This window comes from Callospermophilus lateralis, chromosome 7 (assembly GCF_048772815.1).
Source record: "Callospermophilus lateralis isolate mCalLat2 chromosome 7, mCalLat2.hap1, whole genome shotgun sequence".
Lineage (NCBI taxonomy): Eukaryota > Metazoa > Chordata > Mammalia > Rodentia > Sciuridae > Callospermophilus > Callospermophilus lateralis.
Window position 1 is genome coordinate 119,011,869 of NC_135311.1, and position 70,691 is coordinate 119,082,559.

General features: G+C 47.1%; 2 protein-coding genes across 4 annotated transcripts; both read left to right on the plus strand.

Annotated features, from left to right (window-relative positions):
- Positions 1-318: 318 nt before the first annotated feature.
- Dlgap3 (DLG associated protein 3) lies at positions 319-37,528 on the plus strand. Of its 2 annotated transcripts, none has more exons than XM_076862987.2 (10): positions 319-1,425; positions 5,377-5,582; positions 5,893-5,965; positions 19,152-19,365; positions 19,633-19,946; positions 20,335-20,420; positions 34,558-35,042; positions 36,029-36,120; positions 36,433-36,576; positions 37,248-37,528. In XM_076862987.2, exons 1-10 carry the CDS (start codon positions 319-321, stop codon positions 37,464-37,466), a joined length of 2,940 nt encoding a protein of 979 aa, XP_076719102.1. In that variant the 3' UTR covers positions 37,467-37,528. The 2 variants fall into 2 exon arrangements, with proteins under 2 accessions (XP_076719102.1, XP_076719103.1); XM_076862988.2 differs by having other exon boundaries at positions 36,466-36,576.
- Positions 37,529-43,070: 5,542 nt separating this feature from the next.
- On the plus strand, positions 43,071-47,373 carry Smim12 (small integral membrane protein 12). 2 transcript variants are annotated; one of them, XM_076862990.2, is made up of 3 exons: positions 43,071-43,174; positions 46,267-46,360; positions 46,447-47,373. In XM_076862990.2, the coding sequence occupies exon 3, from the start codon at positions 46,452-46,454 to the stop codon at positions 46,728-46,730; it is 279 nt and encodes a 92-aa protein (XP_076719105.1). In that variant the 5' UTR covers positions 43,071-43,174; positions 46,267-46,360; positions 46,447-46,451; the 3' UTR covers positions 46,731-47,373. The 2 variants fall into 2 exon arrangements, with proteins under 2 accessions (XP_076719105.1, XP_076719104.1); XM_076862989.2 differs by lacking the exon at positions 46,267-46,360.
- The last annotated feature ends 23,318 nt before the right edge of the window (positions 47,374-70,691 follow it).

Below are 70,691 nucleotides of genomic sequence, written 5' to 3' on the forward strand. Positions count from 1 at the left end.
TTAAAAACCCATTTGGCTGAGAGGATTTCCTCTTGTGAATAACTATATATCAAATTTGCAGCATTTGATGAATGACGGGATTATTTTGTGTCCTTGTGTCTTTGTCTGTTGTGACTATTTTAAGGACTTTTCAGCCCATTTGTGGAAAAGTAGTACAATTAATCACAGTAAATTGATACCTAAAGGAATACAAGACTGCCTAATGAAAGACGGTTTTAGGTGAAGTAGCTTGTTCGGTTTGAAACCCATTTCTCCCTATTTTCCCAGGAGGTTCCTGGGGCCTGGCCCCCAACACTATGAAGAGCCTTTGCTGAGGCCATGAGGGGTTACCATGGCGACCGAGGCAGCCATCCCCGCCCAGCCCGCTTTGCTGACCAGCAGCATATGGACGTGGGCCCAGCTGCCAGGGCCCCATACCTGCTGGGCTCCAGGGAGGCCTTCTCCACCGAGCCCCGCTTCTGTGCCCCAAGAGCTGGCCTGGGACACCTTTCTCCAGAAGGTCCCCTGAGCCTGAGTGAGGGGCCATCAGTAGGCCCTGAGGGAGGGCCAGGGGGGGCTGGGGCAGGGGGGGGGAGCAGCACCTTCCCCAGGATGTACCCCGGCCAGGGCCCCTTCGACACCTGTGAAGACTGTGTGGGCCACCCTCAGGGCAAGGGTGCCCCCCGCCTGCCTCCCACACTCCTGGATCAGTTTGAAAAGCAGTTGCCCGTTCAGCAAGATGGCTTCCACACGCTACCATACCAGCGAGGTCCAGCAGGGGCTGGGCCTGGGCCAGGGCCAGGTTCTGGCGCCGCCCCAGAGGCTCGAAGCGAGAGTCCCAGCCGCATCCGGCACCTGGTTCACTCTGTGCAGAAGCTCTTTGCCAAGTCCCACTCTCTGGAGGCACCTGGAAAGCGGGACTATAATGGGCCTAAGGCCGAGGGAAGAGGTGGTTCTGGGGGAGACAGCTACCCTGGCCCAGGCTCTGGAGGCCCCCACACCTCCCACCACCACCATCACCACCACCATCACCACCACCATCAGTCCCGGCATGGCAAGCGGAGCAAGAGCAAGGACCGCAAGGGGGATGGGAGGCACCAGACCAAGACCGCCGGCTGGTGGAGCTCCGATGACAACTTGGACAGTGATAGTGGCTTCCTGGGGGGTGGGCGACCCCCTGGGGAGCCTGGTGGTCCCTTCTGCCTGGAGGCTCCAGATGGGTCCTACCGGGACTTGAGCTTCAAGGGACGCTCAGGCGGGTCGGAAGGCCGCTGCCTTGCCTGCACTGGCATGTCCATGTCACTGGATGGACAATCAGTCAAGCGAAGTGCCTGGCATACCATGATGGTCAGCCAGGGCCGGGACGGATACCCTGGGGCCGGGCCGGGCAAGGGGCTTCTGGGTCCGGAGGCCAAGGCCAAAGCCAGGACTTATCACTATCTGCAGGTGAGGCTTTGTGGGGGTGGGGAACAGGGTCCTCAGCCCTCACCAGTCTTGTCAGCCAGGAAACAGGGAAAGGGTTGGATGGGAACCAGCTGACCCTCTGATGGAGGGCACGAATGCAGGGAGGTGCCACTTGCCTCACTGTGTCACCCTGAGCCCCTGTTGGGGCTTTAGTTCCCCAGTTTGTGCAGTGCAGGGGCCCTTCTTCTGATGATGCACATCAGTGCCAGGAAGACTTCTCACTGACCTACTGTTTTGGACAAGGTGTGCTGACCTCTATCTTATGAAATCGGAGGCAGAATGAGGTTGAGAAAAGGCAGTGCATAGCGTGAAGCTCTCTGACCCTAGCTGCCCTTTAGCTTGGAGGTTGGCAGTTGGAAAACAATTCTCCTGGCCCAAAGCCTTCTCCTGAACTTTACTGCTCAAATCAGAGTGGTCCAGTTGTTTGAATATGAAGGCCAGTTTCCAGAATATGCTTCTGCTGAGGTTTGTCATTCTTGGGTACCTGTGGTGGGAAAGACAGTGGGGGCAGGGTGGCGGGGTATGGAAGAGCCCTGGGTCACTGTCTTGTGAGTTTTCCTAGGCTGAGGACATGCTGAAGTCTGAGCCCTGATTTGATTCCAGGTGGTGTTGGGAGTGGAGGTTCTGACAATAATTGGCATGCTCTCCCCATCCTGTTTTACTACCTCTGAGGCCTCTGCTGGTGAGGCTAAAGAGTTTTGACCTCTTCTGATGGATCCTTCATCGCACCCTCTGCCAGCCCACTCTGTTTACTTGAGCTCTCCTGTACTTTTAGAAGGAAAAGTCAATAAAAGTTCTGGAGGTCCAGCAGACTTAGGGTTATCTCCTAAACCCACATTCCTCATAGATGATCAATCCACATTCATTCATTCCATGAGCATTTACTTTGTGCTCAGATGGGTACAGAGTTGAAGACATAGACGCTGCTTGTGAGAACTCACAGTTTAGGAGGAGTAGACAAGGAAGCAGCTGGAATAGAGTATGATTGGCTGTGACAGAAGAGAGTCCTGGGCACCATGGGGACACAGGAGTCCCCTCACCTACCTGGTGATGGTGGCCAGGGGTGGCTTGAAACAGCTTCTAGGAGGAATGTCCCCTAAATGGAGTGTCAGCAGAGGAGTTGGAGTTATTTGAGTGCAGATTAAAAGTGTTCCAGGAAGAGACTACAGGCTGTTCACAGGTGTGGAGAAGTGAGCCTGCATGCGTCTTTTGGGTGTTTTCAGCCTTGCTGGTAAGTTGTTCACACATTACGGTTCTCCTGGGGGAACTTTTGAAAGCCCAGAGGAGAAAATAGGGCCATTGTGGAAGTAGAAAGAGACTTCTGGGATTCGGGACTTGTGGGTTGGCCTTGGATTGCCCCCTCCTGGGTATGAAGGTGCTATAAGCTGAACTTTGAAGGATGCAGGGAGGGAACAGCCACTATTCCTCCCCCATTACTGAGCCCTTGCCATCCCTGGAGGCCTGCCACCATTTTGCTGCTCCCCGCTGCTTCTCCAGGGCTGCCCTGACCTCCCTGGGGGCTTCCTTTTTAACATGCACCTCACAGTGTCCTGCAGAGGAGCGAGGAACTCTGCAGTGGCTACGGAGTAGGAGCCCTGCAGTGTGGCCGAGCCTGCCCTGGCTGGCCCATCTGCTGACTTATCTGCTGCTCCCCTCTGTACAGCGTGGGGAAAGGGAATGGTCCTCAGGGTCTGGGATTCCAGGGTATCATGGAGTGGGAAGTCCGAGCTCCTTTAGGTGAGAACCAAGGAGCTGCAGGAGCCTCCCAGACAGCCTGGCACTCCCCGGTGCACAAGCAGGGGGGCTGGCTCCATCAGACTGGGTATCTTCTTCAGACTCCTGGACCTTTTGTTCAAGTCCCGTTTCTCTCACTAGACACCAGCCCTTCCTCAACCCTTTTCTGGGTCCTCTCTTTCCATTCTGAGCCTTGTTCCTTTAAGAAGCCTCATCTCCTTTCTATATTCCCATTTCCCAGCCCTGAGTCCTGCTCTTCCTTGAGGGTTCCTTCTTGGGCTCTCATTCCGTCCCTGGTCCCCAGTTCTCATACTGATCCCTGTCCTTATCCCTCCCTTGAGTCCTAGACTCTCCTGAGCCTTGTCCCCTCCTGGAGCCCTCGTCTTTGCCCTGTGCAGCCTCTTCTTTACACCAAGTGTTTTAAGTCTGTTGGCTCCCCTCGCCGTCTCCCCTTGCCTTCACTTAGATGACATTCTTTGCAGGGCAGGTGATCCTCGTGGACTCCCTCAGAGGAAAAGCCAGGGCCACCTAGCTCAGGCTGATCCCTTTACAAGGGCTTGAGCCCATCCTCCTCCATCCCTCAACTATCCCCTTTCTAAGAGAAAATCTTTACTGTCTTTTCATCCTGAAAACATGCTCAAAGTCACTTTCACCCTAAAAACATCTTTCCTCAATTTCACTGCCCCTGTGCTTCTTGCTTCCCTTTCTACCCGAGTTCTTAGAGTCTCCTCTCTTCGTTTCCTTTTCCTTCTGCCCCTCACAGCCCCTGACCGCTGAAGGGACCTGGTTTCTGAGAGCTACCTTCAAAGGGTACCTTCCATACCTATAATAATAGTTAACATTTAATGATCACTCTCTGTGTCCAGGACACTCAGTATAGGTTTATTTAACTTTCCCAACAACCCTTTGAGGTAGGCATAATTCCATTAGCAGTTCCTGGACAAGAAAGCCAGGTTGATGCTTAGCGATTAATCGGTTTTGCTCAAGTTCACCTAGCTAGCAAGCAGGGGGCCAGAATTTGCTTATGGATCTTCCAACTCCGAAGCCTGAGTTACTAACCTCTGAACGCACTGTGGCATTTGACATAATCAACTTCTTTTATTCTCGAGATGTCTCCTGTTTCTATGACATGGCATTCTCCTGAGTTCCCTCCCACCCTCCTGCCCACTCCTTCTCAGGTGACTTCACAGGCTCCTCTTCTGTTCTCCACAGCCCCCTTTTAAATGTCAGTGGATCTCTCTTAGCTTTCTCTTCCTATATCCCCTTCTCTCCTATGGATCCAGCTGCCACCATGACTCCCACAGGTCTACCTCTAGCTCCAGTCTCCCTGCTGAACCCCAGACCAAACATCCAACCACCTCCTTAACAGTTCTGGGCCAAACTCAAGGTGCTCAACCCCAAACCTATCACCGCTCCCCAAGCCTATTGCTCCGGGGTTCTGTGGCTCAGTGAGCAACTGCACCCCGCCCCTCAGGTCCTCAGCCAGCAGCCTGGCAGTCATTCTTAACTCCTCCCTGCCTCCTTTTCCCCCCACGGCTAATCAGGCTCACTGATGCTCCTTAACACCTCTCATCTGCATCTCCTCTTCCCCCTCATTGTCACTGCCTTAATTTAGGCCTCATCATCTCTTGCCTGGATAACAGCCTCAGCCTCCTAATTGGTCTCCCACCTGCCACTTGAGCCCCTGCCCTGCTCCGGGTCCTCCACCCTGCAGCCTCCGTCTGGGCTGTCGAGGGCTCCCTCTGAACATAAATCTGATGTGTCCTCTGCATAACATCCTCTTTGGCTCCTCACGGGGTCGAGCAGAGTCAGAGGATGCAGCAGGCGAGCTGGTTCAGAGGATGGAAGAGGGAGGATAGAAGGTGCCTGAGGTCAGTGGATGCTTCACTGCCGGGAGCGGGATTGACAAAGGTCACTTGGGCTTCTGATCTTGAGTCAGCCTGTCAGCACCTGGCAGATTACACCCCAGACTCTCTAAGTGGCCCTCAGTTAAGTGGCAGGAGGTCCCGGGAGGATGAAGTAGTCTCTCCCTCAAGGGAGGGGGCCGCCGATCTGAGACCTCCCTTGTTCCTCCTCTGACTGCTCGTGAGCATGGTCTGCCCCAGCCAGGGAGCCCCCCACTGGCAGTAGAGGTAGAGGATCCTGTCCCCTAGATTGACAAGGGACATGTCTGAGAGACAGAGGCCCTTGTCCCTGCAGGTGCCGCAAGATGACTGGGGGGGTTACCCCACGGGTGGCAAGGATGGGGAGATCCCCTGCCGTAGGATGCGGAGCGGCAGCTACATCAAAGCCATGGGGGATGAGGAGAGCGGCGACTCTGACGGCAGCCCCAAGACATCTCCCAAAGCAGTTGCCCGGCGCTTCGCCACCCGACGCTCCTCCAGTGTGGACCAGGCCCGGATCAAGTAAGGACAGGGAGGGCTGGCAGTGGGTGTCAGGAAGCTGATGCTGGGTTTCTGAGTTGTGTGTAGAGTGGGTTCCTGTTGGGCAGCCCTGCAAAGGGTTCAAGTGGGATATCTTGCTCTGCCCCATATGAAGGGGAAGGATTTGGTTATAGTTCCTGTCTGAGTGCCTTTTGCGGGGGAGTCTCTTTACCCAGTGTCTCCTAGGGGATCTCTGGAGGTTTCTGAGGAACAGAACCTGGTCAGAAGTCCCATTGCCTTCATTTCCCTTAGCAGACCCCAGTTCTGACATTGACATTTTGACCTTTTCCAGCTGCTGTGTCCCACCCCGGATTCACCCCCGGAGCTCCATCCCTGGCTACAGCCGTTCCCTCACCACTGGACAGGTAGGGAAAAGCCAGTGCACCTGCAGGGAAGGGAGGAGAGGGGGTGTTCCGTGCCATATTCATCCTAGGCCTTGAAACCAGAGGTCTGGCCATGGGGAGAGCTCAGGCCTGGTTCTGGTGAAACTGGGAAACCCGCCTTGAGTCTCCCGGAGCTACTCAGATTGGGGGGTCTCAGTGGCATCTGTGGAACCTGCCAAGAATTCTCAAAGTTATGAGCTTGTAAGGAAGGACAACACTCCTTCTCTGAGGGTCTCTGGCCCTCTTCAGGCCTGACTGCTTCCAGCCCACCCCCATGCAAAGAGTGGGATTGATTTGTACCGATAGGACATGGGCCAAGCTGCAGCCTCCCAGGCGATCTGGGCCTGAGTTCTGCCCCTACCACCTCCATCCCTTGGGAACCCCAGTGAGATATCTTACTTCTCAATGCCTCTCTTTTCTCATCTTTAAAATGACAACAGTAGTGATAGTTATCTCTCAAGAGATTTGAGAGAGTTCAGCGGAAAACTGTATTCAAACACAAGGTACCAGTCCAAAAATTGGTATTTTGTATGTGTGAGTTTCATCCCTAAGTGTAGGCTTTCTCTTTAATTAAGCAGAGACAGCTGCAGTCTAGTCATTAAATCTGGAGATGGTCTTGAATTCCAGCTCAGCTACTTACCAGCCGAGTGACCTGGGGCTAGTAACTTGACTTTGTTTGAGCCCCACTTTCCCTATTTAAAAATAGGCATCATAATAGTGTTCTTGGCACATGGCCAGCTCTCAATAAAGGTTAGCTATTTTTGCTGTTTGCTGGGGGAAAAAGCAAGGCAAAAAGTAATGCAGAAGACCGTCCACACAGACTCCCATTGTTCCCCACAGCGGTCTCTCAGTATTCCTTTGTTACATTTCCTGAATCAAGGAATCTTATTGGCACAGCTGTCTTTTCACATCACACCAACCTATGTTGCTAAACCCACTAGTTAATGCTCAGTCCTGGTGTTACTCGACCCATCAGTAACATCTTACCCAGTTGCTAACTTCCCTTCCTGAAGCATTTTTTTTTTTTTCTCCTTGACTTCGGTCACACCAGACCCTCAAGATTCTCCCCCTGGCTGCTTAATCTCACCTGTGTGCTGGATGCCTCTAAGACTCTGTAGGATTTCAACATTGGAGTTTTCCAGGGCTCCTGGACTGCTTCTACACCCACTCCTTGGGTGATCTCATCTAGGCTCATGGCTTTGAATATTACTGAGAGCCTGATGACTCCTCTGGATACACAACCCCAGCCCCAATCTTCCCAGGAACACCAGGCACATTTATCAAGCCGTGTATTGAAATCTCACTTGGATGTCCAGTACAGATCTCAAGCTGGAGATGCCCAAAAGTAAACTGCTGACACCCCCTTTCCCTCCTCCATGGATTGGTGCTCCACCCACCATCTTCTCCTTTTCAGATAGCATCAACTTTGTTCTTTCAGGAACTCGGGTCTGAAAGTTCAGGCAGTGCTTTCCTTACTTTTTTTTTTTATTGTGTGTGTATGTGTGCTGAGATGGAACCCAGGCCCCCAGATATGCTAAGCATGTCCTCTATAGCTGTGCAACACCCCTAACCCATGAAGTCAATCTGTTTTTTTTCCTCTCTCATATCCCCTATCTAATCCCTCAGCAAAGCCTCTGGGTCCCACCTTCAAAATGTCAAAATGTATCCTGGATCCAGCCACCCTTTACCACTTCTGCTGCAAGTTACCATGTCCTTTTGTCTGGGCTCTTACAATGCCTTCTAGTTGGCCTCCTGGAACCTGCCCTAGCTTCACTTCATTCTCATCAGTGTAGACAGGGTGGTCATTTAAACAGATTCCTACATTCATTTACAAATCTGCTCAAAACCCTCACCCTTGCTCAGAGTAACCACCAAGGACTTTACCACGAGTTATAAGGCCCTGCATGATTTGTCCAGTGCTGCCTCCAAGTTCCTCTCCAAACACTGGTCCCTCTTCCACTGCAGCTGCACTAGACCCCCTGCTGTTCCTGGACACCTCACTGTGCTCTAGACTTAGGGCCTTTGCATCTGGGGCTCCCTCTGCCTGGGTGTCTCCTTCCTAGACACTGCCCTGGATCACTTCCTCACTTCTTTCAGATCTTTTCCCATATGTTCTAAAATTTTAATTTAACCACCCCCCTGCCCCCCGCAACATTTCGGATTCCCTTTCCTCCTCCTTCTGCTCCTCTTCTTTTCTCCTCCTCCCACTTTACATTATCTAACATCACATATACTTGATATATTTCTCCTGGAGGAATGGCTTAGAATCTCTGCTTTACGGAAGAGGAAAGAGATTTAAAGCACCAGAGACGCCACCCTATTATCTCTAATAGTGCTTTTTCTCTTAAGTCTATTTTTTTTTTTTGTTCAGTATTTGCCCAGAACATCTTTTTCCATCTTTGACTTTAAAGATTTTATTTTTGTCTGCTAATGTTTCAGGTATGTCTGTTGTAAATAGTCTGTGGTTAGATTTGATTTTATAACCATTTGATAATTGTTTGAGAGTTTAGTACGTTTATATTTATTGTGATTGCTGATACACTTGGATTTATTTCTATCATCTTATATCATGCCTTCTGTTTATCCTGCCTCCTGGGTGATACATTTCTACTCCTTTGCTGCCTCTTTTGGATTGATTGCCTCTTTTGGATTGATTCTTCTTCTGCCAAATCCCATGCTGGTTTGGCAGTTATGTATTCTATTTTATTCTTCATGGTTACCTTTATAATTTTAATGTGCATACTTGACTTAGCAGTTCAAACCTGATGGTTTTTTTCCTACCTTCCCGCTAAACAATGCAAAGACCTTAGGACACTTAATTTTGATGACTTCTTCCATTCTTCTTCTTTTTAAGCAATATGAATTTATTTTCAGTGATATAGTTCTTTCCCAACATTCATGAGGCCATGGGTTCAATTGCCAGTGCTATACACACAAAAAATTATTATCTCACAGTTCTGGGTGCTAAAAATACAATGTTAAGTTGTGGCGGGGGTGGTTTCTCCTATTTAGGGACTTGTATTTTCATGTTGTTGTTTGAAGAATAAAACACATTGAATTTGATCAGGTACAGTTCATCTAATTTTCTCTTCATGGTTGTACTTTTGATATAAAATTTAAGAAATCTTTGCCTAATCCAAGATCATGAAAATTAATATTTCTTATACTTAATTTAGGTATGTGATCTATTTTGAGTTTTTTTGGGGGGAGTACTGTGTGTATGATTTGAGTTAGGGGTCCAACTTTATCCTTTTGCATTTTGATATCCAATTTTCTCAGCATCATTTTTTGAAAAGATTTTTCTTCCCCCTTGGCTCCTTTGTCAAAATCAATGTACTTATTAAGTGTATGGGTTTAATTAATGAAACTTCAAATTTATTCCATGGCTATAGCCACCTGCTCAATTACTATAACTTTGTAGTAAGAATTGATTACGGTAAATTTAATAATAGGATTTTGTAATTCTTCATAAGGATTGTTTTGTGTCTCCCTTAGGAACCTTGTTGAAAGGCTTCAGGTATAGTTGGGAATCTGAAGAAACAGCATTGAATGCCCAGATCAATTTTTTGGGTATTGTGTTCTTAACAATATTAAGTATTATTATTCTTGGACATGGGCTGTTTTTTTATTTATTCAGGTCTTTCTTTTTATTTCAGCATTTAAAAAATTTAATTTTATTGTAGATTGATAAATTATATGTAATTATGGAGTACAAAGTGATGAAATAATATATAAATAAAAGGTGGAATAATTAAAATATTAGCATGCCCATCCCCTCAAATACTTTAATGACTTTTTTGTCAAAGGGATAAAAAATGTCTCTCTTTAAATATTTTTCTGGTTGTTGACGGACCTTTGTTTTATTTATTCGTATGTGGTGATGAGAATTGAACCCAGTGCCTCACACTATAGGCAAGCACTATACCACTGAGCCATAACCCCAGCCCTTAAATGACTTTAAAAACAAACAAACAAACAAGTTTTCTTTTTTTTTAGTTGTAGATGGACACACTACTTTTATTTTTTTTAAATAAAAATAGGCAAGTGCTAGATCTACCACTGAGCTACAACCAAAGTCCTGAAATGACTTTTTGATGATCACTTTCCTTCTTTGTATGTACTTGTTGCCCAGTATTTCAGTTCTACCTTTTTAATCTCTCAAATTAGTCTTTATTATTGTCGCTACTTTTTATGCTCAGTACTTGATTATGTGTGCTCACAACTTTACCTTTTTTCTTCTTTACCATTTACCATTGCATTTTTTTTAAAAAGAAATATTATGTGCATTTTTAACCTTTATTTTATTTATTTATTTTTATATGGTACTGAGGATCAAACCCCAGCCTCACACGTGCTAGGCAAGCACTCTGCAACTGAGCTATGACCCCAGCCCGCCATTGCAACTTATATCCATTCCTTTCTCCTAAAGTATATTCTTTTTTTAAAAAAATATTTTTTTAGATGTTGATGGACCTTTATTTTATTCATTTATTTTTGTGTGGTGCTGAGAATCAAACCCAATGCCTCACACATCTAGGCAAGTGTTCTACCACTGAGCCACAACCTCAGCCCCTAAAGTATGTTCTTTAGTAAGTTTTTCAGTGAATGTCTGTTCACTATACAGCAAGCTTCAACAAAAATACATGTTATCCTCAGTTTTTATTTTTATTTTTTTGATGCCAGGGTTCAAATCCAGTGTCTCACATACGCTAGGCAAGCCCTCTACAACTAAGCTATATCTCCAGTTCCTTATCCTCATTATTTGATATAGTTTAGCTTACTAGGGGAATTTTAAGTCAATATTATTTTTTCTCAATGTTTCAAAGCTATTTGTCATCTATCTTCTATTGTTGCTATTAAGAAGTCTGCTATTAGTATAATTGCCTTGGTAGGTAATTTTCATTTCTGCCTGGTTGCTATTGAGATCTCGGTTTGATTTTGGTGTTCTGCAGTTTCATTGTGATATGTTTGAGCATGTGCTCCCTAAATCTGAGGATTCATGTCTTTCATCCATTTGGAAAATTCTCTCTGGTTACTGTTTGTATGGTACATTTTTTTCCATTCTCTTACTTTCCACCCATGTTTATTTCAAATCTAAGGTATGTCCCTTATAGACCACATGTAGTTGGGTCTTATTCTTTTGTTTTGGTATTGGGGATTGAACTCAGGGGTGCTTTACCAATGAAATACATACCCAGTCCTTTACATTTTTTGTTTTTAATTTTGAGACAGGATCTTGCTAAGTTACTGATCTTGGATTTGCTGTCCTTCTGATTCACCAGTTACTGAGATTATAGGCATGTACCACCATGTCTAGCTAATCTCTGCCTGTTGAGTGGGAGTTTTCCATCCATTAATATATAATACAATTATTGACATGATTGGTTGTCTCATATCATAATTTGTTTATCTGCACTTTCTTTATTGTCTTCTTTTTTTGTGTTAAATGCATCTTTTAGTGTACCATTTCAATTTCTTCGTTATTTTTTCACTATATTTTTTGAATTATTAATGAATTATTCCTAGTTACACTAGGAATTACAATGTGTATCTCAGCTTATCAAATATAACTAATGATGTTAAAATATAGAAGCATTGCTCCAATATATCTCCTTTTTCTATTTCTGCTTTGTGATATTATTGTTACTTATGCATATGTTATAAACTTAATAGTTGTTATAATCAACATTGGTATTATAGTAAGTGCTTTATGTAACCTTATGTCTTTGAAAGAAGAGGGTGAGGAAAATATTTTATATAGCCTTTTATATTTACTCACATAGTTATAATTTCTGTGTTCTTCATTTCTTTTGTGTAACTGAGTTACCACTCGGTGTTATTTCCTTTTAGCCTGAAGGACTTCCATTAATATTTCTTTTAAGATAAGTGTGCTGGCAATAAATTCTTCAGTCTATATCTGGAAATATCTTTATTTTAAATTCATATTTGAAGGGTAGTTTTGCTGGATATAGAATTCCTGGTTGACAGTCTTTTCTGCCATTCCATTGTCTTTTGGTGTTCATTGTTTCTGATGAAAAGCCAATGTTTCCTAATATGTGATGAATTATTTTTCTCTTGCTGCTATTAAGTTTTCTCTGTCTTCAGATATCAACATTTTGACTGTTTCAATATGAGTCTCTTAGGGTTTAACTTACTTTAGGTTCATTGAGCTTCTGTAATCTGTAGATTAATTTTTTTAAAGGAATTTATTTTAGATGTTGATGTATTTTTATTTTATTCCTTTATGTATATGTGGTGCTGAGAATCGAACCCAGTACCTTACACATGCTAGGCAAGCACTTTACCACTGAGTCACAACCCCAGATCTATAGGTAAATTTTTTAAAAATCAAATTTAGAAAATTTTAGGCCATTATTTCTTAAAATATTGTTTCTCTCCCTGTCTTTTCCTTCTTTCTTCAACCTCTTCTTCATCCTCCTTTTTCTCCTTTTCTACTTTTGTTTTCTTTTTCTAGGTATTATGCTTGATGTTGTCTCACAAATTTCTGAGACTCTGTTCATTCTGTTATATTTTCTCTTTCCATTCTTCAGATTGAGAAATTTATATTGAACTATTTTCAGGTTTACCAGTCATTTCTTATGTAGAGCCCCTCTACTGAATTTTTCATTTCAGTTATTATACTGTTCAGCTCCAGAATTTCCATTTATTTCTCTTTTTAAAAATAATTTATCTTTCTTTGTTGTGATTTGTATTCATTAAACCATTGTGGTTGTGCTTGCCTTTAAATCTTTAAGCATAAAAAAATATTTAAGAATGGCTTTTGGACTGAGGTTGTAGCTCAGTGGTGGAGAGCTTGCCCCTCATGTGTGAGACACTGGGTTCGATCATTAGCACCACATATAAACAAAATAAAGATATTGTGTCCATCAATAACTAAAAGATCTTTAAAAAAAAGAATAGTTTTCTTTTATTCTTTTAATTAATTAATTAATAGTACTGGGGATTGAACCAGGTTCTCTTGCATGGTAGGCAAGCATTCTGCCACTGAGCTACATCCCAAACTCTTGAATATATTTATAATAATTACTTTGTTAGTTTTGAGTGATAAATACAACATCTGGGGACAATTTGCATTTTCTTCATTATTTGCATGTCTCATGATTTTTAGATGAATACGGAACATTTTGGGTAAATAGCAACTCTGAATTCTTACTTTTTCCTCCTGAAAATTGTTATTGCTTTGTTTATTTGTTAATGTGTCCCTGGACAGAATTGGTGAAATCAATCTGCCCTATAACATGTAGCCATTGATGTCTCTGTTCGGTTTGTTTGTTTGTTTTTCTTTTTTAAGCCCTGTTTCCTCTGGAGGTTGTCCTTGTACCTACATATCTTAGTGTTTAGTTAAAGATTGGTCAGATGTTGTGCTAAAAAATCCTGAGCTAGGAAGGCTTCTTTCTCTCCCTTGGTTCTCTGCAAGGCCTAAGGGGGGATAACTTCAGGTTGTTTTCAAGTTTGCCATGGCTTTTACTCTTCCCCAGGCTGTCTTGTATTTTTCTCTGAACATATATATTAGTTCCATTGGCCAGGGATGTGTAGGTGGTTCAGAGCCTCTCTGGTCTCTGCTGTGCATTCACCCAACCTCCAGTTGGCCCAAAATATGTGGAGAAGTTACCAAACTCACTGTGACTATCTCATTTCCTAGAATTTTTTTGTTAATTTTCTGGCTGATCTGCAAGTTCATTGCTTGCCTCATGCAGTGCTGAAACCTCAGCCTAGGAGTGTTTCTGGCCTTTCCTGCTCTTGAAGCTGTCACTGACAATGCTCCAAATGAAGTGGAGCCCCTGGTAATGGCAGAAAGCAGCTAGTTTCACACACTGGATGAACTGTTGCAACTCTGAGAGCTGGAGGCTTGGGAAATGGTAGTGCCTGAGGCAAGGCTACTGCAGAGTCATGCTGTTCTTATCCAAAGTTCAGTGATGTTCATGATGAAGGTTCCCTTTTTTTTTTTAAATGTTTATTTTATTTATTTGTATGTGGTGTTGAGGATCTAACCCAGGACCTCACACGTGCTAGGTGAGCGCTCTACTGCTGAGCCACAACCCCAGGCCCTGAAGGTTCCTTTTTGTGTGCTTTCAATTGATTATAATGGGATAAAGTGATTATTTTTACAGTTTTTTTCCAGCTTTCTAGTCATCTTAGGTGATAAGATTTAATGTCTTCTTTACTCTTTTATGTCTGAAATCACAAGTCACAAAAATTCCCAACAAGTGTCCTTATCTCTTTAAATATTGTCTCTGTCACAGTCTATGTAGTCTGTCCATCTGGAGCTCCTATTGTTGTAAGAGGGACTTTCTATTGTTTCTTCCATGTATCTATTTTAACCTCTATATTTTCCATCTCTTTGCCTCCCTATGCTGCTCCCTAGGTGTGTTCCTTGGGTGAATCTTACAATTCAGGGACTTTTTCTTCAGTCATATCTTATCTACTATCAACTCATCAGTTGTATTCTAATTTTACTAACTTATTTTTATTTCTCAAAATCTGATTTGGTTCCTTTTCAGATCTTTAGTTTCTCTTTTCCCCAAGCTTTTGTTCTCTCTCTGTCTTTTTCAGTTTTAGTAGTTAGGTAGTTCAAAGCTTGGCACAATAACACGTGTCTGTACTCCTTGCTCCTCAGGAGACTGAGGCAGGAGGATCACCTTAGCCCAGAAATTCAAGGCCAACCTGAACAACACAGCAAGATCCTATCTTTTTTTAAAAAAGTATCAAACATAGTTTAAAAACAATTTTGCTATACATAAGGCAAAATTGCTTTATATGGCAAAAGTTTTATGTATCTTCTAGATAGTTAAAAACTGGATTCTCAATGACTTAATAGAAGTTAATGTCACAGTTTGTGTTAGTTATCTATTCCTACATAATAATTTTTACCAAAATGCAGCGTCTGAAAACACAGGAACTTATTATCTCCTATTTCTGTGGGTCAGGCATCTGAGGGCAGCTTAACCAGGTGCTACCTGGGTCAGGCATCTCACAGGGCTGCAATTAAGGTAATGGGCAGGGCTGTGGTCATCTCAGGGCTTGCCTGGGGGGAGGCCTGCTTCCATGCTTACTCACGTGCCTGTTTGCAGGCTTAGATCCTCATCACCCATTGGCCAGAGACATCAGATTCTTGTCATGTAGGGACTCACGGTTTAGGGACATGGCACAACATGGCAGCCTGCTTCCATGTGAATCTAAAATAGAAACCACAGTCTGTAACCTAGTCTCAGAAGTGACATCTCCGATATCTGCCATGTTCTATTCATGAGAAGTGGGCCAATAAATCCAGTCCGCACTCCAGAGGAAGTAGTGCATGCCAGGAGTTGGAGACCATTAGGGTGATGTCAGAGATGGCTGCTACATAGACACTGTTTGCTCATCTTCAGTGGAGGCCTGAGCAGCCTGGGTTAGACATGGATCCCTCAGGTATACATTTTACAGTTGCTTCTGTTAGAATATTCCTGGTCCAGAGCCATTTTATGTTAATTTTTAATCTGGGCCATGCAAGCCCATGAAGAGATAAAATCCTATGTCTGTGGGAGGACTGGTTTATGGGTACAGGTTTTTAGGGGATTTGTCTCCTTTCTTCCCTCTGGTGCCTGAACTACAGACTGGCTTTTTTCTATCAGCCTGTGGTAAGGATTGATTTAAAAAAAAAAAAAAATTGTCTAAATTTTCATCGAAGATTTCCCCTTTTCTAGCTTTTAAAGGTTCTCATTTCAGCTTCTCATTTGGGCTTCGTGTGAGCCCAAAGCCTCACTCCTCCGCCCAAGTGGGTGTTAAAACTTAAGTCTTTTGGTTACTGAGACCAGAACCCCCTGCCCCCACTGCCCGCCTCCACTGGGCTGTTTGCAGCATTGGCTCACATAGTTCATATTCTGATTTTCCAGTCTCCTCTTTGCTTTTGTCCCCTGGGGACTTAGCTTGCTTTCTTGCGAGCTCAGCTATGCATATAAAATGACATTTGTTATGTTTTATCCAGTGTTTTGGAGTGGCTTGAAACGGGAGGCTTCAAAGGTTATCTAAACGAAATAACTTACGTAAAGTGTACAGGATGTTACCTGGCCCTCAGCTGGACCCACTGACTCTAGCATGGGCGATTTTCAATTAGATTCAAACGAAGTATTTTCCTTTCATTATCCCATGTGCTTGGAAATGGCCACTGATTCTGAGTCTGGTTTGTAGAAAGGCTCAGGATCTCATTTCCCCAGAGGATTCTTTTTGACTCTCCTTCAAGTGGGGGTTGGAGGAAGGAGGATGGAAGTTGATGCAGGAATAATGGGCGTATTCACCATGCAGTCGGACCATTTTATAAGCATAATATCACATAGGGCAGATCAACTCAGGTGCAGTATTCCTTTGTGAGTCTATATAGATAGAGACTGGGTTTCCCTTGGTCCTCGTCCCTTGTAGACTCCCCAGAATCTCCTCTTGGCCAATTGAGCTGGAAGGTGTATGACCACTGGAAGCTTCTCACTCTGCCACTGCCTGCCTTGGATAGAGTTGGTCGTGGACACAGCTGGGTGCTATTTTAAATATACATAGAGATATCTATTTGGAATAGAGAGCTCTCTCATTCTGAATGATATTGCCACTGTGTTTTAAGAACCTCTTGCTACTAATAGTCATAGCTAATGTTTATTGAGCATCTGCTGTGTCAGATATTATGCCTACTGCTTTACACATAGAAGAAAACTGAAGTTAAGTTCAGAATGAGATTCCTTGAATCCCTGATGACCAGGCTACTTGAGACCATAATGCTCTTGGCTAGTGTTAGATTAGCTCCCATGGGATCCAGGAGGGACTCTCTGGGCTGGATCGGTTTTAGTTGGGGAGCACTTTGAGCCTAATCTAGAAAGGGCAGAAGTTGATTGAGCTCCTGAGCTCCAGGAAATACCTTGGCAACTGCTGTCCATGGGGTTCCCAACATCCAGAGACAGTATAACTGAATAGTAGATTACAGAAAGTCATGGTGACAGCCACAGATGCCACATGGTGTGGCTTAGGCTGGTTGGACATGGAAGAATTCAACTTCTACTGGATCTTGGATTGCTTTTTCTGTGGCCTGTGATTTCTGTTCCATTGTAATGAAGTTCCTTTAGAAAGGAATTCAGGCAGTCCTCTTTTTCGTTTCTGGGCCTACATTAGAACCACTGAGTCTGTATCTTCAGCAGATTTTTTTCTGAGCTTCCAAGCAGCCAAAGCAGAGAAAAGCATATAGTTAAAGGGCCCGAGTTAACATAGACTTAACAGGCTCCCTAGGAGATCCTGATACTCAATCAGCCTTACAGGGGAGCTGACAAATGTAGCATTTAATTTTAATTTTATCATTTACCAACTGGCTTTCTGTGGACAATTTATCTGTCCTCTCTGAGTCTTAGTTTTCCCATTGATAGAATGGGATGGAAATTCCAGCTCTATTTTAGCTAGGGCCTAGTGAAATCATGCTACACTTAGGAGGCCTAGTTATGGAAATATTAAGCAGCATTTTACACTTGGGTCAAGACAATTCTTTGAATCTCTGTCGACTGCACATAAATATGATGCTGTGAATCTTTCCTGGGAGATGTCACAGATGCAGCCTAGGATACTTGCTGTTATATTCATCATGGGATATTATTGAGAACCTTGTGTAAGACTCCATCCAGTGGCCTCTGCACAGTCATCCACAGGGAGATTTATCTTGGGCTCAGTGACAGGAGCAGTTATGGTTCTCATGAATGCCTCTACCCTGTGCTTTCTGGGTGTGACTTTCTATGCACCAGTTGCCATACTAGGTGCATTGAAAATGGAGTGTCAAAATCAGTTGTTTTTATATTTATGAATTAATTCATGTCTATACCAGGTGCTTGCCTCTCCTCTTAGTTTTTTGTCTAATTCAGAACAACAAAAACCAATTGCAAGTTCCTTTTTTTAAAAAAATTTTTGAGTCCCTTCAATAGACTTATAAATATGGTACCATTATCATTCCCATTTGACAGGTGAGCAAGCTGAGGCTCCCAAACTTTTGCTTTCCTAGGCCACATTGCTAGGAAGAGACAGAGACAGCACTTGAATCTAGGTGAGCCTCATCTCATGGCCTACGCAGGCAACTCTCAGGCTACATTTCATGCATGCTTTGGCTGGGTGGAAGCTCCGTGAAGAGTATGTACCCATTTGGAGCAATGTTTAGGACTCTGTCAGCTGTGGTTTTGTCACAGAGCTTACCTCTGGTGCTACTTTTTCCTACCTTTATTTTTTTCTTTATGCTGAAAACTCTGTAGTATATTTAGTCTCTGTCTATGGTTTGTGGCATAGTTCTATGAACAAAAATTTTGTATTGTATTTTTCTTCTTTGCTTCCATATTTTTTTAACATCATGAATTCTGCCCCACAAATTGTGCCCCACAAACAAAAACAAGAACTTCAACCCATAGGCTTGGAATGCTGAGGCAGGAGGATTGCAAGTTCAGAGCCAGCCTCAGTGACTTAGGGAGGCCCTGAGCAACTTAGTGAGACCCTATCTCAAAATAAAAAGGGGAAGTGATTCAGTGGTTAAGTGCCCCTGGGTTCAATCCCCAGTATCAAAAACAAAAACTTCATCCATTAATGGTTGATCTTTTCTTGGAGGTTGAGGGCAGGGCAGGAACCAGTGGACTAAGTCAGAACCCTTGTTCGTGAGCACAAAGTGGGGAAAGCCTTGAGATACCTGTAGGCTAATAATTACATTCCATCTTGCCCCTGGGTGTATATATCTATAGGTTGATTTTAATCAATTTTGTAATGTAGTGGGGTAATGAGTAATAAAGTATCTTTCCCTGCAGTCCCTACCCTGACACCCAGCAGGAGTATGGATGACAAGATTCTCTCTGTCAGGCTTAAGTGTGAGAAAAATGAAGAATTAGGTAGAGAAGAAAATGTGGTAGAGTCCGGGGTACAGCCAGACACCTGGAGAAGCACAGGTGGGGGACAGGTAGGGGTATTTAAATAAAACTGGGCCCCAAGGCAGGCCTTAGGGAGTATCACAGGTGTCCCCATCTTTCTTTGGGGACAGTGAGGGTTTCTTTTAGCCCAAATGCTGGAGAAGAGTCACAGAGGCCTAGTGGATGAAGACTTAGATATGTTCCTAAGGCAGAGCACCTCACCCCAGCTCCTTGGTAACTGACCTCCCGGCCCCTGCCCCTAGCTCAGCGACGAGTTGAACCAGCAGCTGGAGGCCGTGTGCGGGTCTGTGTTTGGGGAGCTTGAGTCCCAGGCCGTGGACGCCCTGGACCTGCCCGGCTGTTTCCGCATGCGGAGCCACAGCTACCTCCGGGCCATCCAGGCCGGCTGCTCTCAAGATGACGACTGCCTACCCCTCCTTGCTGCTCCTGCCTCTGTCTCAGGGAGGCCCGGCTCCTGTAAGTATGCTTTCTCTGTCCCTGGCCTGGGCCTTGGTTGGAGACCACCCTGGTGTCCGTTCCGGTCAGTGCCATGGCTGTGCTGTGGACAGATCACGTTCCTCCCTGGGCAGGATGAGAACAGTCCTTGGCCCTGTGTGTAGCAGCACATGGCGTGCGCGTGGCGGCCGGGTCCTGGGGGAGCACATGGGTGTGCCTGGTGATGGGCCTTAGATTCTTGCCGGGATGTGTATCTCATTCCCTGTGATCCTGCTTCGCCCTCCACAGCCTTCAACTTCAGAAAGGCCCCGCCCCCCATCCCGCCGGGAAGCCAGGCCCCACCCCGCATCTCCATCACCGCCCAGAGCAGCACCGACTCTGCCCACGAGAGCTTCACCGCCACGGAGGGCCCAGCCCGGCGCTGCAGCTCCGCAGACGGGCTGGACGGCCCCGCCATGGGCGCACGCACCCTCGAGTTGGCGCCCGTGCCACCCCGGGCCAGCCCCAAGCCCCCCACACTCATCATCAAAACCATCCCTGGCAGGGAGGAGCTGCGGAGCCTGGCGCGACAGCGGAAGTGGCGGCCGTCCATTGGCGTGCAGGTATGAAAGGAGGAGGCACCATCGGAGGCTCAGGTCCGGCCAGTTGGGGAGGGGTTGAGAAGATCAGAGGGGCTTTCTGGATACATAGAGCTTCTTGGCCTGTCTTGAGCTGCAAGTAGACCCTGTGCCTGGTCATCAACAGGGCTGTTTCAGCAACTCTAGCGCGCTCAACTCGTCCCTTTCCTTGTACCATCATCCCTGATAGGGAGTGCAGAGAGGGGCCCAGTTATTGCCACCTTGATGTGTCTGCTCTCTCATCGCCTCAGGGAGATTATCCGTTGAAGATTTGCCAGTTGGCTTGGGGCTCAGCCAGTGCTGACCATTCTCTCTGGGAAGGGGTGTTTCCCCTGGCTAGGCCGCGCTGCTGACTCCTCCACCCTGCCCCCAGGTGGAGACTATCTCAGACTCTGACACCGAGAACAGGAGCCGAAGAGAGTTTCACTCCATCGGTGTACAGGTGGAAGAGGACAAGAGGTAGGTCATGGTGGGTACACTCGGTGGGTACACTCGGGTGTCACTGGGGAGAAGAGGAGCAAGGGCTGATATGTCCTCCTTGGCTCACTCTGCCTGCACTTGCTCTCCTACTGGAGTGAGACCCCCCTTCTTATTGGGGAGAAGTCAGAGCAGACAGAGGTTGTCCACAGAGACCTCCAGGGTAGTCATCAAACCTAAAGCGAGTTCTCCTTGTACTCATGCCACTCTCAGGTGCCTAGAGGCAGACAGACAGTGGTTGGGGAGAAGGAGAGGTAAGGAAAGGTAATAGGTGGCAAGCGGGCCTCCAGTCATTGTCCTTTACAGGGGATATAGGACTGCCAATCCCTCCTTACATCCTGAGGTGTGCCAGTATGTGAACCCAAAAGAAAAAAATAAACAGGAAGACCGCTTGTCTCGGCTCCTGGCAGATATAACACTCCTCCTCACTTGGCTTGCACAACGTTTAACCAGTTGGGGGGTACCTATTATATGCCTGAGTCTGTGGTGTACCCAAGACAGTAGAATTACCAGCAGCCACTCTTCTGGAATTAGGTGGCCTCAGAAACACTGCTTCCTTAATTTCCACCTGAAGAATTAGCATTGTAAGCTCCAGAGGGAAAATTGAAAGAAGTCCTCTCTGTTGTTGGGTCACCTGGGGAGACACTTTCTTTAACAACCACATGGCCATGCCACAGTGCCCATCTGCCCTCTGGAGCATGATGCCTGGTGGCCCTGGGTATGGTGTCTGGGAACCATTCTGAGGCTGACTGAAGGTTTTGTGGTAATCCAAGTTGTCCAGGCCATACCCACTGAAGGCGTCAAACTAGTGCACCAGCACTGTCCCTTGCAGCTCTGTTCCCATGTGCCATTGTTGGCCTTCTGGCCTTCCTTGTGGTTCTGCCATCTATTCCTGGGACCCCCTGGGGTTCCTGTGTGTGTGTGTGTGTGTGTGTGTGTGTGTGTGTGTGAGATCAAGTCTTCTTAGGGTTTTTGTGGGAGTCACCCTTTTTCTCCACTCCTGCTCTACCTTCCTGAAGGTCCATACACTCCTGATGTAGTAAATGCTTCCTTCAAGGGTGGCAAAAGGCTCCTTCTGTTGCCCCCATCACTCCTAAAGCCACTGGCCTCCAAACTCTTAATAGGTCAGGAAGATTACAGAGAAGTGACAATTTATGACAAACTCAATTTGCAAATCCATGACTTAAGTTTGTGAGGATGGATATAACTCTATGCTCCTAATTCTACACATCACCCTGACTCCAGTGCTAACTGTGGACCATAAATCAAGCCCATGTGTCTTTACTACTTGCTTGGGATGCATCCAGATAGATCCCTGAGGAGTCCCTCTATTCCTCCTAACAAGCCTGAATCCTGGGAGGAGTGTAGCAGGCATCCTAGCTGTGCACACTCTGCCATTCATTCATGATGTATTCATTCAGCAAATACTTATTAAGCCTTTGTTATATGACATGTGTTTGGTGCACTGCCTTAAATGCTCAGGGAAACACCAAAGACACGACTTTTGTCCTTATAGAAGTTATGATCTAGAGGGAAATTGAGGCAATCAGTAAATAATCCATGAATAAAAATAGGATGATACATTGTGGTAATACCATGTAATGATATTATTGTACATCATGGTGGGAATATGAAAGAGGAAGAGATAAGAGAGAAGGAACCTTATTTAGATTAAGCAAATGACATTTGAACTGATGTTTGAGAACACTACAGTGATGATTGGGGTAAAAGCATTCCAGGGAGAAGAAATCACATATGCGAAGGCCCTGGGGCGAGAAAGGTTTGACACGCATCAGAAACTGATAGAAGGTTCCTGTGATTGGCAAGGAGTGCAATGGGGGAGTAGCGAGTGAGTGCATTGGAGAGTTCCAGGGGCCAGGTCATGCCGAGCATGGGCATGATAAAGAATTGGAATCTAATTATAAGTAATGAGTAGCTATTAAAAGGTTAAAGAAAGAGTGTGACATGCTCTAATTTATGTTTACAAAAGATCACTTGCTACTGAATGGAGAATGAATTTGAGGAAAGTAGTGGTGGAATTGAGGCTAGTAGAAAGGTGATGGTGTTTTGCACTATGGTAGCTATTATGATCTAGGTCTTTTTTTTCCTGTTTTATTTTATAACGGGGCACTGCTAGGATATGGGGACACTATTAAGTTTTGCCTATTGATTTTGTATTTAGCAGCCTTGATGCTCTTCCTTATCAGGTCTCAGGTTATCTGAAAAATCATGATGGGTTTTCTGTATAGATTTTTTTGCAAATGAGGATATTTCTTTCAGATCTTTATTTTAAATTTATTTTTCTTATAATAATGCATTGAATAAGACTTCCTGTTTACTCCTGAGTAGTAGCTTGCTTATTCCATTCTTGAGTTTAGTAGCTAGGCTTCTCAAGATGTCTGCTACATTTTGTGATAGGTACTGTTTTTCAGGTTAGGGAAATTCTTTCTATTGCTAGTTGACTAAGAGTTTTTATTTTCATTTTTTTTTAAATAGAAAAGGCAAGTGGAATTTTACTGAATGCTTTCTCAGAGTCTACTTAGATGATCCTAGATTTTCTCTTTCCATGTGGAATGTGGTGCATTATATGAATACATTTTCCCAGTTGGTCCATTCTTTCATTCCTGGATAAACTCTGCTTGATCCTGTTATCAGTTTGGATTGAATTTGCCTGTAAGAGGGTCTCGGTGTCTCAAAGAAGTGTATTTCTCTTACATCTAAAGCCACCTGGAGGTAAAGAGGTACGGTGTCAGGACCCTAGGCTCTTCTTTGGCTGCTTTTCCGTCCTTTGTGTATTACCTCATATCCCAGGAGCTGAAATTCAAGCTCCTCCTGCCATGTCTGTACTGAGCAGTGGGAAGGAGGAACGGAGGAAGAAGGGCATCGTCCTTTTTAAAAAGTTACACACAGCACTTTAACCTACGTCACCTGGGCTGTACCCACATTACGTGGTGGCAACTGGCTGCTGGTGGGGGCGCTGTGGAGGATAGTCTTTCAGCTGAGAAGCTGTCTGCAAAGTACAAAGTCCACAGCTGAAAATTAAAGTTCTTATGACTAAAGACTGAGACGAGAATGGATGTATGGAGCTCTTGGAGCCTTGCTGTATTATTTTTATGTGTATTGCTATATTTTTGAGTAGTTATTACTTTAGGATTTTTATACCTATGTTCACGAGGATATTGGCCTGAAGTTTTGTTTTGTTTTTGTTCAGCTCAGGTATTAAGGTTATGCTAGACTCCTAAAATGAATTTGGTTGCTTTCTTTGTTTCTGTTCTTTGGAACAATTTGTGTAAAGCAGGCATGATCTATTCCCTAAGGTTTGGGAAGGGTTACCTATAAAACTATCCAGGCCTGATGCCTTTTGGGAATAAGAGAGCTTTTGGAACTATGGTTTCAGTTTCTTTAGTGGTTATTGATCAATTCTGGTTTTATTGTTCTTTTTGAGTCCATTTTGATGACTTGTATTTTTCTAAATAGTGTACCATTTTACAAAAATTGGTAGTTTTCCAAATTGGCATGAAATATTGTGTCTAATAGCATTATAATTTTATAAATGTTCATTTTATCTTTAAGTTAGCTTCCTTTTCCTTCCTAAGACATGTATTTATGCTTGACCTCTCTTTCTTGATCAACCTTGTATCTTCTAACATTGAAATGTATTTTTAAATTACATTTTATCAGCCTTTTAAATAACTAGCTTTTGGTTTCGGTGAGCAATCATAAATACTTCCTTTCTTTTATTACTTTGGTGTTACAATTTTATTTCTTCTAACATGTTTGACTTTTATTTAAAAAAAAATTCTAGAACTCAAACACTGACTTCTAATATCTCTTATTTTTCTAATGTGCTTTTGGGGCTATAAATTCCCTTTCTTGCTATGCTGTTATAACTGCATCTCATAAGTTTTGGAATTTGGTATTTTTCATTGTTCAGTTCTAAATAGTTTGTAACTTTCATCATATTTTTCCTTTTAACCTGTGAATTTAGAAAAAAATTTCTGGTTTTATTGTTTGTTTGTTTTTGAAGTTTCCAAGTGTATTTCTTGGAGGGAGGGCCTGACTTTTGATGATTGGTTTCTGAATTTGCTATGTGTGGTCACAGCATATGTTCTGTCTGGGACTTAGTCCTTAGAATGTGTTGACGCTTCCTCTATCATATATACACATATTATATGTATATCATATATAGCATATCACATATGTGGTCTAATTTATAAATTATATCTTTCAAATGTTTATCTTTCATTTTCTTGGTACATTTCTTGGTTTTTGTTTGTTTGTTTTGTTTTTTGGTATTGGGGATTGAACTCAGAGGCACTTATTACTGAGCCACATCCCCATACCTTTTTTGGATTTTATTTAGAGACAGGGTTTCACTGAGTGGCTTAGGGCCTTGTTAAGTTGCTGAGGTTGGCTTTGAACTCAGATCCTCCTGCCTCAGCCTCCTGAGCCACTGGGATTATAGCTGTGTGCCCATTTTATATATATATATATATCTGATGGACCTTTATTTTATTTATTTATATGCAGTGCTGAGAATCGAACCCAGAGCCTCACACATGCTCAGCAAGTGCTGTACCACTAAGCTACAGCCCCAGCCCCTAATCTGCCAGTTTTGAGAGAGGTGTGTTTAATGTCTTACTGTGATTGTGGATAAGTCATTTTCCCTGGTAACTTTATTTTTTGTTGAGTCTGACTGTGTGCTGTTATAGTTATTTTAGCTTTTCAGTAGATTGACTCTTTTTATCATGAAATAGGCTGCTTCCCCTACTCACTAATGATTTTTGCCTTTTTAAAAAATTTCTAAGCTGCTTTCTTTTGGTTACTTTTCCAATACATCCTTCTGCATTTCTTTTTTTTTTTAATATTTATTTTTAGCTGTATTTGGATACAATACTTTTATTTTATTTATTTTTATGTGGTGCTGAGGATCGAACCCAGGGCCTCACACATGCTAGGCAAGCGCTCTATGGCTGAGCCACATCCCCAGCCCTGCGTCTCTTTATTTATGATGTTCCTATATCCTTATGTTTTAGATGTGTTGGTTATTGTAAGCAATATTTAGCCAGAGTTTAGTAGACATACTTAATCCATTTGATGTTGATATAGTAATATTTTTGTTATTTACTTGGATTTATTTCTGCCCTTTTTTATGAGGGTACTGGTAATTGAACAGAGGTGCTGTACCATTGAATTAATCCCTAGGGGTTCCCTAGAACCCCTCTGTTTTTTTTTTTTTTTTTTAGTTTGAGTCAGAGTCTCCCTAAGTTGCTGAGGCTGGCCTTGAACTTGGGGTCCTCCTGCCTCAGTCTCCCCAGTAATGGGGATCACAGGTGTGCGCCATTATGCCCAACTATTTCTGTCACCTGTAAATTTTTTTCTATATAACATGCTTTTTGTTACTTTTCTCCTCTCTGATTTTTCTGTTTTCTGTTAACTGATCAAGTATACTTTCTTTTTCCCTTCACTGGTTTGGAAGTTTTACATTTTGTAGTAGTGACTTACCTTACAAATTTGACAGATATGCTTAATTTCTTGGTTTTCTAATGATGTCTAAAATTAGTATTTCTATCCCTCTTAGATACGAAACAAGAGGCTCTGAACACTTCCATTTTCACTTTAACTCCTTCCCTTCATCTTCTATATTGTATTTATCTAGGATTTTGATTATATCTCTTTAAAAGTTTCTGCTCGGTCAGTTGTTGTGTTTTTTATGGCTTAATAGTGTGGATTTACAAACATGTTTGAGCAATATATGAGCTCACTATTACTGCCTGCTCTTTCCTCACGGGCTCAGTTTCCACTGTGCTGTCGTACACCTTGAGCTTGGGACCACTTTTAAAGTTAATATCTCTGCTTGAATCTCCGTGTTTCCCTGGCAGTACACATTTGAATCCCACACCTCCTCACAAAGCAGCCTTAATGTTCTGATTTCCCAGCATCCTGCTTCCAGGCCACACTCCTGAATCGCTGGCATGAGCTTATTTGGTCCAGGTTTGTAAACTGAACAGACCTTCTTGGTTTCTGGCTTCATGTTACGGGTATCCTTCCAGCATTCCATGACACTCAGATTTGGGGTCTCTCCTCCCTCCCTTCCTCCCTCCCTCCCTGGGCGTTCCCTTCTAGCCTCTAGCATATGTCTGGCCCCAGATTCCCGGGGCTCCCTTGGCTTAGACGCCCTCTCACCACTTGCGTTTTGAATTTCCTTTTTGCTTCTGGTACCTGAAGATGTCTCTTTCCTGTTTTCAAGCTTGGCATTGTAGCAAAAACACCTTTTCAGTTTGATTTTCTCCAGTGTTTCTAAGTGTTTGGGGCGTGGGCGGGAGCTTCCTAAGTAGATTCAGTCTACTATAGTGATCAGTGGTTTGATCACAAGGCTGGTAGCAGCAGATTCAGGGAGAAGTGGACCCAGGTGAGAGGCATTTTGGGGTGAAAGGTTGGCAGGGCAGGGTCAGGCAGAGAGCCTGGGCTTCCCTGCCCTTGTGTAAGTGCTTGGTGAGGTCTCGATGGGGTGGAATCAGTTTGAAAAAGTGTCTGAAAAATGGGATTGCCTGGGACAGGTGATCACACTGGGAATTCAGAGGCAGTGACAGGTGGGGAGAGGGGAGATCTGGCCCATCTCTCTGGCCCAGCTCCCTCGCTTGTCTGCTGAAGGCATCCTTAGTTATACACCTGTACAGCCCTTGCCGTCCCTTCTGTCCCTGGCACTTTGAGTCTGACTCACCACACGCCATGCCCCAGCTGGCGTTTAACAGTGAGCCATGAATTCCAGCAGCCTCGCCAGGCAAATATCCAGGACTTGCCCCCCCACCCACTACCACCCATTTTCTTGGACTCCTGTCCTTTCTCCTGTCTAGCTTGTCTGTACTTTGGTTTTAAAATTGCTGGACAGGAAAGTGCTTGTCTCTGCCCTTCAGGGTCTTCTCTGCCAACCTCTTGGGTACAGTTCAGATGCACAGCCTGTTACATCTGACAATTGCCTGTGGATCCTTCTAGTTGTCCATCATCAGTGATGACTTAGCTTAGATAAATGCACTGGGGTGGGGACTGCACCCTCACCCCCAGCCCAGGACTCATTTGCCCACAGATGGATTGGATTTCTGTTATTTGCCAAATACTGGGCTGGGTATTGAGGATAGACGTGAGCAGAACCAGATACAACTCCTGCCTTGGGGAAACATAGCTCCATGCTAATCTCAGAGTCTCCTCAATAACAAGGAATAGGGCTGGGGATGCCACTCAGTGGGGGAGCACTTGCCTAGCTCTAGTGAGGCCCCGAATTTGATGCCCAACAGTGAAACAAAACAAAACAAAACCCAGGCGGGGGGAGACTTACAGCTGTGACAGCTGGCACAGAGGAGAGGCAGGTATGCCATGAGACTGTATTCTGGGGGCTTTAACCTGGTCATAGGGGTCAGACCGGGCATCTCTGGGAAGTGACATTTGGGTAGAGACCTGATGGATGAACAAAAATTAACTGAATGAAAATCAGAGATAAAAAATGTTCCAGGCAGAAGGAATGGCACGTGCTAAGGCCTTGTGGTGAGAAGCAACATACCTAGAAACAGTCATCAGCTCTGTCCCAAGGTGCCCTTACCACCCTGTCTTCCCCACCCAGTACCCTCTGGGTCATGTAAAGGGTCATCTCGTGTCCTTGCTGAATTTTAGAATATTATCCTGGGGCCCCCTGGGGGTCACAGAAGATGTGCCTCCAGCTCCATCTAACCATGGGCATCTGACAACCCTACTTAGACCCACTTGCACCCACCCAGGGCCACTTGGGAAACTATGTAGGAAGGCCTGTCCACCCGTTCCTTAGCATCATGGTCACTTTGGCGTTATCACCTGGGGAAGGGCATGTGCTGGAAGGACAAGCCCTTGGAGCCCCAGGAAGGAATCTCCCATCCTCATGAAGCTACATTCCAAGATACGCCCTGGCACAGGCATTGCCTCCCCTCGCCCCCTTCAACTCCAGGGTGGTTCCTAACTGACCTTCATGACTCCTCCTGAAATGCCATCTAGTCCCACCCAGGCTGGGGTGGTGCTCTCGGGGACCCCAGCCTGATCATCTTAGATGCACTGTGCCTGGCTGACGTGGCCCCTCCTCCTCCCTGCCCTTCCTCCTCCTGCCCCTGCCCATCTCCTGCCCAGTACCCTGGCAAACCCTCTTGACAGTTTCTGGATTTTTCCTTGGACACTGTGTCTCAGGGGGTAATCCAGCTTCTTGCCAGAGGTTTATGTGTTACCCACCAGGGAATCACAGAGGGAACATCTCTCTAAAGTAACCATGAAAACAACTTCCAGAATCCCCAGGAATGTGATCATCACCTGGAAGAGCTGAAGAGGAGGAGGCCTCTGGAGCCTAGTTAAAAGGCCTGAGGAGAAAACACCGTGAACGCATTGTTACACGGCAGTGATAATTCACAGCCGGAGCCAGTTTCTATCCTGTGCTTACAGCTGTTGGTGGAGAGCACAGCAAACACTGCCAGATCCAAAACTTAAATGGCGCATAAGCCCTGGGCTTCACAGTCCTGAAGACTCATCTGCTGTAGTTAGGATTAGGTTTGGCTGTGAATTATAGATCCCCCTCCTCCAAGTGACAAGTGACTTCAAAATGGTTGAATTTTATTTCTTTGTTGCTGAGAACAATCCCAGAGGGCTGGTAGGTGTTCCATGGTGTCAGGACCCAGGCTCCTTCTGTTTTCCTGCTCTTCCACCCTTGACACTTGCTTGCTGTCTCATGTTCTAAGTGGCTGCTTGTGGTCCAGCCATCATGTCTGACTCTGGTTATCAGGGAGGAGGGAAGGACAAAAAAGGGCACACCTGTCTTTTTAATGACACCCTTCTTTCTTTCCTTTTCTTCTTTTGAGGGGACTGGGGATGGAACCCAGGGCCTTGGGCATGCTAGACAACTGTTCTACCACTAAGCTATACTCCGAGCCCAATGCTTTCCATATATATATATATATATATATATATATATATTCTGTTTATATACACTTGAGATGATAAAATTATACAGATGGAAAACAGATTCAGTGCTTTCCTTTGCAGAATACTTTCTGGAAGTTATACATACCACTTTTGCTTATATCTTATGGACTGGAACTTAGCCACATGGTGATACCTAGTTGTAAGGGAGATTGAGAAAAGAATCTGTATCCAAAGTGGCCACTGTCCAGCTTAAAATTATGGGATTCTGTTACTAAGGAAGAAAGGAAAAATGGATGTTGGGGGATAATTAGTGGTCTCTACCATCCTTCCTTCCAGCCAACCAACCAATCAACCACCCAGCCAACATTTATGTTTGAGGAGCTGCCCTATTTAGTGAGAGAGACAGATATGCAAATAACTCACTACAATACAATGTGATATGGAGTATAAAAGAGGTTTTGTTTGGAGTACTGTGGGAGAACAGATGGAAGTGATCAACAGCAATCAGAATAATTAATGACTACAATGCCCTCACTGGGCCTCCTGCTACATTCGGACTATTGTGTATATCCAGCTCCCTTTCTTTGCAGTGAGAGCCGCAAACTTTCCTACTTCTCCATAATAGCCAACACAATGGGCCGGCAGGTGCTGTCCTGAGTTCTTCATACACATTATCTCACTGCAGTCTCGAAAGCTGAGACTGTTCTTCTCACTTACAGATGAGAAACAGGCCCAAGCCATGGAGCGGGCTGTTGGATGCGGGCAGCCTGGCTCCTGAGTGCCTGGGCTTAACCTCTCTGTTCTGTCGCCCCTTCCTCTGTCCCCACCAGTCTCCTCCAGCAGAGGGTCTCCCCAGCCACTGCACTGTGACGGCTGATGTCATCTGGTGGGACCTTGCTTCACCTCCAGGCCAGCCCCCAGCTTGCCTGCATCCCTCCCCCGGCTCGGCCTTGGTCTCCTTGGCTAGAGCTTCCCTCCCCTGCAGTCTGGAGAGGCAGCAGGCTGTGGTGGCTTAAGGAAGTCACTCGGCCTCTTTAAACATCACTTTCCTGTCTGTAAGTAGGGATGGGACTAACACCCTTATCACGGGACTAGCCTTGCACCTACTCAGTGCTCAGAGGATGTTGTTACTTTTTATCCCCCTTCCATATGGTTCCTTGGACTGTATCTCTCTGCATCTTCAATCAACTTTTCTTTACAGGTCATATTGGTTTCCTATTCCTGCCATAACAAATGACCACAAATTCAGTGAGGTAACGCATACATATTAAATATTCCTGGAGGTTGGAAGGCTGTACCGGACGGGTCTCACAGGGCTAATATCTAGGTGTTCCAGGACACGTCCCTTAGGGGGCTTTGGGAAGAATCTGTTTTGTAACCTTTTCCAGTTGACTGAGGCTGTTTGCATTCCTCATGGCCTTCAGGGGTTCAAAGCCAGCTGCACTGGTCCTGCCCTCAGGTTGCCTTACACCAGCCTGGATTCCTTCCTCCCACCTCCTGCCTGACCTCTTGCCTCCCTTTCTCACTAACAGGGACCCTGTGACTAAACTGCACAGTCCTGGATAATCCAGGGCACTCACTTCATCCCATCTGTGGAGTTCCCAACACATTCACAGGCTCAGGGGATTTGGGTGTGAACCTCTTTGGGTGCCATTATCTTGCCTACCTCTGGGATTATTTCCCCTTGGGATGTAGTAGGTAAGAACCATCCTAAATAAAACACCTCTCCTTTAACTGTGTGCCCTTCACACTTCTTTGCTTCTTAGGCAAACTTTTGTTTTTGGTACCAGGGATTGAATTCAGGGGCACTTAATGACTGAGCACATTTCAGCCTTTAAAAAAATTTTTTTTGAGACAGTCTTTATTAAAATGCTTAGGGCCTCAATAAATTACTGAGGCTGGTATTGAATTTCAATCCTCCTGTCTCAGCCTCCCAAGTGGCTGAGATTACAGGTGTGCACCACCACATCGGCTCTTAGGAAAGCTCTTTGAAGGAGTTATCTTGATTAGGTTTCCCACTTCCTTAAAACCCGCTGCAGTCTCTGTCTGCCCCCACATCCCACCAAACCCACTTTTGCCCTGGTCACAGTGGCTTTGGTGACACTTTTCGTTCTGAACCGGCTGCATTGTCCGTGCCGTCTGCTCATTCCTGCTGGAGACCTTCCTCTCCCTATCTTCCTTTAGGTCATTCTGGTTTTCTTTCTCATCCTCCCTGGCTTCTTCCTCTCCTCTGTGAGCTATGCTGTCTCCACCCCCCTGTGAAATGTCCGTGTTTCCCTGGACTTTAGATCTTTGATCCCTTGCTCTTTTCTTGCTAGTTTTAAATGCCACTTACACAAGGATGGCTGACTCCTGCCTGTGCTGTGGAAATCTCTGGCCCCTGGCTGGGAGTGTTGGTGAGGAGTGTGCTTCTACTACTAATCTCATGAGCTCATCAGCTCTTCAGTCTTCCTTGACGCACACACAGAGAGAGAGCTCACTGAGGTAGTGACTTGAGAATCATGAAGTCTGGGGCACTTGGTGCTTCTGTTCCAGACTGTGTGGCTGCTTCCATGGAGATGGAGCGCCATCCTCTCAGGACTTCTCAGAGGAAGGTGTGAAAGACAGCAGGCCCAGGTGAGCCAAAGGACAGATCCGTGTTTAGTGGGGGTGACAGGGAAGCAACAGGGATAGCAACTTTTTGGTAGTGTATTTACTGGTGCAAACCCCACCTTTACCTCTGTGATTTGCAACTCCTGGAGCTCTGAAGGAGTTACATGCTCACTAGTTCAAAGGTACAGAACTATTCATGGGAAGCTAAGATGCATCCTGACGGTAGTTAGACACACAAGACTCTCACCAGGGAACAGTTTAACCAAATAGTGAGGCTGCCTCTGAATGCAAGAAGACTGCTGGGAGGGGGGTGTGAAACTGAAGAGTGGCCTGGGGACAGTCAGGAGATTCAGAGAGGAAAAGGGACTTGGCTATGGAATGGATAGGAAGTGAAGAGGAGGAAGGCCATTTGGGGCAGGGGAATAGCATGTGCCAAGGTGGAGAATCAGGATAACAGATAATCTATTTGGGGAACAGGGAGATTGTAGGGGAGATGAGGTCAAAGATGAGGACAGCAGCTGGAGCATATGGGCCTCATAAGGGCTTTAGGTAGGTTCTAGCAGGAAGTTTGAACTTGATCTTGCTGGCAGTGGGAAGCTATCAAATTTTTTGTTCCAGTTCTGGGCATTAAACCTAACATGCATGGTCAGCAAGTGCTGTACCACTGAACTATTCCTCTTACCTGAAGAAATGATGGTGTGTGTGTGTGTGTGTGTGTGTGTGTGTGTGTTTGTGTTTACTGGGAATTGAACCAAGGGTCCTATGTATGTTAGGCAAGTATTTTACCACAGATCTACATCCCCAGCTCCTATTTAAAGGTTCTGATCACAGAAATGACTTGACAGAGTTCAGCTCTTTTAGGAAGACTACTCTTCGGTAGATTGGGGAGGGATTGTTGGGCCTTAGATCTTAAAATATGCAAGGTATAATTTTAGAGGAGATACCTTGATAATTACTGGCCCATTCCTATAATCTTATATTCCTATAATTTTATATGTGTGTATATTTTTAGATATAGGTGCATATTTATATATAATATATAATCATATATAACATCTATTTTAAATATACCCTCACACATATTAGATGGCCTAGGTGAACACATAGTGGCAAAGCTAGCATTAAAACTCAGGTCTGCCTCCTAGTCCAGTGATCTTCAATATTGATCTGAGTGGTTGTAGTGGTATCTGAAAGGAGGCTGTCCAACTGTCTAGGCACATGGTGATGCCAGTCTTGACCAGGGCAGACACCCAGGTAAAGACCATGTGGGAGGCAGTGAAGACATGTTGTCTCTCCTCCTCTCTCTCTTGGTGGAGGTGGGGACATAGGGCTCGTTGGAGACTGCACATGAGTGCATCTCTCTTTCCTGGGTCCTGCAGCATCCTTCTGGGCCTGGTTTCTATGGCAACAGGCTCCCAGCAGGCAGCCTGCCAGCTGGAGGGAAGCAGGCAGGCAGGCAAGGAGAGAAGGCCTGGGCAGTATGGGGAAGGCTGAAGTTGCGGGGGTTGGGAGTCTCCTGGGAAGCTGGACGGGTCTCTGGAGCTGTCCCAACAAGCCGGTCTCTCTTCTGACCATGTGTGGAGGGGGCGGGGAACTCAGGACCCATAGATCTTTCTTGTGAGGTCCTTGCATTCTCAGATGTAGAACTTCTGTTCATCCTCTGTCCCCCCGCATCTCCTGACTCCCACTTCTTAAAGTATTGTCAGACCCTAACCTTATACATCTTAGGAGGCCACTGAGTTCTTTATAGAAAAGAGCCCCTACTCTGAACTCAGGGGAAAAAAATGAACAAGGCCAATTGACTTTCTGTTTTGCATAGGATTTGCATATTATTAACTCAAAGACAAGAAATTTCCAGGCCTGTGTCATTCCTGCCAACAACTTAATTCAGCTCCACTGGCACTGGCATACTGTGTCTGGCCAGGCTCTGGGCTGAGCTGTCAGGGTCCCTAGGGGAGAAGTCCTCCCAGCCGCATGCCCACTCCACCCCCAGCAGCTCCTAGGCACCTCCTCCCCTGATGTTCTAGCAGCTGCTGTGGAGTGTGGAACAGAGTGCTCGACTGCGGAACCCAGCAGGCAGCCCTGGGTCCAAATTTCTGGCTCTGCTACTTTGTGGCTGGGTGATGCTGGGCCTCTGGGCCTAGGTTTACTCATGGGTCTTAGGGCTCAGTACACACTGTACAGCCAGTGCAAACCAGCATGGATTTACCTTTGTTAGAATGCTGAATGCATTTGCATTCATCCATAAAGAGCTAACACTACCCTGGACCCTACCTGGGACCCTCTGATCTACCTCACAATCCAGCTTCTACAGGTACGGTCCCAGCACTTTGGTCACAGTCTGCTCAGATTGGTATATGACAGCATCTGTTCTGGCCATGGAGTACTGGTTGTTAAATATTTTGACTGTCACCCTGTGGAGAGGTGGTGCGATGAGTAGGTATATTGGGTACCTACAAGTTGCAAGGACTCATCCATTTCCAGTGCTCACTGCTTTGTAGGTTCCCTTCCTCACTACTTTCCCCTTTTGCCTGGGATGTGGGTGAGGGCTAAGATGATCAGGGACAGAGGGGACAGGCACCTCTCTCCACAGGCGGGCAAGGTTCAAGCGCTCCAACAGCGTGACGGCCGGTGTGCAGGCAGACCTGGAACTGGAGGGCCTGGCCGGCCTGGCCACGGTGGCCACAGAAGACAAGGCCCTGCAGTTTGGACGATCCTTCCAGAGGCATGCCTCTGAGCCCCAGCCCGGGCCCCGGGCCCCCACCTACTCAGTCTTCCGCACGGTCCACACGCAGGGCCAGTGGGCCTACCGCGAGGGCTACCCACTGCCGTATGAGCCGCCGGCCACCGATGGGTCGCCCGGCCCTGCCCCCGCCCCCGCCCCTGGCCCCGGGTCTGGCCGCCGCGACTCCTGGATGGAGCGTGGTTCACGTAGCCTCCCCGACTCAGGCCGCACGTCCCCCTGCCCACGGGACGGCGAGTGGTTCATCAAGATGCTGCGGGCAGAGGTGGAGAAGCTGGAGCACTGGTGCCAGCAGATGGAGCGTGAGGCGGAGGACTATGAGCTGCCTGAGGAGAGTGAGTCGGCCCCAACCAGGAGTGTGGCGGGGCTGGGGGCTGGGGGCTGAGGGCACAGGGGACCGTGGAGCGGGGAGAGTGGGGCTGCGGCATCGTAGGCTCCCCCCACCCCGTTGGACTGAGTTTGCCTTCTTTCCTGGTTCTTCAACCCCAGAGCTGGGGAGGTGGGGGGTCAGCAGTGGCAGCAGGACCTGCTGGGAGCTCGGGGAAGCAAGCCGCTCTGATCAGGTAGAAGGCTAGACTTCTAGAAGATGGCTATCAATCCAGGTCACCAAATCCATGAGGACAAAGGGAATCCATATCTGAGGAGTGGGGATCCAGAGTGATCCAGGAGCAAGACCTGGAGGTAGAGGGAAGGCAGTGCCAGTCAGATCAGATCTGAGGCTCAGCTAAGCAGTCATTGCCCTGGCCTGAGAGGGCATGGCCCCGCCCTGTAAATCCAGGCTGAGGGGAGACACAGTCTCCAAATTTATGGGACTAGGAAGTCAAAGTGTCATGTTCATGAAATTACCTAGTAATAATTCTTTTTTTTTCTTTTTTCTTTTGTGGGGCTGGGGCTGGGACTGGGGATAGAACCTGGGATTCCCAAATGCTAGACAAGTGCTCTACCACTGAACTTCACCCCTAGTCCTCCTTATTTTTGTGATAGGGCCTTGCTAAGTTGCTGAGGGTCTAAGTTTGGTCAATAGGGCTAGGCTGGGGCTGGTATCCATCTGTTCTCTGATGTTGAAGGAGGAGGATACAGGATGAGTGCTTAGCTAATGTAGGCTGTGTGAAGGAAGGAGCGTCAGTGCCTCAGGATTCAGTCCTCTTGGTGAGGTGGGCAGGGAGCTGCTAGTCAGGAATTGAGGATGGGGATGGGGAAGGGGCTGGGGGAGATAGACTGTGCAAATGACTGAGTGGTGAGAATCATTCAGGGCAGACTTCCTGGAGGTGGGGGAAGGAGATGTCTCATTCCTCTCCTTGAGTTTCCTTCTGCTTTCCAGTCCTGGAAAAGATCCGCAGTGCTGTGGGCAGCACACAACTTCTCCTATCCCAGAAGGTCCAGCAGTTCTTCCGGCTGTGTCAGCAAAGCATGGTGAGTGCCCATAGGAATACAGCCCACCAGGTTTGTGGACCTGGCAGGTGACCCAGAGTGTGACCAGGAGGTAAGACCAGGTCTGTGTGCCTGCAGGGGTAGTTTTGAGTATATTGTGCCAGGAGAGGGGGTCAGGTATTTGTGCCCAAGAAAGGAGAGACCTGGGCTCTTTTTGATCTTGCTTTCTCCCACCCCCAACCCCTCTCCCAGGTTGAACTTCCTGAGGGTGAGATTGGATGGGGCTATCTGTGGTCCTGACTGGGGTCAGACCTCCCTAACTGGCTGCCCCCACTATGTCTTCCACTGCTGCAGGACCCCACTGCGTTCCCCGTGCCCACCTTCCAGGACCTGGCGGGTTTCTGGGACCTCCTACAGCTCTCCATCGAGGATGTGACCCTCAAGTTCCTGGAGTTACAGCAACTCAAGGCCAACAGCTGGAAACTCCTGGAGCCTAAGGTGTGTGTTTGGGGGTGTCTCTAGAGGCCACACCCAGAACAGTTACCTTCCATGGAGAGATGTGTATGAAGGGGAAGGGCCCATGAGGAGGGACCCATGGGCAGCAAGGTGATGGGTGACCATCCGCTTCCAGAACTTCTGGTCATTGCAATCTGGGTGGCCCCAGTACTTATCACTGCCTGAACTTCCAGAGCTGCTTCAGGCATCTCTGGCCCTTGCAGTTTGGGAGAATAGAACTAGACCTAGAAGGTCACCTTCAGCTCAGGCCTAGGCATAGAGGACAGAGCAGTATATATACTCTCAGACCTCAGCCTACTAGATCTTGTCTGCCATGGGTCTCAAAGGAGTAGCGGGTCACCTCGCTTGCCTAGCCTCGGTTCTCAGAGCTGTGCCCATGTCCACCTGGCGTGAAAACACAGTCTCTCAGCCAGCATCCTGATGCGAGATGTTCAGAACAGCTCCACCAGGGGGCGCTCGAACACGTCACGTTTTAGTGAAAGATGGGGGGCGGGGGGCTTTGACCTTGGCAGATCGAGTACACCTGGGGCTTCTAGTCGCAGCACCCGCGTTCAGAGTCACACAGTTTCCATCCTTCCGGGAGCTGGGACGTGGGGGCACGGGATGCTGGGTGGACCCCGGCGCCCAAGCTCAGCCGGCCGCTCTCCCGACAGGAGGAGAAGAAGGTCCCTCCGCCGATACCAAAGAAGCCCTCGCGGGGCCGGGGCGTGCCGGTGAAGGAGCGCTCCCTGGACTCCGTGGACCGGCAGCGGCAGGAAGCGCGCAAGCGGCTCCTGGCGGCCAAGCGCGCCGCCTCCTTCCGCCACAGCTCGGCCACCGAGAGCGCGGACAGCATCGAGATCTACATCCCCGAGGCCCAGACCAGGCTGTGACCCGCCCGGCCCGCCCAGCCCGGCCCGGGCCCGCGGTTTTCTACCCGTACTGTACACCAAGCGTCGAGGTCACTGTGAACGCGGGCCGCCCAGTGCGCCCGCCGCGCCGGCACCGCACGCCCCGGCCCCTCCTGCCCGTCACACTCTCGTGGGTTTTTTACCTTCCTGACCCCACGCGAAGGCGCCCGGGCTGGGCTGGGGGCCGTGCCTCTCCGCCCTGCGCTCCCCACCTGGAACCCCCACCTTCCTGGTCCGACGCTTTGTCCCCACATCCCCATGGGCACCATCTCTGCCATTATTTCCCCCCACGGGCCAGGCCGGGCCGGGTCCCTCATCTGGGCTCTGCGTCCCCCCACCCACCCCGCGGGGCTGGGCTTCGTGGGGATCAAGCTTCGTGGCTTTTTATGAAGAATCCCAAACCCCGCCTAGGAGCCCAACCCACCCTCCCAGGGCTCCACCTTCAGCCCTCAGCCCACAGGGCCCAGGGACCACAGTGGCTGGACCAACCCAGGACCAGGGCGCCTGGGCCTCTCCCCTTTCCCAACGGCTGGGGAGGGGAGATGGGGGCTTCCCCTCACCACACCTGTGGCTGTTCCCACATCCCGAGTATCCCAGGAAAAATAAAACCGCAGAACTGCACTTGAGCCAGCTGCTCTCTCCAGAAGAGGCCACCTCTGCCTGGGGGTGGGCGTGGCAGGGAGGGGGGGGGCAGAGAAATGCCATGCTGGTGCTCTTGATTTTGGGACAGCACAGGTCCTAAGCCCCTCCACGGGAATGGGCCAGCTTGGAGAAAGGGGATTTGGCCCTCTGGTGGCCACAAAAAGGACCGAGGCTTTCCTGGAGGGGCTCTGGTGGCCTGCAGAAGGGAAGGTGACAACCTCTTCACTCTCCCTGGTTCAGTTTGGTTCCCTTTCTGCCTCCCATTCCTCCTAGAGTTCCCCCACAGCGGGAAGCACTGGCGCCCAATGCGAGGCACACAGCATGTGCTCAACAGACAGTGTGGTTATTATTAGGTATCTACAAATATCGTTTCTTTTCCCTTGAGGGCACAGTGTTCCTTCTGCTCCAGTCATTCCTAACCAGCAGCAGAAAACTATTCAGAAAAGTGCTGCAATTTCCTCTGATGCCTCCTATGGGTGGACACTGGGAAAAGGAAGTAGAAGGAACGTAACTTTCCTGGGAAGCCAATCCAGACCTAGTAGTAGTGATGGCTAATATTTATCAAAAATGCTTCATGTGGGTCAGGCAAGGGATGCATGCATTATGTGAATATAGCTCATTCTTACAATGGAGGACAAAGCTGAGCCCAAGGAAGGTTAAATGATTTGTCCAAAGTCATAAAGCTAAAAGTGGTATCCCAGGTCTATTGCCAAGTCATGACTTCTTAGTTTTATAGCCTTTCTAGCTCAGAAAAGACTTGGTTGCAGCTCCCACCCAGAAAGCCCTATTTCTAGTCCCTTGAGGTTAGTGTGTCACCTTGAGACAGGAAGAAAATCCCCTCAAGGAGTTGGTTGCTTTTATGGGCTCTCCTGGACCAATTCTCACATTTATTCAGCAAACATCACTCTCAGACACCATAGAGGTAACCCTGAACTGTGCAGTTTCTGTCCTTATAGAGCTTATGTTCTTATGGGAAAACCAGACAAGTAAACAAGCAATTAAAATGCAGTGGTGAATGCTGGGAATGACTAGGTATTAGCCACTGACAAAGGGATGGGGCTGGGAAGAATGTTCCAAGATCAGGAAACAGCTGTGGAAAGGCCTGGAGGAGAAAGGGCATTGGGAAGGCAGAGATGGATCATGTGGGCTTCTGGATCTTGTTGGGGAGGTTGGGCCTGCATTCTGTGTGCCCTGGGGAACTACAGAAGGGTTTTGAACTGAAGAGTGGTGTAAACGTTTTATAGGCTGGTTTGGGAGACTACTACTCTAACAACTACTATACATGCACACTCCCGTGAGCCCATGAGGAGGGCTCCCATGTGATCTGAATTCCCAAAAGCAAATTAGCTTGGAGCTGATCCCATGCAGATTCCTGGGCCTGGTCCAATACTTAGTGAATAGACCCCATCCTTGAATGGTCATTTAACAAGTGGTCCAGGTGATTCTGATGTGTGGCCAAGTTTGGGAACACAGGTTGGATCACACAGGCTTCCTTTAGAAGTCATGATTTGTCTCTCTCCCATAGATTTGGCAAGGGAAGCCTGGACTGCATTACTTCTCTGAGATTGTTTCATGTCTAAAATTGGGACATGAATGAGTTTTGAACTAGACAGTACTCAGAACAGTCTTGTGAAGTGGGTGTTGTTATCACCTCCATAAGGAAACTGAGGCTTGGAGAGGTTAAACAGCTTACCTCAAATCCTGAAGCTAGGAAGCAGCTGAGTCCAAGTTCAACCTTCTACATTATACCATTGTTTTTTTTTTCAAGGTCCATATCTTTTCTCAGAAATGGAGCTGGGTTTCCTGGATCAGGAGGTATATGGGAGTAGGCACAGAGGAGCAGGTCAGTTTCTGCAGTTCTGATCATCTTGCTACTGGCATGATGTTTAAAATATCCCCAGGTGATGCTAACGTGGGGCAGTCCCCTTAGGTTGTTGTGACCCGGGTAGTTGGACTGAGCCCTAAGGGTATATTAACGTGGAGACCAAGTTCTTGTGCATGAGTTAACCCCAGTCTGGCCATAGCCAGGAACATGAACAGAAAGGCTACAAAGGGAGGTAGGCCTGCTCCCCTAGGAGGTCTGAGCAGATGAGAGTGGGGAGGCGCTAGCATTCAGGGTGCCAGTCTGTTTTGTGCTGCTATAATAGAATACCTGGATAATTTATAATGAGAAGAAATTAATTGACTCACAGTTTTGGAGGCTGGAAAGTCCAGCACCATAATGCCTAAAACCAGGGCACAGCCTTGTATGCCTGTAGTTCCAGCGATTCAGGAGGTTCATTTGAGTCCAGATGTTCAGGGTCAGCCAGGAAAACAGAGCAGGATAGTGTAAAAAAAAAAAAAAAAAAAGTGCCTGCATTTGGCCAGGGCCTTCTTGCTGCATCATCCCATGGTGGAAGGCGAGAGAGGGCCAGAAAGGGGAAGAGGGGCCAAACTCACCTCTTTAAAAGGGTACCAAATCCCACCCACCCACGAGAATGGAGTGCTCAGCCAAATCACCTCTTAAAGACCCCATTATAACAGCAATTAAATTTCCACATGAATTTTGGAGGAACATACTTTTAAACCCTAGCAAAGGAGCCCGAGAAAGATTTTTGCTTTGTGAACTGAGTCTCGTAGGATGAATTAGCATTTTGCAGTCAAGGAAGAGAAGGTAGAACATTCCTTTCAGGTGAAGGGATCAACTTTGGCAGAAGCTTGGAAAGGGTATGTGTGCTGGGAATGATGGGAGAGCAAAGGATGGAGGTGGGCACTAGGCTGGGATGGGGTGTGGCGGGAGTGGAGGAGATGTGACCAGAAGGGACCCATGGTGGCAGTGGGGTGTGGGGAGCTAAACTAGGGATTTCATGTTTTTTTTTTTTTTTGTAAGTTTTTGAAAGACCCTTGGGCCAAAAGGATGTAAGTGGTCTGGAGGGGGCAATAAGAAGGCAGGGAGACCATTGCTAATGGGATCCAGGTAAGAAGGAGTGATGTTGACTTTGACAGACATTTAGGAAGCTTTGGTGAAACAATCTCAGAGAAGTGACCTTGAAAGTCACTCAGGTTTTTGGCTTGATGAGTGAATAAGGCAAAAAAAAAAAAAAAAAAAGGATGAGAGAAGGGGCTGGAGCTGTAGCCCAGTTGGTAGAGTGCTTGCCTAGCAATAAAGGTGTCCATCTACTATTTTTTTTAAAAAAAAAAAGGACAGGAGGAATGACTGGGTGTAATATTTAATATATCAGTAATAATTTACTGAGCACTTATTGAGGAGGTGCCAAGTACTATGCCAAGCACTTTATATACCTTAAGGTGATTTAATTCAGCAATCCTAGAGGATAGGTACTATTATTGTCTTTATTTTTTTTTAAGAGAGAGTGAGAGAGAATTTCTTAATATTTATTTTTTAGTTTTCGGTGGACACAACATCTTTGTTTGTATGTGGTGCTGAGGATTGAACCTGGGCCGTACGCATGCCTGGCGAGTGCACTACCGCTTGAGCCACATCCCTAGCCCCTATTACTGTCTTTAAAAATGAGGAGTATAAATATAGTTTTCCTGAGGTTAGCAGATAGCCGAGCTGGGATAGCCATCTGATTTCCTAGTGTGGGCTCTTAAGCCCCACCCAGTTCTGCCTGAGGAAACTGTTAGGACCCAAGACACAGCTCAAGGGCTGGTTCTTCTAGGGAGCCTTCCCTGATCCTTCCTGGTTGTGCTGATGGTCCTCATTTGTCATCATGTTTCTTATACTCTGGAGACATTCTGTAAATTTGTCTGCTTCCCCTTCAGTCAATTCCGGAAGTCAGGGAAAGTCCAAGTCCTTTCTGCATCTCCAGTGCCTACCGCGTGTTAAATGGCTGGCTGAATGCCAGTTATTCTAGGCAGTTCTGTTCCCTTTTCCTTTCTTACTTATTCAATGTGCAAGCAAATAAGTTCTGCTAATAACAGTCTCCTAAATAGTTCTTTATACTGTTTCTTTCCATCTTAATTGCCAAACTTAGCTTTGGGCTCTTCCCAATAATAGAGGAAGTGTCCCTAACCTGATAGTGCAGTATAGGAGGCTTCCTATGAAAGTAATTCACGAACTTGAAAACAAAAACAACCAAACAAAAAGAGTTACTTTGTTCAACAAAGTGGGTAAGTACTTAAGGTAAATGGAAAAGCATAAGCAAAGTTACAGGCCTGTAAAACAGTTTGGTCTGTGTGGGGAAATAGGAAGGTATTATTATGTATTACTAAAGATAAGGAAATATGCCAGGCAGAGATCAGTTTGATGAGGTTGGGAAGGAAGGTCCATGTGGAGCCATTAAGGAGGCTGGGCACAGGGACTTTTTTTTTTTTTTTTTTCCTGTATGTGATAACATAGATATCTGTTCAGTGTACAGTGGAAATACAAAAGAGGGAGTGAATACTTGCACCCGAGGGGTCACAGATTTTACTCTATTTCCATTTTTTGTACTCAACAATAGCTACTATTTATTTCCCTGCTTGTGATGTGCCTAGCACAGTACTTTACATACATGGTCTTATATAATCCTCACAACATCCCTGAAAAATGGGTGTTATTACTTCTACACAGAAGAAAAGGAAGCTCAGACAGATTAATAATGTTCCCAAGGTCACACAACTGGAAAGCTAGCTCGGATCCGAAGAGGTTTTAAAACACTAGATTATAATCTCCTAAAGAGAGTTACTTTAGGTCAGGGGTCATGTCTTATGTTTCTGTGTACCCGACCTAGGTCTTAGAAGATGCCTAATAAACGTCAGTTGAATGAATGAATGAATGCCTTTCACTTTCTCCACGAGAAAAGCACGTGGCGACGTCACAGTGAAACCTCCCAGACATGAGGGGGCGCTGTACCGATTTCAGCGCAGTAGGGTCGGGCTGCGCACACCTAGCTCCTTCTCTCCCTTGGCTGGAGCTCAGCCAATCCCTGTGCTTGAGAGAATCCGCGGCCAGTGGGCGGGGTCACAGAGCAAAGCCCCGCGGGCCGCCAGGAGCCGTGACATCCGTGCTCCCGGCTAGCGGGTGGAGAGCGGGGCCAGGCCGAGGAGTGCGGGCTGGGCCGCAGGTGAGCACGCGAGCCCGGAGGGCAGTTACCTTCTCTGGAGCGGCTGCCGGGGCCGCCCGTTCCACGATGACGGCTCCGGGCCGCGACCTCTGAATTAGGGGAAGGGTGATAGCGAGTTTCTGCTCCCGCGCAGGCCCGGCCTAACGGAGCCCTCCCTTCCCGGAGCTTGGTTGCAGAATCTGGGAGCCCAGCCGGCCTTCTGCGGGTTTCTTGGCCTCAGGCACCCGAGTGAGGATAGACGTTGACAGGGCCAAGTGTGTGGTGGGACGGAGGAGGGAGGGTAGCTGTCTGGATCTTGACCTCACTTGCGCTTTCAACCCTGGCTGGGCTCGAGTGGCTTTGAGAGCTCATTCTTCCACCTTCTAAGGCCCCATCTGTCCTTAGCAGTTTTCCAATTTGGGAGTGCATCTTCGGGTCTCACTGGACCTACGGGGCCCAGGCCCAGGTTTCTTGGCAGCCCGTTGATCTATATTGCATATATTATTCCTCTATTGGAAATAGTAGTGACAGTATTTGAGAGACACTTCTGCCTCTTTCATTTTGATACCCTGGGGTTGACTCCATGGAGTCTCTACTTTTCGTTTAATCAGCAAAGACATCTGCTGTGTTCCTGCCACCTTTTTGAGGGTGGGTGGATGACTGCTGTGGTTTTACCCTAGTGAATTGCTTGAGCAATTCATACAGTGAATTCGTTCAAGCTTCCCCCACCTTGACCAATTTGTGCCAAGGAGGTTGGGAGAGGTGGAAGGATGGATAGTACATAGTGGGACTGGACTGATGGATATGGTCCTTGCTCTTTAGGAACTTTAAGGTGTTTTGAGAAATGCAGACAAGTAGAGCAAGCCAGCACAGTGCTCATACAGAGAACATGGTTATAAGTGTTCAATAAATGAATAAATTGACTTATTTGGGAATGACTATAACATAAGAAGGAAGACAGAGAGACCTTGTATTGAGAGAATTTTAGTTGTAGACTTGTGATTGGTATATTTTAGGACAGATTGGAAAGCTCAGTGGAGCTGCTGTTTAGAAAAAGTGTTTGCTTAAAAAGAGGGAATTTGCTTAAATGACAGGAAATAAAATGGAGACGTGTTAGGTTTGGGATTCTTCAGGGTGTCTCTTTTAAAAATGTCTTAAGAATTTTACAAATTTCTCAGTATATCAATTTGCAAAAAGGGAAGCATTTCTGGGTAATGAAATGCTAAGTTAATGGGGAAAAACTGCAGGAGGCTCTTCCTAAGTCCAGAATTTGGACAGAATCCATACAGGATCTGCAGTGTGTTCTTTCCACCAGAAAAGCACAGGCTTTGAAGTTAGAGAGATCTGGGCTTAAAATCGATGGGTCTATCATTTCTAGTGGTCTTGAGCAAGTTAACAATGTCTCTTAGCCTTTATGGCTTTAGACAAAAATCTGGGCTACCTCACAAAGACATTGTGAGGGCCAAATGATGACTAGTGTATAAGTTGTCCAGTGTAGGGTCTGGTGCTGAGACAAAGGACTAGGAAGGGATTCTTGAAGCTACTGCAGTTTTCTGCCTCCATGATGGTCCATTATAGTCTTAGGTCCACAGAACACTTGGATTCTGAAAGGGAGAGAATGAAAGAATGGATTATCTTTTCTTTGGTGAGATTTTGATTGTTACTCTAGTCCAGAGATAGGCTGGGGAAATATCCACAGGAGCACAGACAGATTTTTAGTTGGGGCTTTTGGGCAAGTTACTTAACCCTCTGATAATGCCATCTATCTTAGGGTAGAGATGAGGATAAAAGAGATAGTTTATGTAAAGTGCTTAGCCCAAGCCTAGCTATAACATGTGCTTAATAAGTAGTAGCCATCATTATTATAATTGTGAATGATCTTTGATAACTGAAAACCTATTTTGTTGCATTGTCCAAGGTGTGGAACACCTATAAAAACTTAAAATTGAGCAACAAATATCCCGCTTCTGGTAACTTTGAAGTAATTAATGTTGTTAAAAGTTTACTCTTTTGAGAAATGAAATAGGTGAATGATTATATCATTTGAAAAAATACATATATGTGTATTTCACATATATGCATAAAGGATTTATGAGTTCTAGAGTATGACCTATTTTAATCTTGTGTCAATATCATTGAAATGTTTACAGAATTGATAACTTGGGACTTCATTGGTTAGTATCAATAATAATCATTTGTCACTAAATGGCCATTAAAGTGAGCCCATTTGTGTGTGTGTGCATGTGTGTATGTGTGTTTGGTACCTGGGATTGAACCCAGCAGTGCTTAAAACACTGAGCCACATCTCCAGCCCCTTTTTATATTTTTTTTAGAGATAGGGTCTCATTAAGTTGCTTAGGGCCTTGCTAAGTTGCTGAGGATGACTTTGAACTCCTGATCTTCCTGCCAAGGCTCCTGAGCCATTGGAATTATAGGTGTGCGACACTGTGCCTGGAAATTTCTGTGTTTTTACATTACTCTGGCATTGTCCTGTTTCATTTCAGGAGGCCCTAGTACACTTCCGCTCCTTTTATTTTCTGCCATGCCTTGTACAGTGTTTTTTACAGAGAATTTTCAAGTCCTGGGTCCTGTGATGCCCATAGTATATAATGGTTTGTGATATTTTTAGGAGCTTACTATGCAAATGTAAGGATATGAGTTTGATTGAAGATAGTATATTTTGAAGAAGGTTTGACTAGCAGATTTGGGAAGTATAGATTAGTCCCAGTGTTAGAAAATCAAGTTCAGAATAGGATTAAAACCTTTATTTATCTCACACCCAGAACAGTTAGGTGATGGATTATGGTTTTGGCCGTTTTGATATGCTCCTTGTACTTTACATGAGGAAGAGGAACTATTTTCACATTTATTCAGGAGGTGGGAGATGACAGTGGGATTGTATATGGTCATTGTCTATTTTGTAGAACAGAGAAAGGCTTTTTTTTCCTTCCTAATATGTTGGCAAACTGGATGGTTTGCAGGGCTGTGGTCCACAAAAGGCTTGACGCTCAGAGGTCCCCTTGAGGGGAGCACTGCCATGCATAGGTGCATGGTGCATGGGATAAAGATTCTTTCCCTCTTCCCTAATAATTGAATATTTCAAAATTTCCTAGATTATTTCAGGGACCTGACTGTGCATAAAGCATAGTACCCTCTGGCATTACTCTGCAGCAGCTGGCTGCTCAGTAAATGGTGCCAGGAAACTTGGTAAGTGGTGTGCCCTGTGGGTTGTCGATATCTGGTGGGTTGTGGGTGTTTGTTTCTCCCTAATTCTACCTTATGCTCTGCTACAGATGTCATGTGGCCTGTGTTTTGGACCGTGGTGCGTACCTATGCTCCCTATGTCACATTCCCTGTGGCCTTCGTGGTCGGGGCTGTGGGCTACCACCTGGAATGGTTCATCAGGGGAAAGGATCCCCAGCCAATGGAGGAGGAAAAGAGCATCTCAGAGCGCCGGGAGGATCGTAAGCTGGATGAGCTGCTGGGCAAGGACCACACTCAGGTGGTGAGCCTTAAGGACAAGCTGGAGTTTGCTCCTAAAGCTGTCCTGAACAGAAACCGCCCGGAGAAGAACTAATGGAGGACATAGGGCCATATGGTCCACAGGGCTGAGACTGGTTCTGCCATGTCAACCCAGCCCCAGAACATACATCTGATTTGCTTTGCTGCTTATTCTGGCCCCTCCTGCACCCCACAACTACACTGTACTGTCTGTTCCTTTTTGGCCAGGCAGGCACAACAGCAGCTGAGGGGCCAGCAAAGAGGAAGGCTGCATCTGTTGAATGAGGTCCACAAGTGCTCAGGCTTCTGGGCTTACATGGGTGCACTGCACAGAGGACTGTTATGGAATGAACATTGGTTCTCAGACTACCTGGGGAAATGGTTTGGTCTCAGGTGGGAGGGCTGGGATTTGGATGTTGCCTTTAAGAGGGGTCCACACATGTCAAGTTGTAGTTTGCACTGGGAAAAGTTCAAAAATCTACCTGGCTTCCTCAATTGATTCACCCTCTTTCATGTTCATTCTTTCAGAAATTCTGTTAGCTCAGGAATGGGATTCCCCAGGGAAGGAAAGCATTTTTCTGTTGTCAGAAGCTCAGGCTGCTCACCTTGGGACAGGGAGGAACATGTGCCTGGTGAATTTGCTTGAAAACAATCACTGTCTTCCACTCCTCACTGATGTGTAATGAAAACCTTGATTAAAGTGGCAACTGAGCACCTGTTGATTGAATCCTATCTTCTAGAGGCATTTGTTATCTCCTTAGGAGTTAGGAAGCTCAGGCATTCAGGTGGGACAATAGTGGTGTTCAAGGACTCCCAGGGGCCTGGAAGCCTTGTTTCAGGTGGTTCACAGCCTTGGTAGTTGCTGTGAATCCCAGAGGCCCAGGTTCCCAAGAGCCTTTTTACCAGGACAACAAGAGGCTATAGCATCATCTAAAGTCCAAGTACAGAAGATGGATGTGTGTATGCATGCATGCACATACCACACATGACACCCTTCTCTTGAAAAGTAATATATGCACGTTAGAGAAAATTTGGTAGGGATTAAAAAAGGTCACCCATGCTCTCAGTGCTCTAACTACTGTTAACCTTTTTGTCGGAGACCAGCTCCAACAGGGGGTCTCAGGAGACGAACGGATGGTGAGGAGTCGGCGAAAGAGGGGTGGAGAAACAACACAGACACCAAAGTGCAGGTGTTGATCCCAATCTTTACTTGTGAAGTTGATCATATATACTTTTCATTTTGGCAGGCTCACAGTACTTTGTGGTTACAAAACAGGAATCATTATTCAAAGAAACAAAATATTACCTAGCTACAATCAGAATAGAGGAATGTTTCTTGGCTTATGCATAAGCAAACATTTGTACTTTCAGTTCGCGTTTTGCTTTGAGCTGTTTCTGCTTAGTTAACTTTTAATAATAGTTACAAATGTCCCAAACTATTGGCCTATACCTTGACTATTCTTTCTTGACTTACTGACTGGAACCAGTGCCATGGTTATGGCAAGTGGTTGACTTGCTATTAATTTTAATCAAACAAGAGTAAGAGCACAAACCATTGTGCACAGGAACAAGAACAAGTTGCCCAGTACTAAGCACTAATCTGTCTTCTTAACATTAATTTTTCTTCTCTAGATTTTAATTTAATTTCTCAAAAACTTCCTTGACAGGAATACAGGGAGTTTTTCATTAGACATTAACAATTTACACTCCACAGCTGAATCATTGCATTTAGAGCAAACAGATCTATTCTTTAGAAGTAGTTGCATTAATTGGGAAAGTCATGTTTTTTCCTTCATACTTAATGGTCATATGAGAAGTCACAACTATACTTATTAGAGGAATACAAAAACAAATCAGCCCATTCCCAGAAACATACTGCACCCCTTCAGAGGATGGACGCCTTGCGCCATCCACCTCAGTAGGGCCTTGCCATTGCCTGAGTCAGGGGAGGGGCGCAGCACCTTTTGATATCTTCACTACTCTAGTTTTTAAAGATATAATTTACTTTATTATTTTTTCACGTTTCTCTTGTTTTTAAAATTTTTTTCAGTACTGGGGATTGAACTCAGAGCTTTGCACGAGCTAGGCAAGCACTCTACCACTGAGCTATACCCTTAGCCCCCGTTTTTAGCATTGAGACCAGGGTCTTGCTAAATTGCCCAGGCTGACCTCACATTTGGTCACCTTCGTGCTTCCACCTCCTAAATGGCTGGGATTACATGCATGCCTTACCATGCCTGGTTACATATTATTTCTTAAAATCATTTCCATCATATCCTGTGGTTATCATAATTTTTTTAAAAAAATTTCTTTTAATTATAGATGGACATAGTACCTTTATTTTATTTATTTATATGGTGCTGAGGATTGAACCCAGTGCCCTACATACGTAAGACAAGAGCTCTACCACTGAGCCACAACCCCAGCCCTTATAATTTTTTTTTTTTTAGTTGAAGTTGGACACAATGCCTTTATTTTATTTATTTTTATGTGGTGCTGAGGATAGAATCCAGTGCCTCACACGTGCTAGATGAGCACTCTATTGCTGAGCCACAACCCCAGCACCTCCTAATTGTTTTTAATAGTTGCATAATTGCCCATCAAGTGGGAGTATGGCAAAAGTTTATTTTAAAGATTCCCTGTTGGTGGACATTTGAATTGTTTGTTCACAAGTTTACATACTGCAATGAAGATCTTTTACAAGACTTTCCCTGTATGTTTGAGTTAATGGTAGGAAGAGTAAATGGTATTTGGATAAAAGAATTAACAAGTTTTGAGGTTTCTGTGCATAGTTAACTAAATGTCTTTCCAAGAAGACTGTAGGAGTTTATGCAGAATGTTACCACTTAAGATGTTGCCAGTGGGATTGTACAGGCTGCAGAGTAGAGGACTGGAACAGGCATAGGATCATGTTGCCTCATGAAGCAGAGTGGTGAACCACCTAAGCAAGCAAGGGGATTGTAAGTAATGAGCACTAGACAAACAGGGAATCTGCGTCCTTGCCCAGCTTATTAGGTTCTCTCTCCCCAGGACCTGATGGTTTTAACTGGTGTTGAGGCTGGAATTCCTCAACAGGTAGAGATGCCAGCTGTGGAGAGGAGGAAGCAAATCCAGTGAATGGCTTCCCCTCCATGTTGTTGAGGCCATGTGGGGATGTTGAACTGAGCTGCTGTTGTCTCCCAGGGAAGGAATCCCATGAAGAGTATGGGTAGGGTTCTGAAAGGATCTGTTAAACTTAGCTTCTGGTTACAGACCACCTGTGGCATGCCTCATGACAGACAGGTGCTGCCACCCTGTGGCAGTCCTGAGCATTACCAGGCCTGGGATAGCTCCAGGGGGCTAAACCAGAAGCAAACTTGATGCCTACAGGTCAATCAGACCAACAGTGAACAGTAGGCTAGTCTGGCTGGGAACTGGAAAGTACAGCCCTGCCTAGAGGGGGCAGTAGTGATTCAGCTTTCAATTTGTGCTGCTTGCACAGTGGTATGAGATTTTCCATTTTTTTTTCCTCAAAAGATACTGGAAATTCAATGGAGTTTTAATTTTTTATTTGTGAAAACTTCTATTTCATTTTGTTTTTTTTTAAATGTGACAGTTTGTTTTTAAAAAATTAAGCATGCTAACATACTTGCATGGTTAATTGGGCTAGGAGCTGCCAATTAGTGATCTTTCAAAATGCCCTTCTCAGGATGTAGCTTGTAGACTGCTTGCCTGGCATGTGTGAGGCCCTGGGTTCCATCCCCAGCATTGAACAACAACAACAAAAAGCCCCTCTGCTAATGACATGGCCTAATTCATTTTTTTAGTTGTCTAACAACTTGTAACAAATATCAGGTCCCATAATTGGTTTCCATTGAACACTTTTGGGTCTCCTGCACATGCACAGTTTAATACCAATCTAAGCAAAACATTTGAGGAAGGAAAGCCACATAAATGATAGAAAAAGATTTTCCCAGAGACATTTTTAGATTTTCAGATATTTTAAAACAACCCTGTCTCTGCTAGTGTGCCTCCTACCAGTGCCTCGCTAAGGAAGCCCTATCTTTGGAAATGCAAGTTGTTCCCTTCTTCAGGCTCACTTTGATTGTACCCCCTTTTAAATAATTTCATTTCCTAGGGCAAATCCTGGCGGAATTTCTGCCTCCAGCAAGTCTATTAATATTCTCAGCTAGATCTTTCTTTCCCACGGACTGGCTGAGATCTACTGCCGTAGTGGCTGTGCATGCTCTCCTGCTTCTGTGCAAGTGACATCAAGTAGCAGGGCTAATGTAGATGTGGGTAAAGACAGGTCATGGTTGCTGGGGTGAATCAGGGCATGGACTGGTTTTCTTCCATGTTTGCTGATTCACCTTGAAAGCATGTGACCCTCTCTTACTGGTCCCACAGTCACAGTTCATTGAAACACATTATTAAGTGGCTGAGCTTGGGGCTCTTTGCTTGTCCTCTACTCCCCTAGGTTCTTTTTTTTTTTTTTTTTTTTTTTTTAATTAGCCCCGTGATGGTGGTGGCTTTGGAGCAGGGTTATCCTGTCTGAGCACGGCAGTAATCACTTCTCTGCCCTCAGCGGCTCAGTGTCTGGTGCTTTTCCACTCTTGACCCTTTCCTGTGCCTGTTGCTATGTTAGCATGTCAGCTGGGTAGCTGCCAGGACAAACCTTCCAGAGAGCCCTTTGACTCTTGTCGGCTTCCCAGGGCCCTGGGCTGGTGGGACTGTTGGCCAAGTGAAACAGCATGGAATTAGTCCCACTGAAGTCTGGGTTGGGGGCAGTCAGCTGGGATGAAGAGGCTCTGCCTTGCCTCGCTTGTCCTCATCCATGTTGGCATGGGTCTCTATGTATTTGTGGAGTGCTGAGCCAGAGCAGTGTGGTAGAATGAGAGTAAAATGGGTTTTGGAGGTTGGCAGACTTGAGTTATGAACAATGCTTCAACAACTAGACCTTGGTCAAGTCACTGACGCCTTTCTGAAGTTCAGTATCCTCATTTGAAAAACATATAAGACTTTTTGGAGGTGGTTTGAGGGAGGATAAAGTAGTGTATGTGAAGTTTTATCACAGCCCATGGCAACTAGTAGGTACTCAGTGAGTGTTAGCTGCTTTAATTTTTATTGCAGGGAATGCCTATATTTCCTGCAGTTGTTACATGTATGATTGTGATCCTGGTGAGTGGGAGAAGAGAGCGATCTCAGCTGGTGACCCCAGGGACCCTCATAGACCTGGCGGTTGAGGGCTTCTTAGGAATAGTTTATGGAAAGGACTGGCTTTCCTAAGAACCAAGCTGACCCGGGGGACTGCAGCCTTTAGACCTGATTACTGCTCCACAGTGTGGTCTGCAAAGGCAAGAGGTGAAAAGTGGGGAGTAAGTCATCCAGAGGTGTTCTGACCCAAGAGGTCATGGATAGGAGAATGGGAAGACAGAGCCTTGGACTTGAAGGCAAGAGAACTGGGAGGCTTGGGGATGCTGTCCTTTCTCCTAGCCTGCAAAATGGGGTGCTAAAATGTTCCCTGCTGGTAGCACAGGAAGAGAAGCCGATTTGAGTACTTTGAAGACATGCAAGGGCTGGATGTGCTGACCCAGTAAAACTTCTCTTTTATCTAAGTGGGATGGCAGCCAATCTGAACAATAAAATATAAATACAAGCTTTTTTATTCCTTTGCTGTACATGGTCTCTTTTAAAAGGATTTGTTAAATAGAAGTCTTTGGAGGATTCAGGGTGAAGAGCAAAGAATAATTATTAATTGGTGTATCTGTTTTCATCCTCTTCCAGCAGTGCCTCTCATGTGCTTAAAAATTGTTTTTTTGTGCTGGGGACTGAACCCAGGCTTCATGCATGCTAGGCAAGTACTCTTCACTGAGCCACACCCCCAGCCTGGTGTATTCTTTTTAAATTAAATTTGTTAACATTATCTGTTAAGCCACTTTTACATAAAACCATGGCTTTAAACAATGGCAAATGGGCCTTCTAAATTATTGAGATTTAAAAAAAAATGTTTTTAGCATCCTGGCAAGGGCATGGACACTTTGGAAGAGACCAAGGTATTTGCCTTATGCCCTCTCTCACTGCCCCAAATGCTTCACATCCACCTCCATCTCCACTATCCATTGTTTTTCATTTTTTGGTACTGGGGATTTAACCCAGAAGGGTTTTACTGTTAAGCTACATCCCTAGCATATAATTTTAATTTTTTATTTTGAGACAGGGTCTCACTAAGTTGCTGAGGCTGGCCTTGAATTTATGATCCTCCTGCCTCAGCCTCCTAAGTTGCTGGGATTACAGGTGTGCCCTGGCTCCATTGTTCTATTTGCTTCTGAGCCTGCACTGCCAAGTGCAACTGGAGCAATTTGTATAGCTCACTCCAGGTACTCTCCATTTGTGGGTTCTGGATGCAACAGAATCTGGAATGCTTCAAGGTGATCATTTTTTAAAAAATGTTTTTAGTTGTCAGTGGATCTTTATTTTTTAAAAATTTATATGTGGTGCTGAGAATCAAACCCAGCTCCTCACACATGCTAGTCAAGCGCTCTACAACTGAGCCACAACCCCAGCCCGAAGTAATCCTTTTTAAAAAGGCTCCCTGAGTCCCCAACTCTACAGCTCTCTTAGCTGCGCTGCTTGCTCCTGCCCCTGCCACTGCAGTGCTGAGGCCGTCTTGGCTAAAAGCCTCTGTGATAGTAAATCTGGTCTCTTCATTCCTTGGTCATGTTTGAGCTCTGCAGTTTGCGGCACTCTCTCCATGGACTTCTCCCTGACGTCACCACCATCTCTGTGACTGTCCACTGCTCTCCCCTGTTCTAAACATGACCAACTCCCAGCTTCATTTTTGCCTCTGCTTCCTTGTTGGGCAATCCTAGCCTCATTGTGGCTTCAGCCACTTCCTGTCTCTGCCTTGATGACTCGCACATACATTTCTAGTTCTGAATTCTCCCCTAAGCTTCAAAGCAGTGCCCTGTACATAACCTGGAACAGATACTATGCATCTCTGCTTTATTTTACTGTATAGTATGATAGTTAAAAGTGTTGACTTGGGTGTGAAACCCAACTCCGTGATCTACTCATGTGACTTAAACTGCAGCGCATCATCTGTAAAGCAGGGCTAATTCTGCTTACCTCTCAGAGGTACTGAAGACTGAGATAATGTTTATAAAACACCTGGCACAGGCTCTGGCACAGAGCATCTCTTCTGTTGCTCACATCATTTTGATACTTCCTCCTCCCACTGTCCCCTTCATGGATTCCAGTGCCACCCTGTGGTGACCCACTCCTACATCTGGAATCCATCTCACTCCCCTGCTTTAGGCCCTCATCTTCTCTTGCCTAAACTCTTGATCTTTTCCTGAACATTCCTTTTCTACCAGCATTTTCTTTCTAAAACAGTGGTTTGAGGTTATTCCATGAAGACCTTCTGGCTCCTCTTGCCTGCCTTGGCAAGAACCCTGGTGCCAGGTAAGATCTTTCACCATCTTGCCCCAAACCACCTCCTCAGCTTTCTCTCTCTCACTACCTGAGGGCAGAACCTGTTTTTTGCAATTTCCTCAATATGTAGTGCTTCTTCAAACCTTGGTGCCTCCTGTCTGTGCATGGGCCTCCTTGGTTCTTGCCTCCTTAGCTACCTGGCGAACCCTAGTTATACCACAAGATTTACCATGTGGGTCCACACCTGACTTCCCCGAGCAGCGACCACCCTTCCCTCTCTGCTTCTCCAGTCCTGTGTGCATTCTACTGTGGCATTTGTTCCCAGGGACCATGACTACTGTGCATCTGTTTCCTTAGACTGTGAGTTACTTGAGGGTAGGGACCAAGTCTTACCACTGTCCCTTGCAGGTCTCATACATTGTCATTGTCAATAAATGTGAAAGAATTAAGAGGCCCTTGAGTGTGATTCTGGGAGGGAACAGGTAGTGGGGGTGGGGGTGGAGAACTCTCTGAAGGGTAAAGCAGCAGGGTACCAGGTTTGTGCTTTGAGGGGCCCGCTAGCCTGGAGCTAATGGCGCTGTGTTTCGCTGCCACTTTGCCTTCCCTAAGAGAAAACATTGGCTTAATTTTCCCAGGGGAAGTGGGCCTTGGGCAGAGGGCTGCCTTTCTCCACTGGGTAGGACCTGGACCAACACAGCCATGATGAATTTGACCCTGATGACTCTGTAGTGGGGAACAATGTCCTCAGGAAAGCATTCAGGAAACCCTTCGTGTAGCAGTGATCAAAGCCCTACAGTAGCTCGGCGGGGTGGATGGGAAAACTCCAAGGAATCCAGCAAGGCCCTTGGGTCTAAGCCCAGGGAACTACTTAATGCACTCAGTAGGTGGAGTGCTCACCAGGCCTCAGACCCCTGGGCAGCCCTCGGGAAGAAGGAAATTGTGGGTGCAGGCAGGAGCACCTGCCTGGGAAGCCCTAGCGGCTGGAGTACCTCATTTTCCCCTAGTATCTTCCTCCAACTGAGAGCCTGAGAGCTTGGGGTAGGCTGGCAGGTGAGGCGGAGAAGCCTCATGAACAGGTAGGGCAGGCTCTGGTTTCCATTTCATCAAGAAGCTGATGGAAAGGGGTTGGGAATAGTGTAGCTCTGTAGTAGAATGTACACTTTACATGCAGGAGACCCTCCATTCCAATCCCCAGCACCAAAATAAATAAATAAATACATTTAAGAGAGGGGGTGACAGGTTTCTGCTCCTCCCTTCAGTGGTTCTAACTCAGTAAACCCGGGGCTGGGCTCTGCATTTTGGCTGGGCTGTGACTCAGTGGTGAAGCTTGTACTCAGCACGCACAAGCCTGATCTCCACCTCCAGCCCCCAAACAAAACAGAATCACACTAACGCAAGACTTCTTGTATTTATGTGAAATGATCTTTTCACTGCCCTCATCCTGGAGGAACTCAAGTAGACGAGAGAGCTCTGGTTGTCCTTATGCCAACAGCAGGGACCTGGGGCCTGGAGCAGGAAATGGCTCACCCCAGATAACGTAGGGTTCTTGGCAGAGCTGGCCATGCCGTCCCATGCCCTCTCCACTTCCCAGCTGCTGTTGTCATCTCACCGAACCAAGGTCAGCTTGTGGCCTGCAGAGTGGCTGACGTGATGACTGGGAAACACCCTTGAGTGCCTGCTGGCCATCAGGCGCCACCACAGCCCTGTGGCCAGCGGCTCCCCTGACTGAACTCTAAAGTAGCCTGCAGCCTGCTCTTCCTGCCCCTTTTGGTTTCATTTCCCAGAGTGCAGACCCAAGACCAACTCTAGGGGTAGCTCTGGCCCTTTGATGCTCTCCAAGCTGTTTTTTCTCACGTGCAGGAGGGTAGAAGGTCACGGTCTTTCCCACAGACGGAGTCCTGTGTGTTTATCATTTGTTCAATTGATGACAAGGGGGACTGTTCAGCTGCTATTGTCCCTAAAGCCCTGTCCCTAGCTGCCTTTCTTCTCACTCACATTCTATGCTGGGGTCTCTATAGGCTCAAATCCTCACCCTCCCTCAACTCCCTCCAAGAAACTGCTCTGGAGTCAGAATGTTTGTGTCCATAGCCTGGCACTGCCACTTACTGCTGTGTGCTCCTTGGCAAGCCACTTCACTTCTCAGTATCTCAATCTCACTTGCCAAATGGGGCTAGTGCACTGCTTCTCTTCCAGGGTTTTTTCAGGTCTACACACCAAGGCCCTTGGAACAGGGTGTCCCATTCAGTTAGCACTTAGGGAAAGCTGGTTACCATGATTAGTAGAATTTCCCCCATTCCATGCATTTAGCCTCACTTCAGGGCCCAGGTCTCTGGGTTCTCGAGAGCAGGGGTGCCTGAGCATAGAGGGGAAGCAGGCCCGTAGTGATGCTGTGGCAGAGGGCTAGGGAATGGGGGGAACGCCATGGTCCTCACTGCTGAAATCCTTGACCCTGCCATTTGTTGCTTCTCTGCCCATTTCACTGCCACCATAGTTCTGTTCTGCACAACCTTGGTACCTTGCAGTGTCCACCAGCTCTAGCTGGGTCCCCAACACCCACACGGTCCCGACTTGGTTGGCTCACTGATTGGCCTGGTAGAAGCTGGGTAGTGAGGGATGGGCTGAGCTGAAAGGGCCCTGCCTGCGTTATCGGCTCCTGGAGTGCTATCCCAGTGTGAGGATAGCACACAGCTGGGTGTGCATGAGGAGGAAGTCTCCCCAGACCCTTTTTCATCTCCCAGACAAGTCAGGGAGGAGGCCTTTGTTTGCTAGGGCTGCCATAACAAAACACTTCTGAATGAGTGGCTTAGACAGCAAAATATTTTCTCACAGTTCTGGAGGCTGAAGTCCAAGGTCAAGTTGCCAGCAGGGTTGGTTTCTATTTTTGTTTTTGGTACTAAGGATTGAATGTGGGGATGCTTAGCTACTTACTGAGCCACAACCCCCCTTTTATTTTGTATTTTGAGACAAGATCTTGCTAAGTTGTTTAGAACCTCACTGAGTTGCTGAGGCTGCCTTTGAACTCGTGTTCCTCCTGCGCCACTGTAATTACAGGTGTGTGCCACCATGCCTCACTGGGTTGGTTTTATTTGAGGCTTCCTGCATGGCCTTTTGTTGTTGTTATGTTGCACAGGCTGGTTTTGAACTCCTGGGTTGAAGTGATCCTCCCACCTCAGCCTCCAGAGTAGCTGGGACTATGAGTATGCCACCACACCCTGTCTGCTGTCTTTGACTTTGCAACCTCCTGCCCTCTTCACATGGTCTTCTCTCTGTGCATGAGCACCCCTGAGCCTTTGTCTCTGCATCCAAATTTCTCCTTATGGACACCAGGCAGATTAGATTAGGGTCCACCCTATGGCCCCATTTAAACTCAGTCAGAGTTGCAAAGGATACCTTGGAGTATAGCCACCTTCTGAGGAGGTGGGGTTTAGGTCTTCACCATCTGAGTCCCTGACAGGAGGATAGATGACAGCAGCATGGAAGGGGCTTCCCCTGGAGAATCCTGCAGAGTGGGGACAGCAGCCATGAGGTAAGGTATGGGCCTACTGAGGGCAGGCCTGCTGGTCCCTGGCTGCTTGCTTGGCCTTTAGGTGAGGCTAATACTGGGTCCTCCTCCTCTTCTCCCCAAGAGGTCAGGTAGGAACTCAATGCCTGAGGCTGGAAGGCTGTGTGAACTGGTGATCCCTGTGGACTCCGGGGTGAAGGAACAGTCAGGGGCCAGGCACGGTCCTGTCTGTCCCCTGGCTTATCAGAACCTGGACATCCTTCTGCCTCCAGGCTGTGGCCCAGGATCTCCCAGTGTGGCACACTGACTTTGAAGGGGGTAAGACTGCCACCTTTGTTTTAGCTGAGCTCTTCAGCATTCTGTGTCCCCTGCTGGGCAGGAAGTGGTGGAAACAGCTGGAGAATCCAAACATCGCTTCTATTATTTTTTCCAGAAGACTTCACCTGCCTGATGGGGTTGATTCAGGCTGACACTGTAGTAAAGGTTTCCCCTGAGCTCATGAGTTTCCTGGTAAGAGAGGGCAGGTGGGGAAGCCACTCAGCAGTGTGGTGGGAGTCAGAATTGGCCATTATTCATGCAGCCCCACAAGGCAGGCTGAGGGTCATTTCAGGGGCCTCTGATGGGACACCACCCTCCCCAGTTCTCTGTGTCTCCCACTGGGTAGTAGTCCTAGACCTCATGAGGTTTCTTATCAACCAGGATCCAAGAGAGGCAGGAGGAGACTGCCCAGTGAGTCCCACAAATCCCAAGCTTGCAGAGGTTCCCGGCATCTTGGAAAAGGGTCAGAAGGCGGCTACCCAAATTCTTTGGACCTTGTCATCTTGGGAAGCTAAGGCAGAAAAGTCCTGGGAAAAAAGAAAAGGGAAACTGTGCTCACTGAACTGCAGGCTGAGCACCAGGCTGGACGCTCATGGGATTTCATTCAATCCTCTTGAGAGCTTTACACAGCAGGGATTGTTTTTGCTATTTTTACAGAAGAGGAAACTGAGACTCAGGCTATTTAACTGCCCCAATCACACATTGGACAAAATTTGGTCTTGCGGGAAGGAAAGCCTAGGTCTGCTGGCTTTGGATTTCTTTTCTGCTCCCAGCGAAGCTGGCTGTCCTTCCTGACTTCTCTGTGCCCTTTGCCTTTCTTCTCCTTGGACGGTGGAGGGTAGGAAAGTAGGAGAGGGCCTATTCCCCACCTCCTTCCTTCCAGTTCAGAGACCTCTTTGTTCCCCCATTCCTGTGCACTCCACACTCCTGGCTGGCTGAGCCATAGCTTTCAGGTCTCCAGTGGCTAGGAGGAATTGAATGGGTTGTCACCTCTGACCTGTCCCCTCCTCTTACACTGACCCTCCCAACACAGACAGCCACAATGGCCTGAGTGCTGCTCAGTTGAGTGGAGAACAATATCCCTAGAGAAGGGCTTCTGGCAGATCTGGGAGCAGCCCCCTGCCCCTCTCCAGGGGTGTTTCTCCAGTGCCAGGAAGGTGGGGGAGGACAAAGATTTGGTGGGTGTGTTGGGGATGGGGTTTTTAAGAGCAGATGTAAGAGGAGGGGACATATGGTACTTTCTCCACACCCTTTATCTAAACCTGATTCTCAGTGTCAAGCAGGGCTGTGTGTAGTTTGGGCTACTTATTAGTGGATTATGTGGTTGTCTCTCTCATTAGCTGGGTGTCCCCGGGCTACTTAACTTCTCTGTGTCTTCATCTTTAATATGGTGATTTTCTATCTACTTCAGCTAACTGAGAGGCAAGTTCTCAGCACAGTGCCCAACTCCATAGAAGGCATCAGCTCCCACTCTTGCTCAGCTTTCCTGACAGTTGGTGGGTGTTCTGGGTCTTGGTGATCAGTTTCTGCTGGGAGGCCAGGTGCAGGGGAGGCTCAACCTGGGTAAACCTTTTCCCAAGCCCTGCAGGGGCCTCCTGCTTCCTGCTCCCTTGCTTCACTTTGCTTTTTGCAACGTGGAGGAAGCTGAAGGAACTGTGATTATCCACTCTGGGAAGATAAAGCTGAAGGGTGACTCAATACGTTTTTGTAAGCCACATGAAGGTTATCGTTCAGAGCAGAGTGACCAGTGGACACCAGGAAACGTGATCAGTGTGCAGCAGAGAGGGACAGAGTAGACATGAGAAAGTCTTTCCCAGCAGTGGAGGCCTGAGGTCCTGGAAAGGCAGGGGGTAGGCGGGTGAGATCTAGGAAGCCTATGAAATCTTTAAAAATAGGTCGTTTTGTTCTGGCTGGGCTTGGGTGGAGTTTGTCCAAGAGGTGGTCAGAGCCACTGGTCAGAAGCCAGCAAGGAATTCACCCTCGAATCAGAACTCAGCTGAGATTGGTGGCATCCTTAGGGGACAGTGTTGAATATTGGAGATGAGCCTGGACCAAGGGAAAGACAGGGAAACCCTGCCTCAGCCCCTACCCCCAGCTTTGCCTGGCTGTATTTTCGGAGACAGCACAGGAAGTGGGCCTTCACAATGTCAGGATACAGGAAGCTATCGGACTATTGAAGGCCACTTCCTGTGAGCTGGTCATTCACATACATTTGTCACTGGCTATCAGGCCTTTTGGGCCCTGCCATTGTCTGGAGGGGTTGCAAAAGGCTGGGGGCGCCAACAGAGGCTTTTGGAAACAGAATGTGCTATTGTGCTGAACTGGCAGCACCCTGTGGGGTGGGGAGGAAAGTGGTGGGTAAGAAAGGGGACGCCTGCCTCTCATTGTCACTGATTGTACAATGGGGCTGGGGGCTGGGGTCCTCTCCTACTCGTGGGAGCTTGAACTTCTAGAAGCAGGGGTGACTGCACAGGAGGCTGACTTCAGGCATAGCCCCAGATAGATCTGGAAAGTATTCTAGTACCTTATTAGCACTGGTGGGTTTTATCAGCCTTGGTGGGTTTTCTAGATCTGTGCCAGGAGCCTGTGTGTTTTAGAATGGGCTTGAAGTCAGGCAGGCCTAGATTTTGAAGTCCTTCTCTAACACTATCAACTGGGTGACTTTCTGCAAGTTGCCTCCCCACTCTGAGCTTCAATTCTGCTCCATAAAGTGAGGATAGTCCTGGCTAGCTCATAGGGATGGCCATTACTTGAGAGAATCTGTTGAAGATTCTAGCACATATTAGATGGCAGGTGGCACACACTAGATGTCCTTCTCTACTCCTAACGTTATTTCCAGCTCACTTCTGACCCTGCCATCTGGTCCTCCAGTGAGTGAGCAAATCAGCATGTACGGGGGTATGAAGGGGTATTTTAATGTCAGCCCAAACAAAAGCATTGCTCTGCCTTCCTTGATGCCAAGAATATCAAATCAACTGTTAATTATCTGCACTAATGGATACACAGCAGATAATTTTTCTTTGGTCATGTGCCTTATGTGTGAATCTGGGTGTTTTTGATTTCTGGAAGTTCATCTCAAGCCAAATAATGTGGTTCTAGCAGGCGAAGCTAGCTCAGAGAGAGGAGCTGGAGAAAGGTCTGCTGCCCAGAGCTCTACCCTGCTCTGTAATCCAGCAGTTCTGGGAAGGGGTCACTCTCTTTTCTCAATTAATAGGAGGAGACTGTATACTTCGGAGTCAGACACTTGGGTTCAAGTCTTGACTCTGGCCTCAATGATGAGATAGACTTGTTAGTGGCACTTTACAAGTCTTTTTTTTTTTGGGGGGGGGGGTGTTACCTGGGATTGAACTCAGGGGCACTCAACCACTGAGCCACATCCCCAGCCCTCAAGGTCTCACTGAGTTGATTAGCTCCTCGCTATGTTGAGGCTGGCTTTGAACTTAGAATCCTCCTATTTCAGCCTCCCAAGCTGCTGGGATTATAGGCATCACCATGGCTGGCACCTTATAAGTCTTAACTGTATTTACCTTTCAGGGTTTTTGTGAGGATGAAATAAGAGCATGCAGCTGCCTTGGTAGCACACACCTGTAATCCCAGTGACTAAGGAAGCTAAGGCAGGAGGATGGCAAGTTCAAGACCAACCTCAGCAATTTAGCAAGCCCTTGCTAAGCAACTTAGTGAGACCCTGTTTCAAAATAAAAAATAAAAAGGGCTGGGGATGTGGCTCAGTGGTTAAACACCTCTGGGTTCAATCCCTGGTACAAAAAGAAAAGAAAAGAAAAGAAAAAAGAATGCACATGCCACATCATCTGGGTGCTTTCCTTCCTTTTCTTTCCCTTCCCCCTTGTCTCTGTCACTCAGCCATGCTCTGATGGCTCAGGCACACAGCTAAGGTTAGATATTTGGACTTCAGAGGGTTTTACTGCTGACTGCATGGAAGAGCTCAGGCAGGGCTGTTCAGTATGGAAGCTCCCAGCCATGTGTAACTATTAAAGGTGAAATAAACTAAAATGAACAATGCAGCGCCCCACTAACCACCTTTCAAGTGCTCAGCAGCCACAGCGCCTGGTAGTTATGGTCTTGGACAGCCGAGGCAGAACATTCTTGTAGGCACAAAATGTCCTGTTGCATAATGCTGAGCTAGAGGCTAACTACGGAACCTGGTCAGCAGAAGGAAATAAACTAGCAAGGACAGGGGGTTCGGGAAGCTGAGATCTGAGTCAGTAGTGGCCCTATGCACTTGGAGTGTCTGTGAGGACTGGACTCTTGCTGGTGCGCTTAGTCTGACACTCAAAGGCTGGGGGACCTCTGAGGCTGGACCAAGAAAGCTGCCCAAGTAGACTTACATGGCCAGGGACAGGTCAGCTCCAGGCCTTATTGATTTACTGTTGCCTAGGTGCCACAGCCCCCAGGTAGGTGTGTTGTGACCATTATGCCGGGGGACACCACAACCACCACAAGACCCTTTAACCTGTCTGCAGCTCTGTATTCTTGCATTTGTCTCCCATTCTTGGCACAGACACTGTAGATACTGACATGGCCTCACCCTGCCATAGAAGACACTCATCCTCTAAGAATGGATGGTAGTTCCTGCACATGACTCTATCTCTCCTTACTCAGTCCCCTTAACTACAGGGGGCTGACCCTGACATTCTCAGCATGAGCACTCCCAGCCAGGCCTGGTTCCTGGGCTTCGGCAGGCTGCTGGGTTTGGATCAGCCCTGTTGCAGCAGCCTGGTATGTGCGTGAGTCCTAGGCACCCCTAGACCTTAGCCATCTGACCTCAGCAGTGTGTTCCCAGTTTATGCTGTTTACAAGCCCTGCTTTACTTCCTGACACTGACTAGTCAGTGTCACCTCTCTCACCCCACTGCAGGAGCTGGGCGAGGCCTCTGTGCTCTTGTGAACTGGATTCCTGCTCTGAACTCACGTGTCTTCTGAAACTGCAGTTCCAAAATCTGCTCTGATCATCAAACTTGCCCTAAAGATCTCTCACTGGTGTGCTGGGTCTTGCCTTTGGAGTAGCTCACCCTGTCTGCCCAGTCAGATTTCTGGCCTTTCTCATTAGCTGCACCAACAGTGAAGTCCTAGCATGCCTGGCAACTGAACCATTAGTGTTGGACAGATTTAGGGAGGCCTGTGGGCTTTCCCACCTTGGGCAGGTTCATGGACAGTCAGAACATGCAGAGTTCAGAGCTGCTGGGCAAGTGCTAAGGTCAGGAGCTGGTCTGGGATTCCACTTGTGAGGTTAACTTGTCCCCATACTTGGGGGTAATCAGGATTTGTAGCTCAGAGTATATTCTGCTCTGATTGCTTCTTTCACAGTTGGGGGCCCTGAGGCAAGATTAGAGATATGGCTGTATATTGGGGGGTCTGATTTGGGACCCAACCCATCTTGCTTTTGTTGGTCTGAGGTCGCTCAGCCTTTTTCTCCATCCAAGCCCGGGGTCATCGTCTTCCACCCTAGTCTAGTATGAGCTGTTCTTTTCCCTCCCATCTGACCTCTTCCTCTCCCCTCCTGCCACATGAAGTTGTGGTCAGAAAGGTGGTCCCCAGGCATGGCAAGGTTCCCCTACCACCCATTCCCACCTCTGCTTCACTCAACTGCCAGCTGAGAGGTGGGGGCATCCGGGGAGGGGTCTTTGATTCCAGAAACAAACAGTGTTGCTACCCCTGCCATTGTTGGGAGAAACCCAAGGGGCAGCCCAACAGGGGGTGGTGCCCCTCCCCAACCACCCCCAGGCTTTTCTTTCCCTGGGCTGCTGCTCATTGTCCTTCCTATCCTGGGCTGGACATAGGGCCTTAGGCAAGTGACCAAAATCCACCTCATGCTGTTCAGGCAGAAAGAAGATTTTAATGGTCTACATGGTACCTTCAGTGACAGACACAAGTCAACAGCACTCCCCATCTCCCACCTCTGCATCTCTCTGAGCTGGCTGTGATCTCTAACTAAAGACTAGTTTCTTCCACACAAGGAAAACCGAGCCACAGATAGCTTCCAAGTCTTAGATGTCATAGGAGAGGGCAGCTATAATCCATGAGTTCTTTATCTTTATCCAAAAATCTCAGAGAAGGGACACACTGGCCCAAGTTCCTGTCCCCAGATGAATAATGGCTAGGAAGAAGTGTCAGATAAGGACATGGGAGCTTCAGCAATGGCCTGTGGATGGGGCCACGGTTCCTTGAGAGGGCATGTGACTCCTTAGATGACAGTACAAGGGAGAGCAGAACAGGTGTGGCAAGGCCTCTTGGGCAAGGGCAGGGGTTCACGGGATGGATTTATCCCTCTCTGCTACGGTGATTTCTTAGTGGCAATGTGCTGGCTTAGAGAAGGAACTGAGGAGGGGATAGTATGAGGATTGGGGGATTTGTTCTGGAAATGGCATTAATGGTGTCCCAGGTAGGCTGGCACCATAGAAACAGTCTGAGGCTCTGCCACCTGCACAAGACTTAACATCTATAAGCCTGATCCCCATATCTAAAAGTATGCAGGAAGTGAGTTTTGCTGGCCTCACCAACCTGTGGATACAAATGAAATCGCACTTGCCAATGCCCCACTGTTTCTGTCCCATAGCTCCTGGTGTGTGTGACCCCCTACTTACTGAGCTTGGAGAACTCTCAGGTGTCCACTGCTTACTATTTCATGATTGAATCCATTCTGCAAGCCACAGAGAGGCTATGGGATCCCTGAAAGTGTCTTCATTCCACATCCACTGCTGTCCCAGGGGCCTTAAACTTGCAGACAGCTTGGGTGGCAAGTGTCACCACATATCCATTGGTCCTTACTACGTGGAACTACTTGGAATTCCATGAAGGGGGGAGGAGATTCACCAAAGCCAGCTCATACTTTGTCACTGGGCCCCAGAGCAGTGTGGCTTGTGAGGCTTCTCTCACAAGAAGCCCAGGAAAAAGACGCCCTTGACCTCTGCAAGCAGCTCCCCTCCCTTTCTAAGTTTCCCACCTGGTCCCAGGAGCTGGGCTGGGAAAGGTATTAAATTCTGGCCTCTTTCTCCAGGACCCTGCCTTCTGCATACTCCCACGTCAGGCCTGCTCTTGTCAATGGATGCTAGGAGGAGGTGACACTGTCCTTCAACCTATCAGATAAAACCTGACTCTGAATCCCAGTTTAACCTTGTCCAGAAAACCCTCTTTGCCAGAAATTCAATTCCTTTTCAGATCGCTGTGTCGATTAAAGGAGATACATGAAGGGGCTCAGAAAATGTTGGTTCCCTTTCCTGAATCCTAGTTCAATGGCGAGTTCAATGGCGTTCTTCTGGGAAGGCAGGGGCCATCATTTTCAACTTGTATAGCTGCTGGGAACCAGAGGTGCCCACTCAGAAGGTCAGGGATCCCTGGCACGGCTTTGCCAGATGAAACCAGGGTTCTCCCAGCCAGTAGCTCTTGTTTAGTTTCTTAGGGGGAGGTTGGTGAGGGGGCTGTGGTGGAATCAAAGATCCCGGCCGGTGGTAATATGTCACTGTCTTAAGACAAAAGGCCAGGGAGAGGGCCTCCTGGCTGAGGTGTGGACAGGAGACCTCAGACTTGAGAGGGGAGAAAGAGGCTGGAAATTTCTAGAATCCTGAAAACTAACGTTTCACCTGTGCTGCCCCCTGCAGTGTGCATGTCTACCCCGCAGAAAGTGAAAAGCCGGCTTTCCTCCTGGCAGGAAGGCCGGCACTCAGCCTCTGCCAGGATGCGCCAGACAGCAGGCCCATCAGATAGGAAACAAAGGCCTCTCCCTATGTTGGAATGATAACAAATCTACCAGGGTTGGAGGGTAGACTAAAGGCAGGAAGGGGAGAGCCCGCTTCAAGAGTTCAGCTGAAAAGTAACGTGGGGACAGGGACTAAACAAAGGGGAGGGAGAAAGGGCTAGGCCAAGGTCTTGGAGATGTTTGAAATCTTCCTGAGAGGAGGTGTCCTCCCCAGTCAGGTGTTCTGGGTTCTGGGAGCCAGGCCCAACTGTCCCTAAGCCCCTCCTCCTCTTTCCTGGGAAAGGCCCTCAGTGAAAGTTGTGGCTGCATCACTGGGTTCCCAGCACAAGTTGGGACCAGATCACTGACCCATGAAAGGAGCACACAGAGGTGGTGTTCTTGGGGACCAGGCAGAGTCAGGATCAGCTGGAAGTTGAACTTCAAGGCTGGAGCCCAGAGGAGCTGAAGCCAGAGGAGATGGCTGTGAACGCGTGGCTCTCAGAACTCCCTCCTGTGAAGCACCCAGTACAACCTGCTGTCATTTAGCTTTCATTTTCCACAGAAAGACATGTAGAACCTAGTCACACACACAATGGAGGTTCCATCTCCTGTAGGAGCACAAATGGCCACACGCATGCCTGTACTGGGCACACATGGCCCGATGCAGGACAGCACTTCCTCCCATCCTCAGCCACTCTGGTGCTGGAGAGTTTGTCCAGGCCCAGCATGGTTTGTCCCCTCCTCTTCTGCCCTCACCCCACCCCCACCCAGCCCCACCCCTGAGAAAGTACAGCTCAGGGGTCCCCAGGGCTGCACAGGAAATGCTTTGTACACTATGGGTCAGCCAGGCTATTTTCTGTCCCAGGACTGGAGGGAGGTTGGGCCAGGAGCAGCCTGTCACGACACACTCAGCTGTTCTTTGCCTTTCTTTTTTTTGTGGATTTTTCTCTGCCTCTACAATCAGTAGTGGGTGTATCTCTGTGTATCTCTGTCTCTGCGTCTCTGTCCTGACTCTGTTTCTCTTTCAGGCCTCAGAATCATTTTGACTCAATGTCTTTGCCACCTTTCACTCGATGGTGACCTATCAGATCCTCCAGAGCTTAGCTCAGTGCTACCCCTTCAACAGCTTTCTCTGATCCTTTCTCTCCCCATCCCCAGAGCCATGTGCAGAAGGGACTCTGAGGAAGGTGCTCTGTGGATGAGCTAGGTCCCTCCTCCCCAGCTGGACCAAGGGCCCTCACCCTGACTTAATGACAGTGTTTCTCAGCATCTGAACACAGAGACAGACATTACACGTGTGTCCTTGTTTACCTCCGTTATTCATTTACTCACATGAAGGGAGGCAGCACCTGTAACGGTTAAGAACCTGACTATGCAGCCAGACAGCCTGAGTTGCAATCTTAGCTGTGTAACCTCAGGTGAGTCACTTGACCTCTTTGGGTCTCAGGTGCTTCCACTGTAAGATGGGGATAAGCTAGCACTTGCTTCCTTGAGTTGTTGGGATAATGAAAAGAGTTAACAGGTGTAAAGTACTGACAGCAGTGCCTGACCATCACAAGTACTCTCAAATGTCATCTATATTGTTATTTCACTAGTGCTGAGATGGAGAAATTGCATTTACTGGTACATCCCCCAGGGAGAAAACTATTTTTGGAAAGGATACTTTGACTAATCACTAGGGTGGAAGCTCTATTGTCAAAAGCTATATCCTTGAGTAACAAGAGATGGTTGCTAACCTGTCTTTATTTATTTATTTAGTGGTGCCTGGAATGGTACCTTGGCTCTTGAGCATGCTAGGTAAGTGGTACCCTGGCTCTTATGCTAGATAAGTGCTCTGTCACTGAGTTACACCTCAGGCCCTCAACTGCCTTTATTTAAGGAGAGTGGTTTGAGTAACTGCAAGGCTTTTGTTTAGTTGAGTGTTATGCCACTTCTGGGCCAGAGCTGAATTGCTTGAGATGGGGCAGTCTGGGTAGGGTAGGGGGCAAGGGCAAGAAGGAGATGTGTTAGTTAGTTTCCAGTCACTGCTGAAACAAATCGCAACACACTTAATGGCCTTAAACAGGATTGATTACTGTAAGATTTCTTATCTTACAGTACAATTTCTTATCTTACAGTTCCGGAGGTCATAATTCTGAAATGAATATCACTGGGCTAAGGTGAAGGTGTCAGCAGGCTGAAGGCTCTCAGGAAGGGCCCATTTCCCTGCCTCTTCTGGAGAGGCTCCTACATTCTTTGGTCCGTGGTTCCCTTTCTCTATCTTTAAAGCTGACTCCAGAGCTCTCTACTGCTGAGCCACATCCCCAGCCCTTTTTAAATATTTTATTTAGAGATTTAGAGACAGGGTCTCACTGAGTTGCTGAGGTTAGCTTTGAACTTGGGATCCTCCTGCCTCAGCCTCCTGAGCCACTGGAATTATAGGTGTATGCTACCACATTCATTTTATACTTTTTTTGAGGTGGGCACTGGGGATTAAATTCAGAGGCAGTTGACCACTGAGCCACATCCCCATTCCTTTTTTGTATTTTATTTAGAGACAGGCTCTCACTGAGTTGCTTAGTGCCTCACATTTTTGCTAAGGCTGGCTTTGAACTTGAGATCCTCCTGCCTCAACCTCCCAAGCCGTTGGGATTACTGATGTGGGTCACTGCACTGGCTCTTTTTATACTTTTAATGGCTCCTTTGACAACCCCTCAAAAGATATTCTCCTTCTAAATGTCAACTGAACCTTCATTCCCTTTTTATGGAGGAGCGGTTCTATGGATTGAATGCAGGGCCTTGTGCATGCTAGGCAAGTGCTCTGCGGCTGAGATACATCTCTCACTTTTTTCTTCCATTTTTTTTTTGTTTTGAACAGGGTCTCCCTCAGTTGCTGAGGCTGGCCCCAAACTTGCCATCCCCCTGCCTCAGCCTTCTAAGTCTTTGGGATTTCAAGCCTGTGCCGTCATGCCCAGTTCTTAATTCTCATTTGCCTTGTAACCTAACATAGTCCCAGGTTTTAGGGACTAGGACATGGACATCTTGGGGTAGGAGCATTATTCTGCCCACCCTTAAGGACTAAATGGTGGCAAGGAACATGGGGAGTAAATGTATCTAGTGAGCATTTGGGGTTCTTGCTGAGGGGTGTGCTTCTGTCTTACTTACAAAACCTCCAGTTCTCGGGCGCTTTGTGGATTGCATTTTCTTTGGGGGAGGGGGGAAATGTGGAATCTCGCTTCAAGGGTTGACATGAGGTAAAAGCAAAGGTCACCCTCAACAGGAGGAGACCAAAGTGGATTACACAATCATTCACTCAACCTGTGTGTGCCAGGCCAGGCCCACAGGCCCGTAGCCTTTAAGTCATGAACAATCTATTGGAGGAGACAGGTCAGGAAGGCCAGTGATGAGGGTCTGTGCCGTCAGAGCACAGAGAAGACCCCTGACAGCTGGGACAGGGGAGGGACTAGGAAGTTTCCTGAGGAGGAGATGCCTAATCTGAACTTTGGAGGAGAAATAGAAACATCAGATGACCATTGAGCTAGGGTGCAGAGATGAAGGCACAAGTTGGCACGGCATGTATCAATGTGTGTGACGGGTCTGGCATGTGAACAGTGCTCCGTCAATATTGCATTTCTAGAAAGAATACTCTGGTGTCATCCTGTCCTATTTCCATTTCTTAGCTGGTCATGGACCTGCCAAACGTAACCAAACAGGAGACACCTCCTTTAGGAGAAGTCCCCTGCTGTTTGAGTGACCTGAGAGGTCTTTTTTCAGGAGCTTTCATTAGGAAAAGAGGAACACTAGTTAGAACATTAGATCTTCAATATGGCAATAACTTTTCACATCTAAAGAATGCTTCACACTCTATTGGATCCTTTCACCCTCCAGCAGAAGAAGCCAAGGCTCAGAGAATTAACTACTTTTCCCCAAGGTCACACAGCTGTGTTGTAGAACCAGGACTGGGGTCCAAAGTCCCTGCTTCACAGCCAGAGGCCTGAGCACCTGTGAATTGCTGGGCATCCAGCCCCTTCCTTCTGGCTGCTGTGGCAGCTGGGGAGCTGGTCTGGTCGCCCAGTGCTGCCCATACCATTGTCCTCTCCCTGGGAAAGGGTTTTCTGAGGGTGGAAGTGGGCCCTGAAGCACAGGGAGAGTGTATTGTTCAGCTGCACCTGGAGGGTGAGCTCATGTCAGCAGACAGAAGGGGAGGCAGTGCCAGGTTGGAGAGGGTCTGCGTGGTTCTTTGGGCCCATGTCCCTACCTCCATCTTTGCTGTCTCCTCCTGGGAATTGTTCCTTTCCACGAGTCCTAGGCTGCCAATCAGGGGGTCAGGAACCTAGTAAGGCCAGCAGAGTTCCTAGTTTTCCTGGCGAGGGTTGGGTCAGTGGGGTTTCCCTCTGTGTGGAGGGCTGGTTGTTAGGCCTGCAGAACCTTCTCTAAGAACAGGGCTGTGTGCTCAAGTGAACCAGAGAGCAGCTGAGGATCTCTGCACCTTGCATAGCACAGCTCTAGGAAGAAATCCAAGGTCGCCAGCATTTCTCACTTGACTTGTCGACCCCCAGGGCTGTTCTCATACTCCCGACCTCATGGTTCCTTTGCTGACAAGTGGGGAAATGTGGAAACAGGTGCTCTCTAAGGTCCTCTCCTCCCTCTCCCTCCAAGATACCAGCCCTCAGAAGCTCTGAACTATTGCTGACTTTTGTCATATAATTTTGGCTGCCCAGCGCCCCAGAGTCCCTCTTTGTTTTGAGATACCTCCTTTGCATCTTGGAGGGAAGCAGAGCTCTCCTTCTCACCACAGAGGTCAAAGGGACCAATGTGTTTCCTCCTCCTGCTTCTGTCTACTCGGGCAGGCACATATAGTCGAGGCTTAGGACTTTGAATCTGGAGGGAATGACCCAGAGACGAAAATAGCGGAGGATTCATTCAGAGAGGCCATGTCCACAGGCACGCAGGAGCGCTGAGATGGCATTCTGCATGCATTCTTTGTCCATAATGTCACCTCAGCTGAGCTCCTGCTGCCACGCCTCCCTGGATTCCTGATTGTTCTCCAAGTCTCACTGGAAGTCTTCCTATGGATATTCTATATCCTCTAATATTTTTATAACATAGATTGGCTTGAGTTTGTTCTGTTACTTA

Coding starts and splice junctions, on each gene's coding strand:
- Dlgap3 (XM_076862987.2), top strand. CDS start 319: ATGAGGGGTTACCATGGCGACCGAGGCAGCCATCCCCGCCCAGCCCGC. Junction 20,421..34,557: donor CAGGTGGAAGAGGACAAGAG/GTAGGTCATGGT, acceptor CTCTCTCCACAG/GCGGGCAAGGTTCAAGCGCT. Junction 35,043..36,028: donor CTATGAGCTGCCTGAGGAGA/GTGAGTCGGCCC, acceptor TCTGCTTTCCAG/TCCTGGAAAAGATCCGCAGT.
- Smim12 (XM_076862990.2), top strand. CDS start 46,452: ATGTGGCCTGTGTTTTGGACCGTGGTGCGTACCTATGCTCCCTATGTC.